The following is a 72089-nucleotide window of genomic DNA, read 5'->3' on the forward strand; positions in this document are numbered from 1 at the left end:
GGCACATAGATTACTTTCTAACTATTATTTAAAAAAATAGCCCACCTTCACCAAGGTCAGTGATCATAAGATTTTTCTGAAGTCAAGATAAGAATTTAGTCTTAAATGCTGCATGGACTAATTATCCAGTTAAACTGAAAGAAAGTACTATATGATTTGACAATGACTACTTAACATTACTGATGTCAATGAGAAAAGCATGCATGCCACTTGTTAAAAGAATTCAGCTTCCAGAAGGAAAGAAGATTTTTTTAACACCTTGGAAGATCCAATGGACTTTATACAGAAAAATAAAATCCTAGGGGAAAAAAAACAAAAAAAAAACAGAAGAAATTATCTGGAATCTATCAACTTCTTTGAAGAGAAATGCAATAAGAGATGGTTAATAAAAGACAAAACAATAAAAAACTAAAGGACAAATGAAGATCAATGAATTTCATTGTTATGATTTCTTATTAATTTAAATAAGTGCTTGAAAACTTAATGACCAGGTGCTGAATTTCACTTTTTACAAGGTAAATCCTTTATTTCTTTTTTTCTATACTTCAGGTAGTTATGAGTTCCCCTTTTAAAATGCTTTCATTTAATTATTTTAGCTATACATGAAATTAAAGCCACTTATTTTTATTTACAGTTTTAAAAGTTAAGCTATTATTTTGTTAAAAGTTAATCATTATTATGATGAAACTTATGTTTGGCGGCACACTTTCTGATATCTTGGCATAGTTGAGTAATATACTATTAAATATAATACAAGATGCAACAAATGATACTAAAGAGGCAAGTTGAGTTGCAGTCTAGGTTCTTTGACTTGTCCAATACTATGCTACTGATAGTATACTTGGCATACAATAACACACAGGAAAGACATGCTATGTTATAAACAAAGTATAAAAGTATAGCTTTTTACATATATAAAAGTTACTTTTGGAATGATATCAAATAATTAGAGTAACATTCACACTTTTACAAGTTAAACCTGCATCACATATAACTGCCATTCTTTTAATATAAGTTTATATGCTATGTCTCCTTTAAAAAAATGACAGTCTGCTTTATATTAAACATCTCATACAAATAGTGCTTGCTGAATCATTAAATGTTATTTTTTTGAGTTAAATGTATTTTTAGTAGTTGGGATACTCTGAGATGGCTTTTGGTGTTTTTGGTGGTTTTGAGAGGTTTGAGGGATTGGTGTGTGATGTGGAGTTGGCTTGGATTCACTTACATGTGTTTTTGTCTGAATTGTAACTGATGGACTATTCATTTTTAAGCCCTTATCATGAAAACTAGCTTGAAACAACTTAGAATCATGAGCACTTTTGTGATGCTGTGGGAGTTCTGAGCATTTTAAGAACCATCCAGGATACTTCTTCCTGTCTAAAAGTAAATAATCATAATATTTTGAATAATATGTTAAGATGTCAATGAATACAAGTTAGATAATAAGCAAAAGACAGTGAATTGCATTCTGAACCACTGTCAGTTATTAAATAATTCTGAATGACTGCAGTATACAAAAAGGATGCTTTATATTCTAGACAATAGAATGGCACTTCTGACAAAAAAATATAGGATTGTGTTTCTTTGTCATTGTTTCTTTTTAATGACTACAAAACTTAATATCGCAGAACAATTTATTATGGAAAGTGTGAATCTTAAAAAGGAAGATTTGTCAGGTGTTTTTCGGATACTATTAGACATAACATTTAAGGAAAAAAGGACTGATTATAACAGTAGTACTAGATTAAAGCATATCAAATATATAAGGGTAAATATAACTATTCTATTATATGATACTCTACACTAGGATTATAGCTAAACATACTATCTAGGACTATAGTAATAGTACAAGACATAGTATCTAAACAGAAATAGAAAGAGTTCAGAATAAGTAAATATGTATACAGTTAAAGAATATAAACACATCTGTGAGGGTGGGATGTTGGCAACATTGTTGTGTTTACTTTATAGGCATAAGGTGTGGGGTTTGATGCTCACAATCACTTGGAATGGCTACAAAGACAGTTAACCTGGTACTAATTTATGAACTTATGATCCTATGAACAACTTTGCACATAGTAAATAAAATAGAAAAAGTATAAAATCATCTGACCTATAAATTCCTGACTTCCTGCCTATAGCAGACCAGGGAGATAATGTGAGGTACAAGGAAAGATGACTGTAAAGATGTTTAGTTTGGTCAACTTATAATAAAGATTCTGAACACCGATTCAACTTTTCTTATTCATAATAACTCACTGACAAGCTTTTTTAAGGTGATGTATACTAAAAATATGACATACTTTAATATAAGTCAGAAGCATGAGCTAATGCATTGTTATTCTAGTGAAGAGTTTGAGATGTAGTTTGTTCAACTTTTTCAACAAGCTAGAAATATGTTATTCCATAGAATATTTTAGGGTTATATTATTAGATATTTTTTTTATTTGTTTCAAAACTTTAGTCCGTAGCCAAAGATTTAATATTGCTATACATAAAGTATATAATATGTTATGTACATAAATGTGATTTCACTATACCTGTGTTTTTTCTTATATAAATGTCTGATTTTAAATGCATATCTATTAATATTAACAGATTGAATAATCCAGTAAAGATGATGAGTCTATTAAAATACTTGCAATTACATAAAGCTCAAATAGTATTTCTACAGGAAACACATTTACTTAATAAAGATGTAAATAAAACTTTATTAAAGAATTATTTGGTTTTAGAAGGTTCTAGCTTTCAAGCTAAAAGACGAGAAACCCTAATTTTATGGAATAACTCACCAGTAATGCCTAAAGTAAAAGATACCTGTGTTGATAAAAATTATATGTTAAGCATTGTTATAATTGAGTGAGACAGAAAACTATATACATTGGTGAACTCTTATTGGATTTGGGGGGATTGGACCTAAAGATGCAAAAAAATAAATAAATAAATACTTAGGTAGTATAGCCCATTATAGGAAAGGTAAAGTCATAATGGCTGGTGATTTTAATTGTATTTTATCAGACAACAATTCCACTGCATATAGAAAGCTGAGAATTATATCTTCAGCCAAAACTTAATTAATTTTGTAAATTGAATGAATTTAAATGATATATATGAGCTAAGGAAAACAAACTATCTTCAATTTAGCCATTATTCATATAGATATGGAACACAAATATTGATAAAATTTTTGTCTTAAATAATCTATCACATATCAGAAAAGTTTCAATAGTTTCATGTCCATTATTGGACAATAATGCTATAATCTGTAATATTATTTTAAAAACGAACAATTTAATGCATCATATGAGTTTACCAGTATGCATTATCAAAATAAAAAGATTCAAGGATTGGTATGTTAAACAAATCAACAATTTCCTAGAAATAATCATGAGTGGTGAAGTATCTGATATTTTCCTGTGGGATTCACTAAAGGCTTACTTAAATGAAAGAGTTACTAGCTGGTATATTAGTAAAACAAGAGAATGGGACAAGGAATTTAATACGCTACACGTCAAAATAGACACACGTAAAACCAAATGACATTATCAGTCAGTCTGAACTTAAAAACTTAAATACAAAATATGTTGAAATTCTAAATCAAGTTTCAATAAACCTGGGAAAACTTAAACTTAAGGCATATTCAATAAACCCTTTAAGCTTGCATAAACTAGCTCTTAGAGCAAAGAAAATGAATAAACTAAATCATATCAAAGACATTATAGCACATATTAATAATAAAAAAAACAAAGAAGAATAGATGTTCAAGGTATTCTTCAGGGCTTTAAAATATAAATAATAACACAAATAACCTAGATAATGATAATATATTTGAAACTTTTCTAAGGGACAATATAAATAATAAAAATAACAATTGAACAAATAAAAATGGTAGACTATTCACTTTAACAGAAACAAAAGATCAAGTAAAAAAGTTAAAAAAAATAATAAGGCACTGGGCTTAGATGGTCTTTTACCAAAACTATATAAAATATTACTAGATGATGTAGTTAAATTATTAGATAAGGTCTATAGAGACATATAAACAACTGCAGAAGTCCCTCCTTTGTGGACATATACACTTATATCACCTATTTTAAAACAAGATAAAGAGTCTACAAAGTGTTTATCCTACAGGCTGATTTCACTTTTAAATGTGGCCTATAAGATGTTCATGTCCATTTTAGCTATCTGATTAATCTATTTATACCTGAACTAATTAAATGGTCAAACTGGGTTTATTTTAAATAGACAAGTACAATATGATATAATAATACATACATTAATAGATTATGCAAATAAAGTAAAACAATAACTCAGTTAATTAGCTATACCTGTCTAAAACACTTAAAGTGTATAATTTCTCACCTGAGTTAATTTGAGCTAATTGTATTATTTTCTAAATTATGCAATAACTCTTTTGCTTATGTTAAAATAGGTTCTTTTCTTTCAAATTCCTTTAAATTCTAAAAAAGGTACAATACAAGGTTTTCCATTATCACCTTTACGTTTTGCATTAGCTATAGAACCCTTTGCTGACAGTAGTAGAGGCAATAAGAACATTAATGGTATCAAAATAAAAGAACATTGTAGACTCAAGATTCAATTATTTGCTGATGACATTCTAATAACAATAGGAACTATAGAAAATTCATTACAACATATAATTAGTTCTACGAGTCAGTTTGAAGAAATGTTGAACCTAAGATTTAATCATAATAAACCAAGTACATTATTAATACAAAATATATAAAAAATGCAAAATATTCTAAACTCAATTGAAATGGGAATCAAATGAATTACTTTGATATAGCCATTATGTCTAACAGTAAAGAACTGATACAAACAATATTTCAACACGTTGTTGATAAAATTTTAAGTTTAGTGACAGATTGGAACAAATTCTTCTCTACCATGGAAGAATGATTAATACTTATTAAGAGAGTAATTCTGGGGGCAGAGCCTAGATGGCCAACTGAGAGCAGTGAATTTTGAGAGCTCCATAAACTAGTATAATAATATAGGAAAATGTTATTATTTTCAAGTTTAAAACATTAGAAATCTATAGATAAACTACTAAACTACACAAATATCAATTTTGGTGGAGAAATACAAAAATTTTCCTGTCAAGTAACTTGGAGATATATTGAGTCACTGAATATGAACAACTCAAGGAATGCTCATCCAGATGCTGCTTTGAAAAAATAACTGCAATTGAAGACATCTACCTTACAGGAACAATCTTTGAAGATGGATGGCTTTAAAAATTACTTAGAAAACCTCAAATTAAATTCTCAAAAACAGACTGATGCTCTTAAGGAACTATTACAGCAAAACCATATAAAAATAACAAATATAGAGACTTCTCTAAATGATATTGAAGGGAGACTCAAAGAGGAAGAATTCCAAAAAGAATTTCTGCTTAAACAGAATACATGAATGCTTAACAAAATAGATGACCTAGAAAACAGGGAATGGAGAAAGAACATAAGGATATTTGGTCTGCATGACAACGCTGAAGGAGAAGACAGTATTTCATTCTTAACAACCTGGATTCCTCAATTTTTAGACTTGAAAGAGGGACTTTTATTTGGAATTGAAAGAGCACATAGAGCACTGAGGAAACATGCTTCTAACTCAACAAATACTCCACCTAGATCCATAGTTATATAATTTCTTTCATTTCTGGACAAGGAAGTAATATTAAAATCTGCTTGGAGAAAATCACCCTTAAAATACAATCAAAGCCTGATAAGGTTTGACAATGATTATTCTTCCAGAATACTAGAACAAAGGAAAAACATCTGGCCAATAATAAAACTGTTGAAACAAAACAACATTAAAGCACAGCTGGCCTTTCCAGCCAAGATAAAAATACATTTTTTGCCAGTGAGATGAGAACCTTTAATGACTTTGAAGAAGGTACTATATTCATCAAGAACAACAACATATTGTCTATCCTAGAAGAAATGGAATGGATGGCTGCTACTCTTAAAAGAATAAAAGAAACAAATCCTTGGACTGATGCTTGAAAGAAGAATAAAAAAACTGATTCCAAGATAGATGTCCCAAAAAAAATAAGTCTTACAACTACATATCTCAAATTATGAACTGATATGGTACACCACTTGTCATCTGTTTTTATTTAAAAAAGAGGGTTTTTTTGAACAACTGAGAAACAGTAATGATTTATTCGGAATGTTCAAAGAGTCCCACAAGTCTTCACAAACAAAGGTAGGTCAAGACAGGTTACTATTTACATTATATATAAGCCAAACAAAGCAACATACAATCTAAACACATATAATCTAAACATATAACTTTCTATTCCCCTACTTGAACTCAATGAATACTTATCTTGTTCACTTTTTATTGCTTTTACTTATAAAAATTTAAGTAATTAATTAACTAATTCAACAACGTACCATTCATCACAGTTTAGACTCAAATGTAACAAATTAACTCCATATATAATAGCAGTAACAGTAGAGTGTTTTGAAAAAAAAATGTTGTCATGGAGACTAATGCCTTTTTCAATTAAAGTATGATTTAGAAATGTCATGTATATCCTGATTGAATAATAGTATCAAGCTCTTAGTACAAATCTCATTATTATTCTGTCTAAATATAGTTAATATCAATTATGGCAGGTATCACAGCTACAAGTGCTGTTTGATCAATCCTGATATGGTGTGCATGGATGCAGCTGTGTCTGGCAGCTAGTACAAATGTCATTATTAAACATAGTTAATATCAATTATGGCAGGTATCATAGCTTTGAGTGCTGTTTGATTAAGCCTGACATGTGTGAGGATGCAGCTGTATCTGGCAGCTGTTGTATGTTGCTGTTTTTATCTCCAGAAAGCTGTGGGTTGTGGCTCTACTACAGGAAATTACATCATCTCGGCAATGTTTTGGTTTAAAAAAATAAATATATATATATATATATATATATATATATATATATATATATATATATATATATATATGTGTATATATATATATATATCCTGTCTGTTTTAAACCACATGTACACAAATTGATGGTCTCCCAACACTTTGTTTAGCTCATTATGTTGATTCTTGACTAAAAAAAAAATAATAAGCACAATTTTATATTTAAAATGTATTTTGGTCCAAACACAATAAGGACTTACATAAGAGTTAAAGTCTAAGTTATTGTGAAAGACTAAGAGCACTTATTCTTGTTCAGAACCCTTTGCAGTGGTCTGGGAGGTGAACTTGCTCAGACATGTTGGGCATATGGGGAGAGCTGATTCTAGGGGTGTTTGGGGTTGCCAGGAATGCTAGAGAGTCATCAGATGTCCTTTGTGGAAATATCTGTGGGAATGGAAGGTGGGTTGAGTGGTTCACTGGCAGAATGGCCACTGCATGGAACAGGCTGGTAAAATGGAACAGGCCAAATATTGGTTTGGATACTTTAAGAACAGCCTGGAAACACACCACATGAACTAGTGAAGGGTATTCTGGCAAAACTGGATGGGTATTGTTGTCCGTGCTTGAAGTATTGATATGTATGTATGTAAGGATGGAAATATACTTATAACAAATAAGAAACTAGAAGGGTCTCATAATTTAAAGTCTATGGACTGTATAAACATGTTTTGAAGGAGATAGTAATAAGAATAACCATTACAGCTTGTGGTCTCTCAAATAACTAAGCAACAGCCAAAAAAACAAAACAAAAAAAAAAAAAACACACACACAATAGTTTTGTAATGTATTATTTTAGTAAATCTCAACATAAAATATATAATCATCATATAAGATGAAGCAGTCTGCTGAATTTAGATATTAAAGACAGGATTTAATAACATGGGCTTGTGTATAATAACAATACCGTCTTAACTTGTCATAAATGACATATACTACATTGAAAGTCAAGTGGGAGCACGATGATTTTCTTATATAAGTAAATATGCATAACAAGTCATGTAATTCCTTTAACTTGAATTGTAGTTTTTGTAACCTATCTTGACCATATATAATACTTAGGTGGTTACCAAGGTAACTAATGTTTATACATAACATCAAACTGACAAAGTTGTTCAAGAAAAACAATAGAAGCCTGAACTTGAAATGTCACTGAAGGTAACTATCATATTCTGAACAAATAGTATAAAATTGACAATAGACAGTTTAATAACATGGGCTTGTGTATAGTAACACTACTGTTTTAACTTGTCATAAATGACATATACTGTATTGAACATCAAGAGGAAGCATGATGATTGTCTCATATAATTAAATGTGCATAATAAGTCATATAATTGCTTTAACTTGAAATGTGGTTTTCTATCTCGTCTTGACCATACATAATACTTAATGTGTTGCCAAAGTAACTGTTTTCTACATGACATCAAGCTGACAAAGTTGTTCAAGGGAAACAATAGAAGCCTGAACTAGGAATGTCACAGAATGTAACAATCACATTCTGAACAAACAGAATTACATTGACAATAATCATTCAGTTTAACCTTTGCTGGTTATACAAAATAGAATGTTGCCATTTAAATCTAAAAACTTTCAGTATGTGCCATAAAATGGCAATTTATGAATATGGAAAGGGAACTTGTTATCATTAATCACAATAAGTGAATGTGTTGCTTTTAATCTATAATTTCACTCAGTTTATAATAAGAAATGACAGATATGAAAATCCTTATGTATAGGAAATGGGGGCAAAAGGGATGCACTGATAATTAAAATGTAGTAACTTTCATCAATGTTCACAAAAACAAACTTATTGTTTTAAGTAAGTTAGAAGCAAACAAAGTGATTACTTAAATGCTGGCAACAATGAAATATAACTTCTGATATATCCAGTAAAATACATTGTATTATAAACATTAAGTATAAATATTATTACCATCTAATTATATTAAGTAATAAGTTTTGAAAGACTTCACCAGTAAGGGTGAATATGTTAAATAACTGTGTGCTATAATCTTTTACTGAGGTTTTATATATGATACATCCTACTTTACTATGATTTAATTGCTTATCTATATTTCATGTAAATATTAATTGCTTATATAATAAGTAGACATTTATATTAGAATTCTGTCTAATCTACAATACTACTATATATGTTCAAAATAATATAAATATTGCTTATTCCTATTACACATATTCTCCATATGATAATTCAATTTATGGATCTCAGATGTTCTGGATTGTCAAGGTATGAGTGATAATCTGATGGACTTAGGTTTATCCATCAGATTAGGAAAGATTTTCATTCCATGGCTAGTGCAGATCTTAGTTTCATTAACATTTATTAATTTAAATTTGTTATTTCACAAAAACATTTTAGTATGCCTGACCAAAGCATTACTTTATTGGTAAACACTCAAAGTATAAAAATGATAATTTCTTTTAAAAGCTCAAACATATACTTTATAGTTATAACAGGAAATGTTTAATAGTCACAATAAAACAAAAAATACATAGTCTAAATAACCTAAGATAGATTTAACTTTATTATCTTTAAATACCAATGGCTTAAACAAACATAGCAAGAGATCAAATCTACTGAAATATTTAAAATTGAACAAAGCACAAATTGTCTTCCTTCAAGAAACTCATTTCAAAACAAATGACAATTACAAATGGAATCCTAAGGAATATATGATATTGGCGCAATCCACTTTTAAGACAAAGACAAAAGGGGTAACAAATTTATGGAAAACAAATGTGATTACCCCAGAAATCATTTATATAATTCAAAGATGGCTGCTGTTCTGTGAACACTGCTGAACTGCAGCTCTACATTTAACCTGAGGAAATCAAAACCCTGAGTGGATACTATAAAGTTTTTAACATCAAAACTTCGATAAACTTATTCTAACTACACTTATTTATCCTGGATTGAGAAGAAAAACTGGAAAAAAGGAATATATTTCACTGGATTACAACAGATTAGCTAGCTCTGCAGAGAGGAATACACAAAGGAACCGTGTGCTTTTTATATTGCAACTTTTTGTGTTCCAATAAGATGTCAAAAGAAGACAAAAGCATGGATATAACTACGACTAAAACAAAATTATCGGAATTGCAATCACCAGAAAAAGATGTGACTACTAAACAACAAAAAATTACTAAAGCACAGGAACAACAGAAACTAGGGACTAAAACTAAAGCTGATCAAGCTTTAAATATGGAGGATATCAAAACTGCACTTCTGCCTATACAAGAAGCTTTAAAAGAACTGACTTGTCAAATACAATCATTTGGAATTTCATGTACTCAGTTGCTGGAAAGAATGGATAAGATGGAGGCGCAAATTTCTGATACTGAGGACAAATTAGTTTTACTGGAAAAAAACTAATCTGCATGATGTGGATATACAGGCTATACAAAGTAAGCTTACAGACCTAGAAGCAAGATCCAGGAGAAACAATATCATTGTCAGAGGGATTCCTGAATCCATTCAGTATAATGAACTAATTCCATCCATACTACAAATATTTGCAGTGCTTTTAAATGATTCTGATAGTGTGAAACAAATCATCACGGAAAGAGCACACAGAGCTTTGAGAGAGGTACAAGCTTCTAATTTTCCTAGAACTGTGTATGTTAAACTGCTTAATTATCAAGATGTAAATAGAATACTTATTACTGCAAAACAAGGTGGAGGCTATATTATGTGGAAAAACAATAAAATATCTCTGACACAGGATTTACCTATACAGATCAGACAGGCTAGACAGTCTCTGTCTCTTTACTGCAAATTTCTTATTGACAAACAAATTAAGTTTCAAATGAAATATCCTAATATGCTTATATTTACAGTGCATGGGGTTAAACATTCTGTTTCCACCAAAAATGAAGCAAGAAATCTGTTTCTTAAAATTTTCAAGGCTTTACCTGCATCAGAGACTTGATTTGAACTTTTGCTGGGACTGGCATGTTGATGAGGCTAGATTAATTGTTTACTGTGCTTCGAGGACTGGGTAATCCTTTGTTTGCATTTGTGAAGCTTTAGGCCGTTTCCTGAGTAATAAAACTGTTTGCTTTTCCTTATCTTGATCTCCTGCACTTGTTTCCTGACATTTTATGGCTTCTAAGATCTGTTTTTGACCAGGAGGAAGACAGGAAGTCTTTAAAATGCTGTCAAGGGTGCAGATTTCATTGTGGCACTTCCGGGAGTCCATCTGCAAAAGCGGTCCCCCATCGTGAGCATTTCACAGGACTTCCTGGTTTGGAAAACTGAAGAGAACTGTTTTAAACACTCTCTTGTTTATTTAACATTAAACAACACTGTTCTATAGTAATTTAAGCACATAGGAACTTGTTAGGAACTTCATTTATTAACTTTTAGTCAACATTTTGTAGTTATATTATTTAGAGAGGGTGCAGGGATTTAGCAATGTTTATTTAACCTGTCAGCATAGTTTTTAATGTTTTGTGTTATTTTTATTATTTTATTTAGTTAGAAGCTTGCTTTATTATGAAACTAGTATAAGGTGAATGTATAACAAAGGATATTAACAATTTGCTGTCTATTTGCTTTAATATAGGGTTATATATTAGTATGTATTTTTTATTTTTTTTCTCTTTTTTAATGCATGTGGTTTATGTATAGATAGCTAATCCAACTACTACAAGTGCATTATTTTTTTTACATTATTCTTTTTACATGTACTGTACTGTTACATTTTTAATTTGATTTCTTTAAATAGTAATTAACCAAAGAGATGTAGTCTATGGCAGTGTTTGTTAGGGAATGTTTAGTTTAGGCTTTGTCGTAGTGAAGTTAGGTTTTATAGGTCTTAATTGTGATACATGTGTGAAATTTTACATTGTGGTGTTTTTATATCTGCTTTTTCTTTTAAACCCTTTGTCATTCTATATTATACAGGACCTATACATCTCCTGGTCCGGGGTTAGAGTGGGTATGCACTGGTTGAGGACGGGATATAAGGATTGCTTCCAGATTATGTATGGTTTTGAATTTACTGTTTTTTGTTTTTTCTATGCTCTCTCTCTCCAAAACTTTCATTTTACAGTGAATCTTTGAAATGTGGGAAGTAGATTCATGGAACGTTAAAGGGCTCCAGAGCTTGAAGAAGAGGAAACTGGTGTTACATGTATTGTTGCAGGCTAAGGCGTGGTTTATCCTACTCCAAGAAATGCATTTAATGAATGATCAATGGGGTGATGTTAAAAAAAAGAAATGGATTAGAGAAGTAGTAGTATCTGAAGGTAAGTCAAATAGTGCCGGGGTAGCCATAATTATTAAAGATCAATACAAAGAAAATATATTAGATTCTAATACAGATAAAAACGGATGGTGGTGCTATGCTATTCTTTCATCTACCTTATTTGATAAACCTATTTTACTTTTAAATATATATGCTCCCTGTAATGATCAACAATTATTCATAGCATCACTATATTCAATTTTAACACAATTTGATAGATATTATGTAATTGTTGGAGGTGATTGGAATACCTACCAGAATCCAAAGTTGGATAGATCTTGTCCACAAACAGCATTTAACAAGCATGCTGTATTAGCACTGAATGATCTTAAAGAAGACTTTTAATTATATGATCCATTTCACTATCTGAATAACAATAATAGTACAATCAATTTTACCTTTTATTCCCCATGTCACAAAATGTGGTCCAGAATTGATTTCTTCCTCATATCAAGAGTATTGATCAATCTAGAACCTACAGTTATTGTACATGCCCATTATATATCAGACCATTCTAAAATTTCATTGAGTTTAACTAAAGGGGTAAAGGATACTTTGAAACAAAGAGGTTATAATTGGTCTCTTAATCCAAATTTATTGAATAAGGAGGATATAATACTGGAAATTACAAAGTACCTGAAAGACTTATTGATTGGTTTAGGGAAACAACAATTTGCCCCAGATATTGAATGGGCAACAGTTAAAGCTCAAATAAGAGGGACACTTTTGCAAAAAGCATCTTATTATAAAAATATATTAAACAAAGATATTCAAACTTTAGAAATAAAAATTAAATTACTTGATCAAGAACTGATTAGGGATTTTCGTGAGCAAACAGAGAAGGAACTGATTAAATGTCAAAAGGATCTCTTTTTACTTCAGAATAGTAGATTAACATTTCAAGAATACAAGACGTTAGTGAGGTATGCCAATCAAGTTCAAACACCATCAAGAGCATTAGCTAGGATCATTAATCAAACGAAACCAACCGTGCAGATTTCGGAAATACAATTTAATAATAAAATATATTCTAAAACTGAGGATGTTTTTAATATCTTTGAGAAAATATACACTAATATTTATGCTGGACAAAAGGATATGACCCCTAACAGGAATTATGAACAATTTCTACATTCAATTAAGTTTCCAAGAATAGGAAAGGATATTCAAAATGACTTGGTTAAACCGATATCTGAAGAAGAAATAGTATATGTAATTCAGCATATGAAATCATATAAATCACGAGGTCCTGATGGCTTGACAGTGGAATTTTATAAAATGTTTGCAGATATTTTCGGTAAGATATTTTCAGTTGTGTTTAACTACATAATTAGGAATAAAATTAATGATCCACATCTTAACGCCTCAAAAACTATTTTTATACATAAAGCCAATTCAGATCCTCAAAATCCGGATAATTATAGACCGATATCATTAATAAATGCAGACATGAAAATTCTAACCTCTATTACAGCATCTAGACTGAAGAGAATCATGACTCATATCATTTCCAAAGAACAGACTGGTTTTATGGCAGGTAGACAAACCAGCGATAATACACTCACATTACATATTATGTTAGAGCATGCTAAGCAAAATAATTTAAATATTTATGCCCTTATAATTGATGCCCAGAAAGTCTTTGATAGGGTTGATACAAATTTCTTGTTTGATCTTTTACCATATTTTAATATATCACATGAGTTTGTCCAAATGTTACAAATATTATATAGTAATCCCTATACTACATTATATATTAATAAAAACTTTTCTAAAAGAATACAGGTTAAGAATGGAACACGCCAGGGTTTCCCTTTGTCCCCTTTATTATTTAATATCTATCTTGAACCATTGTTTTTATATATTAAACAAAATGTTTATCATAATGTCCCAATAATTTATAGAACTAAAATATTAATGGCAGCTTTTGCTGACGATCTTAGCATTTATTGTGCATCTCCATTATCAGATACTGAAAAATGATTGAAGGCTGTTAATGAGTTCTCAAAAGTCTCTAATTATAAAATTAACTTGAAAAAAAAACAATATCTTCCCTTTAAAGACACCTAAACCCTTTTCATTATTGCCCTTAGTGGGACAGGTATCATTTAAAGAAAATATTAAATATCTAGGTATTGAGTTCTCTACAGATAATAAATACATTTACAATAATAATATTAAAGCAATCTGAGAACAAATAATTTCGGATTTTGGGAGATGGAAAAATTTATGACTGCCAATGTTAGCAAAAGTTTCAATTATCAAAATGAACATATTACCACGATTATTGTATATTTTTAGGTCAGCCAATTTATTACTTTCGAAGACGTTTTTTAAAAAGATTCATAAAGAATTGGCTAAATTCATTTGGGAACCAAAGAAAACCAGGATATGTTATGATAAATTAATGACCCCAAAAAATAGAGGAGGACTGGAATTACCTAATTTTGAAATGTATTATTTAATTGTAAATTCTAATAGAATTTTAAGAATTGCCAATTATGATATAAATAATACTAAGTGGACACCACTTTGGGTAGTTCTGAATTATAATTATATTCTAAAGTTAAATATCAATTCTAAAGCAATACCTTTTTTAGGTAAGGATACATTGAAATTCTATGGGATTATTGAACACATCAAAACGAACATATTTTCTTTACATAACTTATTTCATTCATTAGATTTGGTTCAACATATGATGGTTTTTCAACACTTTCATAAGAATCCTAATTTAAAATTGAATAATCAACTAATTGATCTCAACAAGTTTCCATTGATAGTTAATCTAACTTTGATTGATATATATAAACATCTTGACAGTTTGGCCAACCAAATAAGACAAGAACTTAACTTACCTAAAAAGTATCTGGTTATTCTGAGACAAATTAGAGAACTCACTATAAACTATTTTAAAAGTTTTAAACTGGAAGAAGAGGCTATTAATAGATGTTCTTTGTTGTGGCAAGCTCTCCAACAGGATCTTAAATATATCACGACAGCAAATCAATTAATTAAAGAATTTCAATTTCATGATAAAATTTTGTTATCAAACTACTGGGAAGAGAAAATTTTACTGACAGATAGAAGTAATATGTTAAAAGCAATTGACTTGACCATCAAATCTACTTCTCTTCAAAAATTAATATATACCCAGTTGATGATTTGGAACAATGCATATTATACACTTTACCCTGCATAAATTGAATCCCAAAAATTCACCAACTTGTCCATATTGTAAGAATCAACCAGCAGATCTTCTTCATATGTTCTGGAGTTGTAAATGTATTTTCAAACTTTGGAATTCCCTTAAGAGTCAACTTCAGAAGGTGGGTTACCAAAGTACAACGTTATCATGGAAATTTATGATTCTGCATATTCCCCTAAAGAGATCGCTAAATCACAAATTATTATATATATTAATATTTTTCTATTAATTAAGCTTTATATAGCTTCAAATTGGTTAGACCCATCTAAAACTTCATGGCAGAACTTTAGAGTTCTAGCAACAAAACATATATTGGCTCATAAATTACTATTAAACCCACAAAATAAAAATGTTAATAATCCAAAAATTTGGGAACAGATTTTTAATATTATACTAGCATAGTATTTTCAACTTGGAAATATTAATAATTATTTATGTGTGTGGAGAGAATTTAGTAATCAACTGTCTATTACTTGCATTTACTCATGTTTTTTTCTATTTAAATACATTACATGGAAGCATTCTTGTAAATATTGTATATAGAGTGTGGTTATTAGTGATATTAGTTAATGTTTGATTTGTGAATATATGTTATTTTTGATCTTACTTGTGTTTGAAAATAATATAACAATAAAGATTTATTATGGAAAAAAAAAGAAATCATTTATAAGTATGGAGATAAAGAAAGCCTCATGGCACTAGTAATAGTTAAATATAATAACAGAACATGGACCCTAGACAATCTATACTGGATCCCAGGCATTGGAACAGGAACTGTTAAAAATACTTGAATTTCATTTCCAATAATTATAAAGGCAAATTAATATTAGGAGGAGATTTTAACTGTATATTTGATATCTCTGAAACCACAAATAAAAGACCACTGCATACATCTGTTGTATCAAAAGCTTTAAACAAATGGGTAGAACAATTTCATCTTGTAGATACTTTCAAATTTAAAGAAGATAAATCTTTGTTGTTTTCCTATGAAGGTCACATGTTTGGTACCCAAACTACAACAGATAAAATATTTGCTGCCCATGACTTATACTCTAATATCATTCATTTTTCAATCTCTTCCTGCCCCTTTTCAGACCGCAATTTATTGATACTAAAACTTTAAAATGGGTACAAACCATTAATCTTTAACTCCAGAATTTCAGCATATTTAACTAAAAATAAAGGGTTCAAACCCTGGTTATTATCTGAATTACAATTCTTCTTAGATATTAATTACACTACAGAGATAAATAAAATAATGATATGGGACTCATTAAAAGCTTACATATATGGTAAAATCCTAACTTGGTATAAAAAATTGAGAGAATGGGATTCTGAATGATTAGATCTATAATCCAAACTTTTGTCAGTAAACACTGAAAAAAATCAAAATCATTTGTAGATGAAAAAGAAAGTAGAAGTATTAAACAATAAATACAACAAAATTCTAACACATGAAACTAGTTTAGCTTTAGAAAAATTAAAAATTAATACCTTGGCCACTTCTCCCAAATATTTACATAATTTATCCACAAGAATCAAAATACAATCAAAAGCTAATAACATTAAAAGTATCTTCCATGAAAAGAAATGGAAAAATGTCTTGGATATAGGTGATATTCTTGATGCCCATAGAAATCACTATGTGGATCATTTCCAAAAAGAAAATATACATATTGATCAATTAAGTCTAGATGAAAAATGTTCTAATATAAAAAAAATACCAGAAAAATTAAAACTAGATCTGCAACCACCCTATCCTACAAAGAAATTACAGATACAATAGAAGAGGGTAGAAATAATAAAGTTCCAGGTATAGATGGCATAATTATGGAAATGTATAAACATTTTCCTTCAAAGATACTATCCCAAATAAGCCAAGGATTGCATTAACATACCACATGTATAATTGGAATAATGGGGTTATAGCCTTACCAAATTTAGAAATGTATTCAGTTTCATCAGTATTCAATACAATCTCTCATTTCATTGATGTGGAATACACTGCTAAGAGGAAAGAGTTTATAGAGGTATTGTCACAAAATACCAAAGATATAAACAGTTCCTATAAGATAAATATAATTAATAATCCATTTATTTGAATATTAAAAGATTATATTTCTGAAGTTTCTTCTCTGAGTCTTAACTCTAAGTATATATTTTTTCTCTTAAAATCATTTAAAAATTATATATTTAAATATAATATCTATAAGGATTTTTTTTTACTCTTCCCTATAGCCTACACACACATATCTATTTTCTCTTCAGATTATACAAAAATGTCTATATTTCAGCAAATGCATTTAATATTTTGGCATCAAATGATAATAAATAATGAGATAAAATCCAATAGTTTACTCTTGGAAGAGTATAAACTTGATACTTGTTTATGGTTAGAGCTTCAAGAAGCTAGACAATATGTATTAAATAAATTGGATTCTATGTCTCCTATAATTAGGAAAAAAATTCCCAAGCTAATACAATATGATTTTATCAGTTTTGCATAAATCTCCTGCTAATAACAAGTTATCAAACATTAATAGGGAAATTAAATGTGATTTAGATACACATTCAGATAATTATTGGAAATGTTTTTCTTTAATTAATAATAATCCCCCTTCTGAGAAAGACAAATTGAATATTTTACAATCAGCAAGTATGACTACTTCTTCTTTAAAATGGAAATTATTCACATGGAGATTTTTAAATGGATCATTTATCACTCCTCATAATATAAGTATATTTTCTAAAAAGAATATAACATGTTGGAGATGAAATATTGAATTGAATGCCGACTGCTCTCATACATTTCATAATTGCATATATTTAAGAATATTTTGGGATGATATCAATAATTTGTTGCACACAATTTTTACTGATAATTTATTTCTAAATCACTTGTTTTATTTAATACTCCTGTTCCGGATTGTGTAAAAGAGAATAAGTACCCTTTGGTTTAGTCTATATTATCTATAGCTAGAAAAACAATCACTAAGAATTGGAAATCTAGTACAGCACCTACATTTTTGGAATTTAAGAATATACCTCTTGAAATGTGTAATTTGGAAATGTTAACTATTAAATCTAGATCATCTAGGAATACTACATTACATAATTCATGGAATATCATCTATGAACTTCTGGAAAAATAGTTTATTAATTTACATAAACAGATGATTTTTTTGTTAATCCTACAGCTTTGTTTGCGTCTTTTGGCTTTTCCCGGTTAGGGGTCGCCACAGTGGAACTCCGGTCCACTAATGATTGGCAGTTGATTTTTATGTACCGGCTTGCCAGGCCTGACACACAACCTTCAAAGAAAGGTACACCCATTCACACATGTCTCCACGCAGAAGATGCTCTAGCTGAGAATCGAACCGGACAGCGTCTTATTGTGAGGTGACAACGCTACCGCAGCACCACCACCGCGAGCTCTTATTAATCCTACAGCTACATTAAGAATTTTTTTTTTGCATGATGAACGTCTTTGTACATAGTTTAGTTACATTGGTTTATATATTAGAAGGTTTTTTTTATTTATTTTCTTGTTTTTTTAACTTTAAAGAAAAATGTTATAATTTCATGGAAATATTTGTTCATTTTAATAATTATTTAATAAAATTCTTTGAAAAAAATAGATACTATCCCTCTTCCATAAAACTCTATTAGAAATTCAGTCACAAGCTTTAGTACCACCCTCTTGGAGATATTCCTTAATTACACCAATCCTAAAGGAAAACAAATCCCCAAATCTCTGTACCTCATATAGACCTATATAATTATTAAATAATGACTATAAGGTATTCATGACAATATTAACTAACAGAATGAAAATACAACTATCCAAAACAATTAATAATGATCAAACTGGATTTATATATCATAGACACACACATGACAATATCAAAAGGATAATTTCTCTTATAGATTATTTTAATAAAGAAAATAAAGAAACACTCATAATTGACTTAGATATAGAGAAAGCCATAGATTCCCTAAATCGGAACTATTTAATCAAAAATCCTAATGCTATTTGAATTTCCTGCATCCATTGTTCATCTCCTAAAGAATATATATACAAATAATTTAACGTATGTCAATTTAAGTAATTTTACCTCTGAATATATACATATAACAAAAGGCACTAAACAAGGATGTCCCATGTCACTGATTCTATTTGCTCTGGCTATTGAGATATTGGCACATTCAATTCATAATGATATAAAAAGGAATAGATGTTTATGAACAATACAATTCTAAAGTAATGCTATTTGCTAATGACATATTACTAACATTAATACAAAAGAGACATTAGAAGAATTAGATATATTAATTGACAAATTTCACATGACTCCAGGACTCCATTTCAATAAATCAAAATCAAAGTTTTTATTTTTAATTAAAAAAAAAAAGAACTGCAGACTAAGGGGGATCACATCACAGGGAAACAAGAATCTACCTTAAAATATCTAGGAACTGAGTTATGCAAGGATAATAATGAATTAGTCTAAAAAAACTACAATAATATCATCAATGCAATTAAAATCTCTGTAGAAAAATGGAACAAAATAATATTAAAATTTGAAGATAGACTACAGTTAATAAAAATTGTTTTACTGCCCAAGATCCTATATATAGCCTTGGCAATACAACTGTTACCAGAAAGGAATATACATAATAAATAAATTCATGCCTAATAACATTTTTATGGTTTCCCAAAAGAAACAGAATAGCTTTAATACATCATATCAGACCATGGAAACAGGGAGGATTAAACTTTCCTGATGTAGAAACATATATAAAAGCATCAATATCTAAAACAATCTCAGATTGGATAAGTCCAAATTACTCGGCAAATTGGAAAGAACTGCTAACTGTTATATCAATAAATTAATTTGATTTACAAAAAAAATTCAAATAGATAAAAACATTTCACAATGGCACATATTATGTACTAGTATGCAGTATAACTAAACCCACTAAAACTCATATGATTATGTATTACATTGACTCATTTAAGAAAATTATTAATGCAAATATAGATTTAAAAATCTGGTTTGATCTTTCCACATAAAAATATATAGAGAAATTATTAATTCCTGGGAACAGAAAGGATTTGTTTGTTGGCTCCAATGTATCAAAGAACTAAAAGTTTTAGATATGCAAGTAATAAAAACAACATACAAAATTCCACAAAAGGACTGTCTAAATTTACAGAGTATTCCGTCATATTCAATAGATTTACGTAGAATAATTAACAATTCTTCATTTAAAGAAATACCTAAATTTATGAAATACATATATGAAATCATATATAATGACTTTGACATGGGAAACAGTATTTCAACATTTTACAAAATATTGATAAATTATAAAACAACAACCAAAACCTCATATTGGAAATATATAAGAAAAGGACACTCAATACAGTTAATTGAAGATATTAAAACAAATATCTTATTATCAATAAAATATACATCCTTTATACAATACTGGAAAGTTTTTAATTGGAAATGCTTGCACAGAGATTTTTAACCCCAGATAGAATCAATAAATTTAGTTCTTCCATAAAAGGAATATGTTGGAGATGTGAACAATTACACAATGTAGATTGGGAACACAATTTTTTGATTGTGTTAAATTAAGCCATTTTGGAATGGTATTAATAACTTTCTGCAAGCTTTATTTAATGAATCATTGTATTTAACTAAAGCTCTTGCATTATTAAATGTGAACAAAGGTCCTCATTTGAATAGGTCAAACATATATCTAGTATGGACTATACTTAAAATTTCAAGGAAGTGTATAACAAGAAGATGGAATACAAACACAATACCAACTTTTGAAATCTTCTACAGCCTATTGAAGACCACAGAATTATTTGAAATTAAAATCAAAAAACTAAGAATTTATCCAAAGCCATTTATCAACAAACCTTGGGCAAAAGTATTATCATTCATTGACACTATACAATAATTAATCGGCCACTCTGATAATGGATTGGACATACTTATAAAGTAAATGTATACATTAAGATCTGTTATAGTGTCAGGCTAATGTAAATAGTGTACATAGTTATTTAAGATGTTATGCATAAATACTATGGAATTCATTCAAATGTATTTGAAAAATAAAAAATGAGAAAAAAAGAGAGCAATTCTCCCTAAAATGTTGTTTATCTTACAATCTTTAGTGCTATTTCCAAAAAAGTTGAAGAAGAAGCTAAGGAATATTCTACTTACATTTTTTGGCATTCTAATAAACCAAGAGTTTCCTTTGATTGGCACAGAAAAGGTTGGGATAATGGTGGAATAGGATTCCCTGATATTCAATTTTATGCTACTTCAACAATTGCAAAAGTTATAGCATTGTGGATAAGTTCATCTTATGATTCAAAAATGGAATCAAGTACATCAAGAAATGTTATTAGTAAATAGTAACAATATCACAGCCAGTCATAAACAAATACTCCCTAATAACTGTATCTGGTTATTAAAACATTTTTCTGTAAATGGAATTGCACCCACTTCACACATTCCCTATTTAAATAACATCATTTCCTCTTCCCAAAAGTTTACATATTCTAACCATTGTATTAAAGACTTAATATTTTCTCTGTTTCCAATTGCATAGAAAAGTGACTACTTAGAAACGAATAAAATCAACAAAGAAACTTAATTTATTGGCATCAGTTTTTAAATAGTAGCATTGAAAATTTAAGCTCCAAATATAATCAAGACATTGTGAATAAACAGATAAATAAGATATTTAACCTAGATAAGAAATTATTTCCCAAATTATTGGAATTCTTCATAAAGATCAATAACAATGCAATCAAAATAAATTATTTGTCACAAATTTATAAACTTTTTTATATTTCACGTATTGAGACAATTCCTATTACAACTATTTCTCAAAAATAAATAATGAATGTTTCTGTGAAGAAAAAAATAATAATATACAAATCTACAGATAAAACCACATCTTCATTATATTGGAAATTTTTCACTTTGAAATTCTTACACAGAGCTTTTGTCACTCCTTCCAAAATTACAACTATGTATAAATCAGATAGAATTAAATGCTGGAGATGTGACTCTGAAATAAAAGCTGATTGGACACATATGGCATATGAATATGAAGTCAATTCTCCTTTTTGGTAAGGAAATAATAACTTAATTTAAGCCATATGGTTAGATAGAGGTAATATTTATACATCTTTAGTTTTATTTAATGATCTGATTCCCGAGGTAATTCCAAAAACCCAAGCACCTCTTTTTTGGTCTATTCTTGCTACAGCCAGAAAAGTAATTACTAAAAATTAAAAAAAAGTAAAGTACCCACTCTATTGTTGAATTTATTACTATGGTAGAAATAGTTTGCAGTAGTGAATTGCATACTATAAAGATGACCCTGGGATTCATGAAGCTTGCGCCGTAGGCGGTATAATGCCAAATATGGCCACCGAGCAATTCAGGTACGATCCAATTCCACGTGTACTACCAGTGTATGCCATATCTGTGCAGCCCTCGGCACAGGTATGCTAATCAACCCATGCACAGTACTGCACCATGCAAATGAAGGTACATACCAATTCATGAAGTGGTGCAGGCGTAGCGTAAGCCCACAGAAATGTAAACCACAAAAAAAAGTTTACATTTTGAAAAACAGAACATCGGAGCTATGAAAGCGGACCAGACTCATGTATTACTAAGTTAACATATGCCAATGGCTAAATATACAGCCAATGGCGTAAGAAACAATGCACAACACCTAAAAAACAACATTTAATGTCATGTCCACAATAACGCAAAGTACAACCGCAGGGCATGTGTGCACAAACGGGAACACAAGGAAAATATACACAAATGTCATAAAATCACAAAGTAATACAAATCATGATTTCACCATACTACTCAATGGTATGCATGGTACACCACAGCCAAGCTGCAAGGGTTGCTAAGGGTCTGTGACAGTGTTCGGCATGGTAACTATGAATTAGTAGTCAATGCAATGCAAATGAGGCAAGTAATAGTGAATCGCAAACGTCCTGCCAGACTAAGGATGTAGCATACGGTGCAGCGCTACAACACCGAGGAGCGGTTTGGGGGTATACATGACATCAGCAGTTGGGTGTGCCACCGTAGCTGTAAGCACATTGGAGCAATGCAAATCCGGCCTGCCCGTTGCTAAGCAAAGCTGCAGGATAGGGGTGGGGGATGTAGGTATAGCATCGTTTAGCTGAGAGCACATATGGTGCCTGAAAGCGCATGTGTACGCGGATAAAAACATGCCCGAAACCCAGTAAGTGGACGCATACACTGCGCACCATAGCTCAAACAGGAAGGTTAGGGGAAGAAAATAAGGAAATGCCGCAGTAGGATAACTGGAGTACAATTGAGCAATTAACACCTATTAACTCACAGTGGGCAATCGACGGCAGCTAACAAGTCTGCTTGCAGCAACCTGCAGAACAGGATAGGGGAGGTGTCGGATTGCAATGAAAAGAGAACTGTCATAGCAGAGCAAAGCAAACCTGCAGTAGATCAGCCATAGAACACCTGTCATAAGATAAGCCAGGTTTAGGAAAGTACAAATGAAAGTAGGCTGCTGGATGCATGCCAGAAAATGGGAGGGGAAACGTTAAGAAATGTTAAGGGAAGGGCAAGAGGTAATCCACAGCAGCCAAATGTAATTCAGCACCAAAGGCACCACAATTGCAGTACCTGTGGTAAAACACATAACGCACCCTGTAGCTCCGATGGTACATACACACCCTATGACATCATCAGTGTTCACAGCACAATAGTATAAAGTGTGAAGGCACCTCACACACACCTGTGTATTCCCAAACACTACACCATCGGTGTAAATAGACGGGAAACTTTTATAATGTACATGTTGGTAGCTGCCATAGCTGTGATTCATCACCATGTGTTAGAGACTGAAGGTGTTGTGGAGGATGATACTGATAACCACCGCAGGCTCCGGAGGAGGAGAAGAGTGTTCAGACCAAGAGTAGCCTACCAGGGGCTACATGATATGGAGATAGTAGAGTGTTACAGGGTGGACAGGGATATCTTACAGCAAATAGTTGAGCTGTGCCAGCCACGCCTGAGATCCAGAAACAACAGAGGGGAACCCATCCCAGTGGACATTAAGGTATGTGTAAGCTTGTGAATACTAGCCACAGGTACCTTTCAAAGGCCAACTGGAGATATAACGGGGATCTCACAGGTATCAGCATCCAGGGTACTCCACCAGTTCCTGGATGCTATGTTACCACATGCCAATGAGCATATATACTTCCCCCGAACTCAGGAGGAGTTGGCCAGCAATATGCGTCTCTTCCACCAGGTGGCACACTACCCGGAGGTACTGGGTGCAATAGACTGCACGCACATACATATCAAGTCACCACCCGGTGAGCATGGTAGGCACTACATAAACCGCAAGGGATACCACTCCATCAACTGCCAGGTCGTTTGCAATGCCTGGGGCATTATTATGGATGTGTGTGCCGGCAGCCCTGGAAGCTACTATGGCTCCCACATCTGGCATGCCTCACAGCTGTATCAGGTATTTGTCGAGGGGATATTCCACATGGCCACTTTGTGGGGGATGCTGGCTATGCACTGGAGCTGTGGATGATGACTCCCATCAGAAATGCACACACACCCATGCAAGAAGGCCATAATGAGGCACACGCACAAACCAGAATCATCATAGAGCGTGTGTTTGGGATGCTGAAATCATGGTTATGTTGCTTGGACATATCTGGTGGAGCCTTGCAGTACTCTCCAGGCACGTGTGCCCACATCTTCATGGTATATGCCATGCTACATAATATGATCCTGCAGAAACAGCTGCACCAGCGACATAATGGTGAAGGCCCTCACAGCCCACCGCAATTGCCAAGGCCATCACAGGCACAGAGGGATTCAAACCACGAACACACTGTGCCAGCCCCAGTAATCAGACAGAGGCATGCCCAATATGCCCACGCCTTGGCAAAGAGGGAATGTATAGCACACACACTGACAGTGTAGGCCCCTATGGACTGATACACTTCTCCACCTGCACACACAGTAAACTGGATGGCACACACACACGCAACCACCTGTAAAGTGTAATGTATAGGTGGCCTACTGTGTGAATCCTACATAGGCAGCCCTCAACCATTGCACACACAACAGCTATTGGAACAAGGAATGTCACCACCTGAACAGTACATGCACCTAACAGCATATGTTGATACTGTATGTGTAGGCTCATAGGTACATCGGTAGGTACACGCCCGATTGTCAGAGGCCATTCATCAACCGAGGCAAACAGTGTCTGCTGTCACCACCACATCGATTAACCAACTGTCCCTCAGTGGAGCAGAGGCAATTGCGGGATCACATGTGTGTAATCACTGTTCCCCACACACTCTGCATGGCTTACCTGGTGTGTTAATGAGGGGCTCCATATAATGTAATCAGGGATGTAGCGGCAAAGCATGGGGAGTACCCATGACAGGTATCTGTCACACCAGCATGCTCCACCTATGGTTGTGTGAAGGTGTAGCACATTATAGTGTGTGGCTCACTGTGACATACATTACCAATGCTGGAGCACATCCATTAAACATCACTTGGATATACCATTAATAGGTCTCATCCATATGTAAACTAACTGAGCTACACATTTGATTGCAGAATGGAGTAACAGCCATAGTACAGTCCACATACAAAACACCATAACACGTGTACAAATCCCAGATGCCCAAGTGGTAAATGCACTGACTGTTGTGCATGTTCCCGGTCCCACATCCTACAAGGGACGTTATGTAATCCTGAAGGCAAGAATAATGGATGTTGGATGCTGGTCATCAGGTCAGGTTTAGCACATGTCAGCGGGATTGTGTGTTGGCAAGTGATGGTAAGCGTTGTTTAAACATGAATATATAGATATGTGTGAAACAGGGCTAAGCTTTTCTGAATATCATGCAGATCACAGTCAACGATGTCCAGAACAGGTGAAACTAGCATTATTTGCCCCTGTACTAATAGTGCCTGCTCTGAAGGGTAGAACGACCACTGCCAGGAGTAGAACACGCAATCATGTACACAATCACCTAACACTAAGCTACTCGAGATGTACCAATGGCAGGTGTGTATAATGACAGGTTAAAACACAAACCTGCGGAGTCCAGAAAAAAGTATACACCGACATGTACACAACGAAAGGTGTGTTCTCCCTCTCACTCTCTCTCTCTCTCTCTATATATATATATATATATATATATATATGTATATATATATATATATATATATATATAGAGAGAGAGAGAGAGAGAGGATGATAGAGAGATATAAGTTGATATATACGTATTCACCTATATCTGCAAATATATAGATAGGTCAACGACATGTACACGACCATGGAGGTACAAGTAAATAGGATACTGCCAACTATCGAATGTGTCACATACCGACACATGTAATCACGAGGCTGAAAGACCAAAAGACCACAGTACCGGAACACTAGAACCGAGAGTAATATTATCCCAATGTTAAGAGACATGTGGTTATCGCTGCCGGTGCTGCGGTCCAGGTAGGTACTGTGTTCAACTGTGTATGTGATTGCTGTAGTCTGTGTATGTGTGTGTTGAGGGAGCTGTGTGCATTTCTGTAGGACTGTAATGTGTGTGTGTGTGTGTGTGTTTGTGTGTGTGTGTGTGTGTGTGTGTGTGTGTGTGTGTGTGTGTGTGTGTGTGTGTGTGTGGGTGTGTGTGTGTGTTTGCATCATGTGTCTGTTAGTGCTAACTCGGAGGTAGATCAGTATGGTAGGTGTGGTCATAGCTGGCCATAGGTATACGGTTACTACATGTCCCACTTTAAGAGGGGCAGCCTCTCCCTAGGCAGTTGTGTCCTGACAAAAAAATTAAAAAGGGCAAATGTCCGAGATTGTAGGACATAATTATGTCCCATATATTATGTAATAGTTGCATTAAATATTTATGCCTGTATCTAAAATATGTAAATGTTACATGAAACATGATAAGTAGCTAAAGTGCTTCAAGAATAAGTATGTATTCAGGATAAAAGTATGTTCTATCCTGTGTACTGACCGTTGGTATGTGTCGGCTTGGAAACACCGATGTGTGTCCTGCAAATGTCCCACTATGGCCATTTGAAAAGGTGGCAACCCATGCCAAAGAGGTTCAGTCACCAACACAACTGCAATGAGTGCAAATATCTGTGGCAGAAATACATGAGACAGCTGTCATTTAGTAACATTCCCTTACATATCGATGTAGTTCCGGAGGTATTGAAGTATCAACCTCACCTGCATGCTATATAGAAATCAATTAACAATGGCTCAATGTATAATCCCGTAACAACCATAGTTTCTCAGTCTATTAAATGATAGGTCTTCAATTAGGGAAGGAGTCCACACACATATATTGAATATGTAGAAATGCAGTCCCCACAAACCTGTATATGCTATGTACACCCACCTACATCTTACCCACACCCGAAACAATTGCAATACAGACTGTAATAACATCACAACCATCCACTCACTCAATTACATCTGCAGAACCGTTAACATACCTTGTGAGAGACACATTTGCAATGGCGCCATGTGAAATCGTAGCTGTTGTATAATGGAACAGACGGCGATGTTACAGGTTTTGTTTGCAGTAGTTCCGTATCAGACGGTTGAGATGACAGGTACACTCACATGTAGAACCACATACTCGAGCTGTCATACACAATCCACGGGGGACATAAATTCAAAATATCCGTGTCTCTCCAAATAGCAGTTGCAATTCCTCACAACAAAACACATACAGGCCGTCTCCCCGAAGGTAGGGCAAACGGGCAACGCCCAAGTGGAGAATTCAATTATACCCCACTGTTGCCACGTAATTTGTGAATGGAGTAGCGGCACAGCTGATGTGCATGTAATAATTTACTCAGGAACACCAATTGGCGGCAGGATACTACACATGAAAAACAGGTACACGTATATATGGGATGCCTTGCCATACATTCAAACTGCAAGCTCATACCATAGAACTGTTTAAACAGTAAAGGTGTAGGAGATGAGGTTTATGAAGACTCAGAAACAAGGTATGTAGAACACTCAGTATGTCAGTGTATGTGTAGAGCCTGTTTTGTAGTAATTAAAGTGTACACAATGCATAAAGTGGGAAAAGGTATAATGTAGGGGTGTCTTGTTGAGCATAGTAATGCTTGTAGAAATTGTGTGTCCTGCTGTGGGCAACAAGGTAAACATCTCCATACACCACAAGGATGCTACATGAGGGAGAAACTTTAAACACAACAATTCCACCACCACCGTCAGTGGTAGGCTTTTGTCCAACATGTAATAAATGCCTTAGCAGGGGGATAGTATAGAGGTCGATACTGTCACAGTGAGCATGTGTAAGGCGCGCATATAGCCGAGAATAATACATGCCTAGTGTGGTCCTGCTGTGCCAGTATGCTTTGCATTATGGGATAATGTTTAAAAATATGTGCAATTTATAGTATTGTGGTAAGGTAGATATGTCAGATATTTTTACACAGCAATGTTTCATAAAAAAATTTTACTTTTTCTTACCCAAAAACCCCCAAAAAAAAACAAAATTTTGCAAAATACAAAAAAAAACCTGTAATAAAAAATCCCCCAAAACCCAATTCCCAAACTAAAAACCCTTTCAATTAAAAAATTTCTTTGGCAGAATTTAAACATACCTTGTGGAAAAAAAAAAAGGAAAAAAAAAAAAAAAAAATAAAAAAAAAAAAAAAAAAAAACAAAAAAAAAAAAAAAAAAAAAAAAAAAAAAATTTTTTTTTTTTTTTTTTTTTTTTTTTTTTTTTTTTTTTTTTTTTTTTTTTTGAAAAAGGGGGGGGGAAAGGAAAACATAATAACACCGGGGTTGACAGGGGTTTCAAACCACCAGGGTTTAGGCGGTCCAAAAATGTGAAAATATATGTCATACCAATCCAGGGGAAACATAAACAAAAAAAATCCGTGTTCCTTTCCCAGAATTTTTTCAAAAAAAAAAAACCCCCTTTTAATAAAGGTAGAATTAAATTTATTTTCCAAAAGAATAATTTTTTTAATCATGAAAAAAAAAAAACCCAATTGGCAGGAAAATAAAATTTAACAGGAACATATGGTGTTGCCAACATTAAACAAGCATGAATTTTTTAAACGAAAGGAAGAGATAATTTATCCAGAAAAAGGAATGTAAACATAGTTTTGTAGTATTCCCTTTTGGAAATTGGGGCCAAGCAAAATGGGGATTTTGGGTGTGCCCTTGTTGAAAAAGAAGGAGTTTGTTTTCCTCCCCTGTAAAAAGGTAAACCACTCATAACCCGGGTTTACATGGGGTTTTTAAACCCAAAACAATTACAAGAATGGCTTTTAAATGAAGCGATGTTTTTATGCATATAACAAAAAAACATAGGGGTGGGGAATGTAACATGTTTTCCAAAAACCATAGTTTTCCATTTATTTTTAATTTTAAAATATTTTTAAATTTTTAAAATATTCAATATTTACAAAAATTTTTATATATAAACCCAAAAATAATTTTTAAAAAATAAAATTTTCATTTTTATCAAGGCCTTTCAGCAGGATAGCAAAAAGGGGGGAAAAAATTACCACCAAAAAGGGAATGAATAGCTTCACATTTCCCAATTGTAATTTGATTTCCAAAAGAAAAATGTAATTGGGACCCAAAACCCCTAACCTTCAAACCCAAAATTTTAAATGTGTTTTTAAGGGTTTATTTTGGATACATGTGTTTTTGTAATAAAACCAAAAAAAATTTTAAAAAGAAAATAATGAATTTTATGTTTTACTTCAAACATTACACAAAAAACTTAAAAATTTTTAAAGGGGTTATTAATGTATGTTTAAACATAAAACCATTTTTAAAACTATCCCTTATTTTTTAAAATATTGAACTTTTTAAATACTTTGGTTCCCATACCCAAAAAAATTATAAAATTATACCCCCTCTTAATTTTACATAGGTTCATTTTAAACAGGTTTTGAATGTCTTGGCCGGGGAATGACCCCTTTGCAGCCCCATTACCCAATGTTTTCCAATTTCCAAAGCATTTTGTCCAGGGGCCCCTTTTTTATGTTCAAAAATTAAACCTTAAATATTGTTTTTACAGGGTTTTAGGGTTACGAGGCCCCCCCTTGAGTATAAAAATTTTTTAAAATGTAAAATTGGGTTTTCCTTTTTTTAGGGGCTGAAAAACGCATTTGGAATTAATAACCTCATTTTGTTTTTTGGGTTTTTGAAAACTTGTTGTTGAAGGGTAAACCCCAAAAGGGGTTTGTTTTTTACCCGGGAATGTGCCTTTGTAAAAGGAGTTTTTAATAAAAGGGGTGTTTGTTCCCAAAAAACCCATTACCAATAAGGGGGGCCAGTAAAAGGTTCCCCATGACTTTGGAATAGGGTTTAAAAAGGGAGGTGGTGCTTTCGGTGTCCCCTAAGTTTCCCATTTTAAAGGGTTTGGGGGACTACCAAACCATTTTGTTCAGGGGTTTTGATTTGGGGGGTAACCCAAAAAAGGGTTGTCAGGGGCCCTTTGTTTTCAGCGAGGCCATGAGAATCCGGGTATGCAAAGTGACACCCTTTGGGGGGTTGTCCGTATCACCTTGGATCAATAATCCCCCTTGTTTGAAGTTTGGAAAACCATTCGGAAAGGGTCCCCCGGGGTGTTGTCCCCTTAAGGGAAGCAATATGAAAAATGGGGCCCCTTTGCCGAAACCCCCTTGTTTTGGGGCCAAGGAAAACCTGAATTAAAATAGGTTTAAAAAAGGAGGGGCCCCCTATTGTGGGGGTCCTGCCCCTTAAAGCCACTTTGGGGAAAACCACCCGGAAAAGTAGGGGTGTTTGGTGAAAAAAGGGGATGTTATGTTTTTTCAATTACCAGAAGGGAAAACCGTCCTGAAACCCAAGGGAGGGGCTGAAAGGCTGGTGGACCCCTTTTTTTTCATAAACCCCCTAAAAACCCTTTTTAAAAGGAAAAGTCCCCGTGTGGGGCCGGGTCCTGGGAACAAATCCAACCCCAAGGGGCCCCAAAAAAGGCTGGAGGGACCAATTTTCCTGTTAATGGCCCTTCCATTTTGTGGGGGCCCCTACCCCTTTGCAAACATCCAGAGGATAAGGGGAATGTTTGTTTTTAAATTGTGGAGAGGGTGAAAAAGGTTGAAACTTTTGGCTGGGGGCCCCCCTTACCCCAAAATTCAATCCCCGGGTAACTGAATCGGGGCCCAAGTGGGGAGCCAGGGTTTTTCTGGGTTTTAAAAACCCAAAACCCGGGGATGGTTGGGGAAAGTCTTGTAAGGCCTTAGAGAGTCCCCAAGGTTGGGAAAACCCATTTTAGCGGGGATTGGGGAAATTTTTCCCTTTTGGTTTTTGGGGGCCCCTGTGGGAGTGGATGAAAGTTGCTTGCCCCATTGGGGCCAAATGTTGAAAAAGGCAAGTCGGGTAAGGGGGTTTGCCAAAATTTTGTTAAACAAGTGGGATGTTGGGAGGTACGGGACTTCCCCCAAAAGGTTTTGGGAGTCCTTGGAATGAAAGTTTACGCGGGGTTTTGGGAGGTTTGAAAAGGGTTTTCCCGGGGGATTAGGGGGTTAAATTTAGCTTCCCCCAACCCAGGGTTTGTACTCACTTTGCCGCCAACCCCCTTCTTTTGAAACAATTTTGGGTACCCCCAATTGGAAACTGAATTACCCCATAAGGGTTTTTGGTTAGTCCGGGAATAAAAAGGGTTAAGGGTTTACGGGGGTTGGTTTAGGATTGTAAGGGATGGTTCCAACTGAGGTTGGCCCCCAATGGGTTTTCCCCATTTAAAAGCCCCCTTCTTTTGGTTTTGTCCATGGAATTCCCCAAAAGGGGCCTTAATTGGGTCCCAAAATCATGGTTTTTTGGGGAACCCCCTACCAAACCAGGGTAACCCAAGGTAGGGTTGTTGCCCAGTTTTGTGTTTTTCCCTCCCGGGTTAGTTTACCCCTTTTCTGAGTTGTGAAAGGGTTTTAAAACCGGGATTGTTTTCCCGGGGGGGTGTGGGTATGGGGTAAAAATAAAGGTTTTTCAAACCCCGGGGCCCAGGGGGGCCCAGTCACTTTTGGGGTTTTCCTTTCTGGAATTTTTTGGGTGGGGGGGGAAGGGATGGGGGTTTAATAACCTGGGGGCCAATTTTGGGTAATAAAACCCCAAAAGTTTAAGGTGGGGAACCGGGCCACCAGTGAGGTTAAACCCATGCCCAACAAAAGAAAGAAAACCGGGGGGATGTTTTTGGAATCCAAGTGTTACAATTTTGAAAAAACATTCGGCTTTTTGGTGGATCATCGATGTTTGGCAAAAACCCCCTTTCAGGGTTGGCAACCCCCCTTTCCGGGGTTAAAAGCCCGAAAGGGGGCTGTCCCTGTACATGTAGTCCAGGAAGTTACATCTCAGGGCAGTCACACTAACATGGAGAATGACAGTCAAATTGTACCTGGTGAGATGTGGCATGGGTGCATAGGTTATGTTGCGGATCCTGTAACCCGACAGCCAGATGTAAGCAACTATTTCCTTGTGTAGCCTGCTGAGTGGGACATCAGTGTGACCGCCTACAGAGTCACCTATGACTGGTGTGTTGTGTAGGTTATGACACCCTATTGGCTGTAGTTGATGTGCACACATGAGTCTGTGGGCTATAAGTAATTGGTGTTGTGTTTGGTGATGGGGGCTACCTCTGTTGCCCACACAGAGTATGGAGAGGTTCTGCAAATGTTGTAGTCATACTATGTGTGGCCTGTGGTAATGGAGATCTAGTGAGACTATGTGATGAGTGGGGTGTGTTGCAAATGTTAAATGTCCCCACATGAATGTCAGGTTCAATCTGGGTTGGAGAAAGCATTACCCCCGGCATGGCTACATATGTGCATCTCCCACAGGCTGTAGTGTCGTATGTTGGGAGGTGAGCATTGACTGTGTACATGAGACAATTGCTCTATTGCCTCATATTTGCCATATTCATCATATAGATAGGCAATAATACTGGTAAGTGACACTTGGACATGCCTGCATATTCAACCATGTCTCACAAGATATGTGAGTTACGTGTGTACAACAGCTGTTGTGCTGTAAGCAAGCTGGAAATGTAAGGACAGACAGTGTACCTGTAAGAAATGAATTGGAAAGTGTGCTATAGTAATAAGTACCTCATGAAGTGCTTACATGTTCTGAACAAGTGCTAAGCATGAATATGCAATACAGATAGGGTGTTGGATAATATAAACCCACTGCAACCCACAAGCGGTGACGCCAGTCATAATTGGAGGCACTGCACTATTGCCCTGCTGAATATGGTCTGCAGGTCTATGAACCTTTATCAACGTAGACGTTAGCAGTAGAGATGTAGATGACAGTACGGATGATTTCACACTGCATAGCATACCTGTGACAGGTCATAGTTCATCACCCATATTGTGTTCAACCTACACTGAGTATACTAGATGTACCTTCATATGTCACAGGAGTGGTCTACCAGTGGCCTATTGACAGAAGCAACACTACAAAAGGTGTCTGAGTGGCATGTGCATATCACACCAGTGGCAGCTACAGTAAAACAGGGTTAATGTTTTGTACTCCCCCCACATTGTAGCCCATACCACACAGACAAATGGGAGGCATCTGCGTATGTAAGGATGTAAATGGCCATGACCTAGGAGTAATAGCTGTCTCAGTGTTGTGGACAACATACAGAATGGGCTTTGTGAGTGAGGTGCGTGAAATATGTGCACAATCTGACAGCCAATAATAGCATTGTCACCGCTAGGTGAATAACCCTGTACCCCTTAACTACCACCTAGGCAGCGGTCAACATTATAGACACTGTGTGTAAGGGATGGTGCTGTGCAGTTCACCTCCCTGAATTGGTGACGTCTCCAATCCTATTAGGTAGTCATACGAGGCACCCATGTCATGACAGCGTGCCATCCATGAGCATGGAGATGATTGGACAGGCATACTCTGCGCTCGGGTGACCAATATCGGATCATATATCACCTTTCAGGGGTATTGGCCATGCGTGGATGGGCGATATCAGCCTTCACAATCCTCCCCTCCACTATGCAGCATGCTGGCTACCTTGCATAAAGACATGTGCTACACTGTGATGTTGAACATGCTACACGTACATATCCTGATCTGAAAGACATAAGTCATGGACAGCCACCATCCTACTACAATGATCACCACATGCTGGACAGATCCCTGTGCCACACATGTTACATACTCCTGCCATACCATGCAACCCTGTCCATCAAATCTGCACATTTCATCTCTGTCAAACATGGTGCGATGATCGCATGGTAGATGTATCATTAACTGTCTGGATCAGTAATGTGGCACTGATGCACCTGGCGGTGGCAAAATGGCTGTTGGATACAGCTAGAAAACCTTGCCCGTACATGCCATGGTTGATAACCATCCCTGCTAATAACGTCTGGCTAGCCATTGTCCCATGTGTATCACATGTGCAACACAGGCGATACATGGCAGGATGTTGAACTTCTGTACAGTGCCGGTTAGATGTATATGGCAAAACACATGCATGTAATGGTTTCCATGCACATGTGTGCATTGTCACTGCTCATGTCCATTAAGGCAGTGTATGTGTTGATATGTGACATATACACAGCATCAAGGTCAACAGCATTACTGTGGACACATACGGGCATGTGCTGATAGGTAAGAACACCAGTACAGGAAAACAGACATGCCCACATCAAGACAGCATTCACATCAAGTATGAGCAATGTAATGAGGTGACACACATATATGGTGATGATATCCAATGCACAACGGGTGTTACATGTGTGTGACACAAACATGTCAGTTGTGTCAGTGTCATGCCAATTTGCAAAGATAACTGCTCATATGTACTAGATTTAATACAAATGTATGTGCAGCTGTATCTCTGTACATCTCTGTGATACTGTGACCTGTCTCCATCATTATGTCTTCCAGATAATGCCTCATTCACGCCTGCCAGTGTATAGCCACCAGGAGGATGATGCCCTCATCCCGTACCTCCATGATAACTATGAGGTGTTGTTCAGCCATGTGCCACAGCATGCCCAGCAGAGTGACGACCTGTGTCAGGAACTATGCAGGAGGGTTAATGATGTGGGTGGCCATAACCACACCTACCAGCAGGTGTGAAGACACTGCATGGACTTGATATGACATGCAAAACAGAGTGCCAATGCAATCGCCAGGGAACAAGGTGGAACAGGTGGTAGGCCACCAACTCAGCCCCCACTCACACGCACCGCGGAGCTACTGGCCAGCCTGGGGACACCCTCAGAACAGCATCCACAAACAGTAGCTGCCATCGTGGAGGTGGGTGTCTCCCAACCACTGAGCCTGGAGTTGCCTGGTAAGTCACTAATGCACGTATGACTATCAGATCCCATTTAGTTGGATGTGTCACTGTACAATATGTAATGTGACATCATATGTAAGGTATGTTTACACACATGCCGCATACTATAGTTTGGTACCCTGTGTATGTGCACATGTGCATACTATATGCTATTGTACAGGTGAATGTGTTAACATGCACAGTGCACCCTGTAGCTGTCATACAGTCATGGATAATGTTCAAACCACTGTGTCACCCCTATACAGGTACCTCTGGCGTGCTGCACAGACATCAGTCCATTGCAGGTGAGACAGTTATCAGTATCAGGCATGTTAATGCATATATCTATTCACCATGTGGCCAGTTAACACATGTACACATAATGTATGGTCCAGTCACGATATACAGGTCGCATCTGTCATCAAGCACACTGGCTACCTATGTGCAATATATTCGGACTACATGAAACACCGACATGAAACCACAGTATCTGTCATTGCTACATGTGTGGACAGCTGTACATACAACAGTGGAGGTGTTGTTCAATGTAGGCATATGTACTATACATTGGAACAACACATGTGTGGTATGCAAACAGTACCACACAGTGAGCCGGGATGTGGGCAGCCCACAGGATTCACCATTATGTAATATGCTCCTGCAATGGGTGCACACATTGTGATGTGCCATTTGACAAGTCCAAGACACGTAGTGTTCCGGCTGCAATATTGTCTCACTATCTCATAATACATACCCACATACCAAACATACAACCCTTTGTCTGCATAACCTTGTGGACAGTGACGTATCTGACATCTATGGGTGTATGTCATATGGGACAACACAGACATGTGAGATGGCCATCACAAACATTTGGCCAACACATGTTCACACATGGCCATGGAGGATGGCCAGAGACATGTAGCCACACAGTAGATGTGATGTGTATACACCCTGTTGCACATTGTCCACACATGGTCCAACTATAGCCTTTGTTGAATGGTTATATAGTTGATGTGGAACACTGGACATCCTAAATGCCTGTGCACAGCTTGTGGAGGTGTCACTTAATTTGACCATATACGATGTGTTGAACATCATGACTGTGTCCTAGCATGACAGTAGTCACCTGTACAGCTTCCACAGACATAGACACCACATCAGGCCACAGATACCGTACATTTCCCTTGCTGCTGTTGGACATCACTGTCAGACGTGCACCTCGTGTGTGTGGTACATAACTGTCATGTGGGACATGGTGTATTGACAAGTCTGCCATGTGTGGACACAGTTGCCAGGCAGCTAAGACATGTTAGTAGTTGTGCAGGGGTGTCATCCGTAGGTCTTCCAGTGACCTGTCACATGACACAGCATGGTTTAGTGTGTATACACCTCAGCGATGTGGGTCACAATCCACAGTATTTATGTCATGTGTTTGCACGCAGTCATGGCTATGCACTGTGTGTGTATTGCACACTGTATAGCAATATAGGTGCCTAATGATGCCATGCAATGGCACAGTGTCTGTACTTCACACTGTATAGCAATGCAGATGCCTCATACTACCCATCAATGCTCATGCACATCTGCTAAAAGTGCTTTCTATCTGTAGGGCATACAGACAACACTGCAATGTGATACGCATTACACCGCTGTACATGTGTCAGGACTGCATTGTGTCAGACATGTATGCATGTCAATGCACGCATCGGCAGATGCCAATGTCAAGGTCACATCAGCCATGTGTACTGTTAACCTGTGCTGGTCCACATGGTGTATCACTGGGATGCATGCTTACTACCATGATTGTGTGAACTGCATGGCTTCTGATATGACACCTGCTTGCTGTTGTGTGCAACCTAGGGAGGTATGCTAACTACCACTATTAATTTCTGAGCTGCATGCCGTCTGCTGTATCACATGCATGCTGCATGCCGTCTGTCAAATCACATGCATGGTGAGTGTGTGTGTCTGTGTGTGTCTGTGTGTGTGTGTCTGTGTGTCTGTGTGTGTGTCTGTCTGTGTGTAATGTAGAGTCTTTCTTTGCATTCACAGGTGATGTTGGTGTGTCACTCTCCTGCGGTCCATCTGATATTAGTGTCCCCACAGATACTAGCAGTGATGAACATATGCATGAGGTACAGGCAGGGTTGTCAGAGGCTGAATCTGTGCCAATGGTTGCCATCCCAGCTATGTCCCCCTCTTCCCCGCACACAGTACTCATGCCAACACATACCCCATCACCAGTGGCCATAGAGGAAGGACAGTCAGCGTGTGTTAGCTCGGAACAGGAATGTGTGGTGGCAACAGAAGGTGTGTCTCCACACCATGGTGTCAGTGTAATGACTGCAGATGTGCCACACAGGCATGTGGCCAGAGCTGTTTGTAGGAGGACCTCTTGCAGACATGCACCTGCAGGACAGAGCGCAGCAGCTGGTGTCACCAGACGCATGTTCCAGACTGTAATGGCGGCACAGGCACGTGCTGAACGGCAGAACACAGAAGGGCAGAGGCTTCAGAGGGCTGCTATCTGTTCTTTAAACAACATCCAGGCATTGGCAAATACTCAACAGCAGATCGCTGATTGTTCTGGACAGGAGATTGGGTGACATGGTTGGAATCCTTGACCGTGGCATGGCAATCTGTGAGCATGAGCTGTCTGTGCTGGAACATCTGGTAGGAGTGAGGCGTAGTCCACATGGACGTAGGCCAGCTACACCACCTGATGCAGGTCAATGTGAATGAGCCACCTCACATGCCCAATCCCACAGTGCTGGTAGCAGTAGCAGTGCAGCTGGTGCTGCACTGTCCACACCAGGACACAGCAGGCCACGTGGACATGGCCCTGGACATTCCCAGTGGGGACATGGTTCCAGTGGACATGTGTCATCAGACAGTAGCCAATCTGTACTTCTGCCTGGTAGTGCCCATGCAACCCTTGGCGGGCACAGGTCACGTGGCCATGGCCGGACACAGTGAGCTGTACATCCTGTTCTGTAAAATCTGGAGCTGTCAATAATACCCTGCATAGGCTGGACACATGGCAGAACTGTGCACACACACACACACACACACACACACACACACACACACACACACACACAGCAGAAACATCTGTAGGGCACCGCAACACCCACATGCATAATTACCACACATGTCCAATCAGATCACCGGCCCTAACCGACACAAATGATGTCATCCACTGGTGCAGCCTATGCCCCTGGCAAACATTATCAACCTGTGTATATGACAATGCCTGTGCCGCATCCCTGTCATCCACACCATCGATGCAGGGACATGCTCATATGGCCTGATGCACAGGGTGAACAGAATAGTGAGTACTGTATATTACATTTGTTGTGTACTGTTGACACGCACCAGACATACCATGTAGTACAGGTTTAGAATGCATTGTTATATGTTCACACTATGTGTCTTGGTAACAACAGTAACAGCATGTTGGTAATGATGCCCTGCTTCCCTCTTTAAGGTCTAATTGCATGTGCCATTATGCTACAGTGTTTGCAGCTAGAGTGCATTGTTGTATGTTCACAGTCTGTGTCTTGGTAACAACAATAACAGCATGTTGATAATGATGCCCTGATTCCCTCCTTAAGGTCTACTTGCATGTGCCAATAAATAGCAGTGTTTGCAGTTTCCCATGTGTAAATGTGGAGTACTCACAGGCATGTATGGCAATACCAGCATGCTATATGTAGCCTCAACTTCACTGTTAGAAAGGCTACCATTCCACAGATGTCCACACATCTACTGATCCAGAAGCATGTGAGCTGTTCAATAGGCTACAGTGGCTAGAGACCTGACATCCATACCGGGTCACATCACAGGTATGGTGACATGGTGCGGGGGTTTACACAGCGGTTTGGCTGATGTCAACATTAGAGGCCAGTTGATAGCATGAGGCCTCACTGTGTAGCAGTAATACACTGTCACATTACAGGATGAGAACACGCACAGACATACACAGAAACACACAGTAACATGACCCACTCACGGGCTAAACAACACTATAACACACACTTGATAGTGTTGAGGTGAGGACCCCTGCCTATGTGGTAATCACCTTCACAGTACTGTGCACCCGCATGACGCGACACAGAGAATGAACATGTACAGGTAGCCAGTAAGGCTGAGACTGATGGCAACAGGGTGGTAGACTGCATCACCATGAGGGGTTAGGGATCCTGTCTGTTCTGTATGGCAGCATACACCCTCACTCCATGCACCAGACAGCCATACATACATACACACACATACACACACACACACACACACACACACACACACACACACACACACACACACACTGTGGAGTCCACAAATGTCATTCACATACAGATAGCTGGCATGTGTGTGATACGCACACCTCCCCTGTCTCCGTCTTGCTTTCTACACTGCAGTATGTACAGATCTCTACAACAGTGTGCAGGGTGTGCAACAATCAGGATGTACTCCCCACCTACGTGGCATATATGGTCACACAAGCAAACACACATGGCAGTACTGTGAATCATACACCTGCTATATGATGATACGTCTGACAGACATGCAGCTGTCTTGGTCGCATTATGTGTACCAATGCTACCTTTGGCAATTGTGCTGCTATATGCACACGGGTGGACGTAAGTGTTGCAGGTGTCAAGTGATATGCAGTCAGTAACACCCTGACTGCTGTGTAGGTTGTATGTCTTCACCTTCAGGTAACAGTAACATAGCGTACTGTTTGCACATATAATGGTATGACGGCTTGTGACACACTTGTGAGCTGTCCTTAGCAAACATCCATCTGCAAAGGTGGACCGCCACTTTATGTACACACATCCATCCATACCTGATGTACATCCTACCGTACTGTCAGTATTTCACAGTATACAGGTGTCAATGATGGGGCTGCATTGCAACTGCATGTTGTAGTTAGACACAGATGAACGACGTACATCAGCTACTGCACATGCATGGTAGCTGCATGCACACCACTACATGTACATGGGTGTTGGTCCTACATTCCTGTCATGTAGCCATGTTTGTATGCATTGCAATTGGTGGACATGTGTGATGGCATACATGACACATGGACTGTTGTATGATATGTTGGTTGTCATGGGTAACTGTTACAGAGGGAATGTTACCTCAGTCAACATTGCTACCTTATGTACTGTTAGCATTCAACAGCCATGGACCTACTTTCCATGTGCATGTGTGTGATTGCTGTAGCCACTTGTCTGCACAGAGGACAGCAAAAGCTTAGCTATGTACATATGCATTGTGTGCGTGTGTGTGTGTGTGTGTGTGTGTGTGTGTGTGTGTGTGTGTGTGTGTGTGTGTGTGTGTGTGGGCCATGTACATATCCACTGCGATTACATGTAGGTCATATCCAAACATGAGTGTTTTCTGGTGTACAGTGACAGTCATCTGTTAAAGCTGTGTAAGACCCAGGGCCCCTGTTATGTGTAGAGCCGACCTGGTTATGAACTGTGGTATCATTGCATTGCATACCACATGATGGAACCCTGTCAGTACATGTGTAGTCTGCACAGTTGCTGTAGACCCATGTACAGTCCACTGGTCATGAGTAACATGGTGGTGTGGTAATGTATGGATGTGTGTTGCTGGTCCAAGGACATGGTGATGTCCGAGGGCTACATAGTAGACTGCGACATGTACTACTGTGATCTGCACCTGAGACATCTGTGATGGCTCTTGAGTGTGTACTGATCAGTACATGTGAGTGGCCTTCATGTACGTGGGGACAGTAACACCTGGAGCAGTCCGTCACGGTCTTATGGCCCACATGTCTGTATCTGAGGTATACGGTGGTAGTGCTATGGTGCACAACTGTGCCATATGCCATCTGTTCCTCACTGCAGAGATGTCTGTATTCCCCATTATTGGATCTGGATTGTCAGCTGTGATCACGAACGCTACACAGCTAGCACTGACGACCAGTGTCAGATGTGTGTAGTGCAGCATTCGTGCTAACAATGTTCACTATCGACACACTGTGCCCTTCCATGTTTAGAATCCATGTGCATACAAGACAGCCCTTCACTACTACTAAGTGTGTGAGCATGCCCAGTATGCCGTTGTGTAGATGGACACACAGTACATTCCAAACGGACGTGTGCTACTAAGTGTGTGAGCATGCCCAGTGACACCTTGTGTCGGTTATGTGCCTCTGTGTATGGGCATGATCATTAAAATCCTGTATAGCGATAGTGGTCATCCAAGCAACAGATGTCCATACCCCATGTCAGGATGGATTCCTATATTGAACACACTGGGACTGTCTTGAAGGGTGTACTGTCTGTGGCGCACCTCATATTCATGTAGTGTTGTAATAGTGCTCCGTAGATAGGCAGTTGTCCCGCTCACACCACTGCCATGTGTTTGTCTACGTCTACCTTGGGACAGTAATATGCTTTTAGACTGCTCCCTCTCCATACATTCCCTATCGGCGTCTTTGTCTTTGCTGATGATGTCATCCACCTAGAAGTATGCCTCTGGGAGTGCTGTGTTCCAGTAATCTCGGTAATGCATTCTGTAACTGCGTAATGCTGTAGTGTGATAAGGTAGTTAGGTGTATGTTCAACCCCCAGCCCTGCCAAGTGTGTGTGTGTGTGTGTGTGTGTGTGTGTGTGTGTGTGTGTGTGTGTGTGTGTGTGTTTCCAGCTGACTGGGGACAGAGTAATGCTTTTAGACGGCTCCCTCTCCATACATTCCCTATCGGCATCTTTGCCTTTGCTGATGATGTCATCCACCTAGAAGTATACCTCTGGGAGTGCTGTGTTCCAATAATCTCAGTTGCGCATTCTGTAACTGCGTAATGCTGTAGTGTGATAAGGTAGTTAGGTATATATTCGACCCCCGGCCCTGCCAAGTGTGTGTGTGTGTGTGTGTGTGTGTGTGTGTGTGTGTGTGTGTGTTTCCAGCTGCCTGGGGACAGAGTAAAGCTTTTAGATGGCTCCCTCTCCATACATTCCCTATCAGCATCTTTGCCTTTGCTGATGATGTCATCCACCTAGAAGTATGCCTCTGGGAGTGTTGTGTTCCAGTAATCTTGGTAGTGCATTCTGTAACTGCGTAATGCTGTAGTGTGATAAGGTAGTTAGGTGTACGTTCGACTTCCGGCCCTGCCAAGTGTGTGTGTGTGTGTTTCCAGCTGCCTGGGGACAGAGTAATGCTTTTAGACGGCTCCCTCTCCATACATTCCCTATCGGCGTCTTTGCCTTTGCTGATGATGTCATCCACCTAGAAGTATGCCTCTGGGAGTGCGGTGATGCTGAAACTTGGTAGCGCGTTCTGTTACTGCATAATGCTGTAGTGTGGTAGACTAGACAGGAAGGTGCTCGATTTCACGGCATGGCAGGTGTGTGTGTTTGGCAATTATACCCTATGTGATATCTGTGGGTGGCTAGCTGCAGGATGTGTTCAGTGTGTTTTGTTGCTGACAAATATAGTGTCCACAGCCCGCATATTCTGCCAAGGCACTGGGTTGTCAACACACACATTCGCCAACAGGTCTGGTGAGTAAATGTCAGCAGCCCTACACTTACCCTTAATACAGTATGACCCATGTGACGCAACATAACACACATGCCTTGATAGTAACAACACTACATGATGCAGGTGGCACATGTAGTTTCCTTTTCATGCCTGTCTAATGCTTTGCTGTCATGTGGACTGCTGTTGTGATATAAATGCAATATCTACATATGTGTGTACATGTATATGTGTGTATGTATATCTATGTATATATGTATACAAATAATATATATGATATATGTGGATATGGAGAGATAGACATAGATATAAACATATATGTCTGGGGACATCAGCACTATTGAATGTATGTGCCGGATGATCTGTACGTGATAACCTGGGATGTATGTGTATCTGCCATGGCATAGTGGTAATGCGCATCGTCTGTTGTGTGCAGGGTCCCGGGTTGTGGTCATGTGGACACCGGTTATTTTGTTGCTGGGAAGACCATGGGACATCGAATATGGTGATAGTAAAGCACCTGTTACCAGTTGTGTACGGATCTGAGCGACACTAAGCAGTGGTTATTAATTTGGAGGTTCGGTATGGGTCATATAACTAATCATTAGAAGACTATACTATGCAGATGAGGTTGACAATAGTGTATCCCATTTATCCCCAGAGTGTGATGCAGACACCTGGAGTGTATGTGTGTAGTTAGCCGGGTGCAGGGCTCGAATATAGTTGACAGCATAGAAGGGGGGGTCAGGCATATTGTACCTACATTGCAGAACTGTGCCTCGGGAGTGCCCCTGCTGTAGCACATCTAAGCTAGGGGTGTGTCTATACTTGCCTGGTGACATTGGGAGGGACAACAGCAGTGGTGGGGTTGTCAGGGTGTACAGGCTGCACAAACAGGTGATGATCAGCACAATCAGCAGATGACATGGCCAGCCCACACATGAACAGTACGGTAATGTGAGCAAGCATCATACACACAGGTTTCTTCCACACTCTACACCACCGGTGTATACCTGCGGGGACATTTCACAACACAATCCAACCAAATGAGTAGGGCTGCAACAGGCAACATAGACCATCATGTGCAGGAGGCTGAAGGCAGTGAGGATGTCTATGCTGCCGAACATCCCTTACTGGGGTGACATAAGACTTTATAGACCCAGGGTGACTTAGGGGCTACATGAGCTGGGGATGGTGGAGCACTGTGGGGTGGACAGAGACCTCCTACAGTGGCTTGTTGACCTGTGCCTGCCACACCTGCCACATCAAACAGGCCGAGGGAAACCCATCACAGTGGATACCTCGGTATGTGTTGGCCTGGGTATACTATCCACAGGTACCTCACACAGCACAACTGGGGATGTCATGAGGATCTCACAGGCATCTGCATCCACAGTACTGCGCCAGTTCACAGACGCCATGTCAACACATGCTAGTGAGCACGTACATGTCCTCAACACATGTGATTAGTAGACCAGCAATATGTATCTCTTCAACCACATGGATGACTACCCTGGGGTACTGGGTGCTATAGCCTGCACACACATACACATCACAGAACCACCCAGTGTGCTTGGTAGGGCCTACAGTCACTGCATGGGGCATACCCTCCAACAGCTAGGCCATATGCGATGGCCAGGGCATTACATTGAATCTGTGTGGTCTGCCCTGGAAGCTATGATGATTCTGATATATGGCTTCTAACACAGCTGTACCACACCTTTGCCAATATGGACATCCCCTACAGTGCCCTAGTGGGGGATGCTGGGTAACCGTCATGGCTGATGACACCCAGCAGCAATGCACACACACCTGAACAATCACACCATAATGAGGCAGATGCACAGGCAGGACATGTAATTGAGCATGTGTCTGGGATGCTCAGTTCATGGTTCTGGTATCCAGACACATCCAGTGGAGCCCTGCAGTATTCACTAGCTACATGCACACAATTTGTTATTGTATTTGCTATGCTACACATTCTGATCCTGCAGTAACAGTTGCTGCAGGAACAGCATGGGGCAGGGCCACATGGGCCAACACCACTGCCAAGGCCTGTACAGACACAGTGTGACTTGGTGAAGGAACTACCTGAGCAGGGCCCAGTCGGTGAAAGGCCGTGCACAGTATGACCTGCCCTTGGCAAAGAGGCAACACAAGGCATATGCACTGACACAGTAGCTACCCACGGATGTCCCCTCTCTGATCCGCACACAGTACAATGGATGCCAAACATGACACTACCTGTGCTCGGCCATGTATAGGAGGTGCACTGTATGCATCCGACATAGGCAGCCCTCCAGCACCGTCCTCAGGTCTAGAACACCCCCAGGGTATGACTATCGACCTAAAAATTGGCAGTTGTATTAGAATGTGTATTTGCCCATTGCTATGGTATGTATGTGAGCATACAAGAGACTTTGGTGGCTAACTGCTAGGGCAGCAGACAGTACACGTCTATAGTGGCACCAAGACATCTGTAGCACATACGGGGGTCACAATGGTAGCCAGTAGTACACAGGGTGTCCTAACCCACTGCAGACTATGGGATGAACATCATGTGTGTCCATACAGCCTGCACACGTTCCATGCAGCTGGACAGATGTGGACCACTACAGACAAATAATATACAATGGCCTATGGATGTGCCCAATGAATGACTCCAACCCCCAAAGACACACACAGACTACAGCAGGCCAGGCGGTTTGATGTAGGTTGTGAAAGCTAGGACGTCCAACACCACTGTGCTGGTATTTCACGCTGGGATCTGATGTACACTGGTATCCCTCCAACTGGCATTTTAGGTAGGTCCACACACTGACATGGAGTACCTGGCATACCAGTACAGTAGCGGCAGATGTGTACAACTGTCAGCTGTGCCCCCGTCCAACCTACACATGTGAGAGTCATGTGTGCCACCCATGGTGCTGTGTAGGACTGTGGATGCGGCTGGATGTCCCCCCACGCTATGCAGACATGTAGCAACTGTCAATGCCACATGACCATTAGCTACCCTGCAGACACAGCATGACACCTGTCTGTGTAGAACAGAGGGGTCGACAACACAGTATTGACTATCTGGACATATGACACATGCGATACAGTTGTCCATCCTTGGCATGTTCACACACATGACGGTATGACGGTAATGTCGGTCGACAACATGAGTAACAGTCATACTGGGCATGCTCACACACTGACACACAGGACGGCCAGGCATGCATACACCAGTGGTCCGGACAGATCTACCAGTACATTGCTATACTGTTGGATGACTGCGCTGCATGGTGTGTGTGTGTGTGTGTGTGTGTGTGTGTGTGTGTGTGTGTGTGTGTGTGGTCTATTGTCTGCACATATGCCATGGTCTATTGTTAATTCACATGAGCTATGTGCTGTGTGCAGGGTACTGTTACCAACACGTGAATAGGGTGGTTCTTTGTTTGCAGACAGACCGACGCCTTTGGATATGGACTGGGTAAGGCACATTCCAGCAGGTGGGAGCAGTTGTGCATGGGTTTGCACAGTGTTAAGCACTGCTGATCTCTGGTTGCAGCACCTTTTACCCGTTTAAACTCCACATTTCTTTGACAGTGCACTACTGGCATACTGGTAGACAAACACGCTTACAGCCGCTCGCTCACCAACATTTCTGCTTATATTTGTCACTCACGCTGGGTGTGTGCGATCCCTTGTGATGTGTATTACATCGGACTACATGACTACAGTATCGGGTATGTCTAACCATTTGGCGATGGCAGGCATTCAGCTGTATGAACTCGGCAGCCTCTCCAGTGACGTAATCATATTATATGCGTGTTCCTCATACGATCTGCTCCCATCTGCCTGATACATGGGAACCAATACTCTGCAATGTTGACATGTGAATATGATTTTGTTAACGCAGCTGTCTGGTGAGTCATGCTACCGTATACCTAATGTATGTTTTCCACCTTTCAGATTGCACGATGAGAGACTGTAGGAATGACACCTTTCCCACTTTGCATGGGACAGTCCCTCATTAGACATATGTCATGTGACGATACTCTAGCCATTGCAACTGTCCTGATTAGGGGACATTCTCATATTCTACGTGTCTGTAGTGATTGCTTGTTACAGGTCTTGTATACCTGACACGTGAATATGTTATATGTAGTAGCATAAGCAACTTTACATCTGCTAGACTATGCTTTGATTTGTGCAGATATGTATATTGCTGTACTATGCATGGCTGTAGGTATGTTTTGCCCTGGTACATCTGACATTTCTACAGAGCAGGTCCCACTTTGGCCATTCAGACTGGTGGCGGCCCTATAGATCCTATATGTAGATGTATATTGCTGTACTATGCATGGCTGTAGGTATGTTCTGCCCTTGTACGTCTGACATTTCTACAGAGCAGGTCCCACTTTGGCCATTCAGGCTGGTGGTGGCCCTATAGATCCTATATGTAGAGCTATCACATGTGTCAAGGTAACACATACCCACAGCCAGTTGTGAAATGACTACTTCCACGGTTTGCATACGTTAAGGTTATTCTTGTAGCATTATAATTGCTAATACTTTTTCCTATTACATGTAGCTGTTTCTGATACAACAAATTAATTTCTGACACCACTACACACAATATATGGCCTCCTTTCCCGAACTCACAGGCCATGTGCCATAACATTAATTTTGCAGGACACAACTGCCCAGACGGGTGTGTCACTCACAGGAGTATGGTTGTGGAACCATCTATTATGCTATCATACTATTGCCTTAGTCATTATGACACTGACACTTCACTCCTTGTGATCAGTATACTGCACGTTATACAGCGGACAGATGTTGCACGTTTTTCACGTGTTTCCCTTCTCATTTGACTATTTCATTCATTTATAGATACAATGAATATTATTCTGGACATCAGTTATAAATTCACTACAGGTATGCAATAGTCCTGTCAACAGATGTGACAGTTGGTTGGTGTACTTATGTGTACGGACCTCTGTGATACTCTGGGACTCATTTCTACAGTGACAGGGACAAGGCTATGACAACTCAGGGACAAAAATAGGACACTTCTACCATATTAGTACACGTCTTCCCCTTCCCATTTGACTATTTCATTCATTTATAGATACAATGAATATTATTCTGGACATCAGTTATAAATTCACTACAGGTATGCAATAGTCCTGTCAACAGATGTGACAGTTGGTTGGTGTACTTATGTGTACGGACCTCTGTGATACTCTGGGACTCGTTTCTACAGTGACAGGGACAAGGCTATGGCGACTCAGGGACAATCATGGACACTTCTGCCATATTAGTACTATTAACTTGGAACGTGTTGACAGATTCATAATACTACTAATTTTCTGCAGTTAAATGCATCTATTACTCTTCATTGTTGTAAGTAGTCATTCTCATTCAATACCTTTCCTCCAAAGGTCACTGGCTTTGTGAGTGGTTAAGAGGCTGGCCAGTTATAGTGTGAATGCTCTGACCATTGGTAGGGTTGACATTGTCATATGTACAGGTTGGGATATATTCTGGGGATGGGGACACCAGATTGTTTATGCCAATACATAGCCACGGTCAGTGCAGGTTTAGAACATTCATTAGTTTCCTAGCTGTGAGCCTATACCTTTAGCACTTTAGTTGTTTGCCTGTTTCTTGTATGAATTATGTTTATTCTATCCTGACGTGACCGCTTTAGGCAACTGTTACATGCAGTACGGTACATAGTTATTTCCTACAATCACATGACATTTGGCATTGTATCATTGTTGGTCAGGTCACACCTACCCACACAGTAATTGTCCCTCACACAGTGGATCAGGGGGTATCCTGTTTACGTCAGTGCCTTCATCACCCTTATTCCATGTGCCACTATGAAATGTGTGCAATATATTCTCTCGCTTATTCGTGTCGGGACACGTGCCTCACGGGCAGGTGTTTGATCCTGGGTAGTAGGTCCTGCATGACCATCTAGGGCTGTACAGTCTCATGCACCACTACTGCACATTCCAACTTGTGTACAGATGTCTACAGGACTGGACATCATGTCTTGATACCCATTCTAATGTTTACACAGGTTACTTATCCCATGAGGGATATCCATAAATTTAACAAGACTGATAATAACAAGACCAATACCGACCATTCTTCTGGTGTTATGAAAATGTGCTGGGGGTTTTACATGCAAGGGATACATAGTTTGCAATCCTGAAACTGCCTAGGGTGACACTACCTACTACATATGCATAGTGGTCACTATGTGTAGATGTGGCTGCGCCAAACTAGTAAGCCAAGTATGGCTGGATTTAGTGGACATTCATGTATGGGTGTGGGTTATGTGCTGTGGAGGGGATGCTGGGTAGTCCATGATGCATCCAGGTGTGTTGCATTTGATATGGCCAGTTCCATCAGGACCAATCTGTGAGTATGTGCCGGTGACATTTCTGTACATTTGTATCGCACATTTTAATATTCATATGTTTGTGGGATTGTGTTCTACAGTATGGCCTGTCTGTTTGCATTGCAGATGTGTATACATGTTGTTTGTGTTTCTTTCTGCTTCACCCGCTGCTCCCTCATACATCTCCAGTTCACCTATTCTGCATACGACACAGTCTTACCTTTGAGGATTATACCATTACCCATCCTCCCCACACACATATTCCTGACACTCCATCCATCACTGCTTTGGTTGATGGCCCATGACACGGTCAAGGTAACACATTGCATACCCTACATATGTCAGGTACCTGTATGGTTGTGTGGACTACCTTGCCATGTTTGACCTTCTACATGCTATACCTCACGCACATAGGTACATGCCCATACTTAACTTTCATGACATGGTTGGTATACCCGGGTAATACCCGTTCAACTGTGACACATCCTGACAAGTACGGCTTGGACCGCAGATGTGCGGATTTTGGCCGATTGTTCTAATCATTGGTATGATATCACCTTTTCCTATGACCAGGATGGGCTATATTCCGGACACATATCCGATTGTACTGGACAACATGTACCCACAGTCAACGCTATGGATAATACTGTTCCTTTCAGCCTACATGTTGCCTTATTGTTGTAGCAGTTTATATGCTCCTTCTGTTTCGTTTACATGCTTATTCTATTTCCTGTCACATATGGTATGTTAAATACGGACATACCTATTGTATGTGACTATTACATGTGTTGTGGGATATAATTCGGTCATACGGTCGCTAGATATTTACATTTATCGTGTTTTTTGTTATGGACACATCTGCCCAGCTGTGTACTCCCTCACAATATGGGTCAGCTGGTGACCCTGACCATTGGGCTGGACGTATCTATTGGCGGCGCGCTAACATATGATGCGTTTCACTTCCACTTGGTATAACTATCTACACTGCGTTGGATTACAGGCACACGGTTTTCAATGTAATTTGTTCGAGGGATAGGGACCCATTATTCCCTACCATGCATTTCTGTTTGCTTCTTCATTTTGTGTTCGCAGGAACTGTCTTGCATGCTTTGCATACATTTCAGTATCCACGGACACTGACAGATGTGATTACTATTGCTTGCAAATTGTTATATGCAAGCATTTTAGGTTGCACGTCAACAGCTGACATTTCCACGCCTCTGTGCGGCACTTCGACATGCCCTATGCACTCGCGCTCCTTTCCTATGCACGTGGCTGTGGCAGCAGCGCACCTTCATTAATATGCATTTGGCGCTACTGCGCCATCTTCATGCCACACGGTCGGCGCAAGCCTATCGCAGGTCTTGCACCAAGCTTCATGAATCCCGGGGGAGAACTTGTAATATTACACATTTCATATAAATCTTGGCTTAAAGTTAAAGACTTGCTTGTAAAATATTAATTATTGTTTATATGTATAACTCTTGAGGTATTAATCAGCTGTGAATGTATGCAAATAGTCATTTGTTATAATTGACTTATTTATCTATTGTTTTAAACAAAATTAAAAAAAAAAGAAAACATTAACATGACACACGTGTTCTGAAATGGCTTATTTGTTCAAAGCTTGGCATAATGTGCCATAGATCACTGCTAACGCCCATTCTGAGTTCAAAAATTCCAAAAATAATTCTGCATGCATTAATACCTTGGCATTAGTAGTACAAATGAGCTTGCTAATAATGCACTTCATTAAAATATTTTGACAAAAATAATGTTTGTAGAGTCTTGTATTACATGCGTGTGTTTTAATGCCTTATTGTAGTCAACATATAATCAGTTCATTGTGATGAAGTCTAATCACTACATACAGTAAATTATGTTTGCACTCCAACACGTTAGACTTGCAAATACTTTATAATGGTGAGGGACCTTTGGACACCTACTTACTGACAGGGATTAAGTAGTGTACTTTTTAATGTTTGGCAATTATATTTTGTATTTACTTTGCAATTTATACAGACATTAAGAAATATTGACAATGACTCAAAAACAAATGAAGATTTGCATACAACAATCTCGAGCTTAACTGTCTGGAATGCTTGGATGGTACTCCATTGTTTGATAACTGTAATTATTATCCATCATAAAAATGGTCAATGCACTGTAATGCGAACCATGTCAAGACACATTCCTATTCACCCAATCATGTGATATAAACTTCATGTATTTTCTTTGCAACACTTGTAATAAGACTCAAGAGATACAGTTACTTCAGCAGGGGGTCCTTCATCAGTTTCATTCCCATTTAGTACAAACTTCTGCTCTGCAACATACCAATGAAGTCATCCATTGGAATGCACTCTGTCTCACACATGTAGTAAGACCTCCTGTGCACTGTTTATTGGTACAGTGTACTTTAGCTTGCATAGCTTAGATAGGTAGATGATTGAGTCCAGCAATAACTGTCTAGTATCATTGGGTGTATGATTCTAGTGCTAGGTATAACTGGTTTAACCAACAGATGTAGTCTGTAAATTTACACTAGAAGAGGGCACTACTATCTGTTTCTGTCCCTTTAAACACAGATAAGTTGCCATCCAAATGTTCTATAGCTCACACTTGTAGTAAGACATTTCCTGTCATGTGAGCAGCTGATAGAAGGTTCTTTAGAATGTATACTTAGGCAGGTAGGTGTTCAAATCAACCAATGCTTTTCATGTATCAAAGTGTGTGTACTCTTGGGCTAGGTAGAACTGGATTAACCAACAGATGTTCTGGGTAAATTTATTCTAGGAGACAGGACTCCCATCAGGATCACTCCCTTTTAACCCAAACCTCTGCTTTGCAACACACTGATGAGGTCATACTTTCAAATGTGGCCTACCTCACACTTCTAGAAAGTCTTTTTTTCTGTGCTGTGAGAATCTAATGCATGGTTCTCTACACTGTGTATCTAGATAGAATCAATGCATGTGTGACTGTAGTGCTGGGTAGGACTGATTTAACCTGCAGATGTACCATTTAAATTTACACCAGGAGAGGAGTCTCCCATCAGTGTCAGTTACTTGCAGCCCAAACAAATGCTTTGCAGCACACCTATGAATTCATCCTTTTGAAATGTTTTGTATCTCACATTTGTAGAAAGAATCCTGCTATGGTGTGAGCAGGTAATACATGATGTGTGTGTGTGTGTGTGTGTGTGTGTGTGTGTGTGTGTGTGTGTGTGTGTGTGTGTGTGTGTGTGTGTGTGTGTGTGTGTGTGTGTGTGTGTGTGTGTTACTGCATTGATAGGGATGGCTGGATTATCCAGCAGATGAAATTAAGTATATACATCCTATCTCAGGCAAAACCTTCACACAGGGAAAGGCCTCACACTAATGTCCACTCACTTTTGAGGCACACATATGCCTTTTAACATGATGATGACGATGATGCCATGCCTTCAAATATGTTCTGTCTCACACTTAGAATACAACTTCTTCTGTGGTATATGAGTTAATACATTGCTCTCTAGATTGTAGACTTAGGTAGCTGTACAAATCCAGCATAATCAACATATCAATATTCCCTCAAAATCTTGACATCCCTCTTAGCACAAACATAGGCATTTCAACAGAACTAAGGAAGTTATCCCATTCAAATTTGTGTTCTGTGACAAGAGAATGCTTACAGTCAGGATTTTCTTCTCAAAAATAAATTATATTTACAATATGACTTACTGAAAATATTTACAATTCTGGAGGGAAAGGGAAACTGTTGGAGTCCCTTTAATGGAAAGCATAACTATTAAAATGCATTGCTCAGGTTATCACTTCAAGTGTGTGTTGCATGACAACTGTGTTGTGAATTCTTGTCTGCTGTCTTCAGTTAGTGCACAGGGCAAGAGGAACTTGACATGCATTGCATAAGTTCAACTCCAATGGAGTATGTCTTTTATTATTTTGTTCACAATAATAGTGATTAAATGGAAGAGTGGCTTAGTCAATAGATCTTGATGTTTGTCAATTTGCAATATATGTGTGCCCACTACTGTATCAGCTTTCCCTGTAAACTGTTATATTACCAAACAGCTGCTCTTAGTATTTATGAACTTCCCTCATTTTGTTACATTGTAGCAATATTCACCATAGTTCTTTATAATACATGATGATGTTGTGGAAAAGATGGCTGAATTACACTTAATAGTGGTTAAAGACAACAATTACAGGTATGTAGCCTTTTTTCATGTCGAAAGAATTTATGATTTCACACTCATCTCTTTTTGTCAACATGTCAGTTTTAAAGTCATAAAAAGCCTCCTTGTGTGGCCCTAATTTTTTAGGAGTTCTCCTAATTATGATGAGGAGATTGTACATAATATTATTTATAGATATCCAGCTTCTTGTTAGGCTCACCTTGCCTTTTATTTACATATTCCAAGTTGCACCTGCCTGTATTGTGCCATTTTCACATACTCACTGAAGTCAAGCTTATTTACCATCCAGTGTTTATATTATGTGATGAAGTCCTGCTGTCCCTCAATGTGGTGGCTAGCTTGTGTTCTGGCTATAAGCAGCTGCTGGTCACTGTATAGGATTACTTAGCATCAGACTATCATGTAGCCTTTGGTACAACATGAACATGCTTGTTAATAAATCTCCAGACAAGTATTCTGAGCTCAAATCCCTATTATACATTATGCAGATAACCGTTTTCTGTAAGAAATCCCTGGCAATATCACATTTTTATGTGTGCCTCAGCAATGATTTCTTTGGCTTGGAAGGCTTCTTCATAATCATATAGCCATGGAGTTATACAAGATCAAGTGTTGTGGTTGGCTCCCCCCCTTGAGAAATATGCTTACAGGTTAGTATTTCATTGTTTTGGATTTGTCAACAGCTTGCACTTGTTTACTTGGTTCCTTACTGATTTGCTACTGAGAAATTTAACACAAAACTGAGTATATACTGTAAAAAAAGTGCTATAATGTATTAGCACTATACACATAGTGCATTTAACTTTCATGATATGTTTTACTAACAACAGAATATTATGTTACTTTCTTCAAAGATATCTTAAATGATGTGTGTGATATATTCACTATTTCTGTATCTATCAATGTCTTCGTTTCATTTTATTTATTTATTAACATTTAATTATTAGGAAAGTCCAACTGGGTAGAAGCCCATTTTCAGAGATGGCCTGGGGATAAAAGCTCTAAATTAATATAAAACATTTTAAGAACAGTAATTTTACATTCTTCAAAAATAAAACATAATCATCTGCAGTTACATAATTATAAAATATTAGACATAATTTAAAAACATTGGTTAAGAAACAATATAAGGTATACAAAAATCATTTAATATTTACAGAAATTGGTGACACTTTCTAGGGAAATTAAAGGTATAAGGAATGAAAAGGTACTTGTTCACATGTAAGGGTGCAACTGTGTGTCTCTGTAATGGCATCACATCTATATGAATGTGATTTATTGCATTGTGTTTTCATTATTGAAAAGTGTCTTCAGACAAGTGCACCCTCCTAGATAATAAATAAATAAATAAATAAATAAATGAATAAGTAGATAGCTAGCTAGATAGATAGATAGACAGATCGATTGGCAGTTAGTGCAGAAGACTAAGCAAGCTATTTCCTGCAGTACAGAGTCTGACTCCCTTGGCCTTCATTTGCCTGCTGTGGGATTTTGGGCAAATCACTTAACTAGGTAGTGTTTTGGACAACTAGGTTTTTAGGCTAGGCTTCTTAATGGTCTCCTGGACTGCATGCCTAGTAATATTTCAAGATAAATAGAAAATCTGGAAAGTGACACAAATTAATGAACACAATACTGAATGCATGGGCTGAGCAAGTAACTTTATGCTGTTTTTTACATCTTTTTCTGACAATTCTTAAAGTTTACTGAAGAATATGTTTTGCATAGTTTATGTTACCCATAATGTCAAGCACATTTATTTTTTGCATTTGCAGTCCCTGAAGCAGACTGTAACAAAATGAGTTTTAAGAATACAAAGTTTTGGTGTAAGGTTACTTTTTGTCACTATTGCAGTGCTGCCTTTTGCCCAAAGCACAAAGATAGTTTATGCATGCAAACAACTCACTCAGATTAAACACATTACTCTAAATTATCAATAACACTGTCAAGTGAATCAAATGTGCTTGCTTCTTTCCTTAAAGGCATGACACAAGTAAAAACAGCATGCAAATAATTAAAAAGCAATGAAATATGAGACAAATGATCAAGTCATCATTACTACATCACAAAGTAAGGACACATTGAAGGAATAAATACTTAAATATGCATGGAATGATTGAATTATACTAGACCAAAGGCAATTCAATACAACTCAGAACAGATATCTCCTCATGACATTTGTAAAGCAAGTACATTCATTTACTCTACAATCTAGACAGAATTTTGACTTGGAGGACAATACTTAAACCAAAGGAATACAGCCTACTGTCTTTAGGCCTACTGTATCTAGTCAGATAGCAGAAATCTCTGTTAGTCTTTACTAAAAGACAGAAAAAGAATGTGTGGATAAAAGGGTAAAGTAACTCTTTCAAATAAATGACAATCAGCTGAAAATAATACTGACAATCAACTGAAAATAATACTCTTTTTCTATTGAAGGGCTTGGTTTGAATACAAAACCAAGAAATGCACTGGACAGCTGAGAATTTAAAACGGTTTTAGCATATCATTTATTCCTGATGATATATTATGCGTCACCTGAAACGTATATGTCACATCAACAAAAAAGTGCCTTTGTGAAACTCTGTTTTAAGATTTCATTACCATTTTGCTGTATAACCATAAAATTATCCTCACATGAATTTTGTTAACATATTGGATATAATGTTTTCTTCCATTTGACAAAGTTGCACTATTTTCCAGCAGTTGGGTGCTGTGCAGGCACCAATATTTCATCAGCTTCTGTAATTAAAGAAATATCCATCTATCCTCAAAACAATTGACAAAAAGCTATTGGGATTATTTTAGACTTGTTAATAATAACTCCCCAAGTGAAGATGTTAAAAAACTAATACTCCAATCTTCAAAACAAACTACTTCATCACTAAGGTGGAGTATTTTCACTTGGAAGTTCTTATATACAACCTGTATCACACCACATAAAGGTGAATTGATGTTTAATAAACATGTAGAATACTAGAGATGTAAACTAAATGTTAAAGCTGACTGCCATCATATGTTTTATGATTGTATAAAACTTAAAAAAATTGGGGATAATATGAATTCTCTCTTACAGTCTGTTTTTAATGATAAATTTATGCTGACCAAATATCTTATTTTAGTTATTACACCTATTCTTACTTGTGTCATGAAAATAGAATATACTCTTTTATGGGCTATCTTAACATTAGCAAGTGAAGTCATCACCAAGAACTGGAAGAATCAGACTACTCCTACTGTGAAGGAATTTGTACACTTGGCAACTGAAGTTTGCCATCTTGAACTTATAATGATCGAGACAAGAACATCTAGAATCACCTCTTCATATGCTGTATGGCTGAAATTCAAAGAACTGCTGGATAAACAGACTTTATTAATTAACTAACAACTACTCTTTATCCCATTTCTTTTTCTGTTTAAAATGCTTTGCTTTGTAGTAGATACCATTGTAAACAGGTATTTTAGTTTTTATTATTGTTCTTTTAGATATGTATATTTGTTTTATAATATTTATATGGGCCCTGATCTTATGATCGAAAGTACGTTTCATCGAAACATACCTGATCAAACTCACTTTCACAAAAGTGCATTTTGTCGAAAATGCACTTTCACTGAAAGCTGGCTAAGCAAACAGTTGTTTCCTTGTAGATTTAGTTGTACATCAACTGTGCTGTTGATTGTTCAACTAAGCAAACTGTTGGTTAGATCGCAGTACAGTGGGGATAAGGGAATATTCCCTTTTCCTCACTGTAGTGTCATCTCGGAGTGAGAGGGGTGTGGGGTCACAGCCCCTCAAATGGGCGATACAGGGGGGCTTGTCCCCCTGCATAAATGTGAGTACTGTTTTATTTTTTTTAGTTTTTTTGGCGTGTTATTTTTTTTTTTTTTTTGCAAAAGTGCATTTTCAATAAAATGCACTTTTGCAAAAGTGAGTTCGATCTTGTACATTTTGATGAAACGTACTTTCGATGGCTCAACATAGATCCATTTCTATTAGCATATATTAATGTTTAGTTGATAAAATTTTCAATAACAACAAGTGTGGATTTAAGTTAATAATGTTTTCTTACTGTATTTGAGAGGCATGAGGAAGATGTACATCTTCAAGCTAAATGCAGTCATTAAGGATGAGGGTAGACAAACAAAAAAATATAAAGGTAGCAAATCCATGTTAAAACAATGTTTGATTTTATTTTATTCATGTTATCAGCCTCAATGAACTGTCAATATATTGCCTTAGATCATTTTTGAAGTCATTTTTTGGTTCCTAGCTCCTCTAACTATGAATTCTCGTTAACCTGTTTTCCTGTTTGCTACCCAAAACTTTCAATCACAAGACAATGTGTGCAGAAAATGAAAGGCAAGATCACAGCCACCATCTAGTGGAAGACAGTAGACTTCCTGCATCTTTGCTACAACCACTGGGTAGAAAGTATGGTGTGATGACCACTTGGACCAGTGGATGGGGAAATTGAGAATTTACCCCTGGTCTTGTTCCTAAGAGCATGCTTCTAACTGTATGACCGGTCACACTTCAGTTATATTTACTCTTATAAAAACTTATGGTATGAAACCCTGTCAAATGCAAATGGAAGGTGTGGCTAGGCTTAAAAAGGAAACTTAGGGGTGTTAGCTTAGTAATCCTGTATGAAACTATGAAGCATGCTAGGCCTGGATAGATATGTTCTTGCACCTACAATCCCCATTTAGAGTGCTGTGCACTCCTTCATGAACTTAACCCTCTCTGTGTTCCTTGTGCAAGAGGTACACATCAAGGCCTTTCCCCAGATGATTCCTCTGTGGCAATAATCCACAAATAGTATCCCCAGGGATGGGTGAGCATGTACCAGCTCCTCACATTCATTCTTATATGACCTTTTCTACCAAGTCTGGGACTGGTAGTTGATCTTTTGTCATCTAGAGCATACATAGGGCAAAACCTCTGTCTCTCAGAGTCAGTTTTTCCCTGGCATTAATTTTAATAGGATTAAGGAATATGACTTTTTAATTATGCAGTTTTCATTCCTTTCCTTATTACTAAATATACTGCAAAATAATATATTGTCATAGATGAAACAATACTACACTGGGTTGCTAATGCATCTGATTCCATGCCTTTATACTCTGTGTAATGATTCTTCAATGAAGGTCAACATTGCTGTTCATAGCTTTCTATCAAAACAACTGCTTGCAGGTCCACACTTACCAGAGCCACAATGTGATAATAATTACCTTTATTTAACTGTGTGAATGCCTGTATTTGTTTGTGTGTGTGTGTGTGTGTGTGTGTGTGTGTGTGTGTGTGTGTCTGTATATATATATATATATATATATATATATATATATATATATATATATATATATATAGGAACACTTTATAAACTTGAAATACTGAAATCTCGAAATTCAGTATCTCGAGTTCATAAAGTGGAAGGATCAGAAGATCGCAACCCCAGAAGCGCGAAATTCAAAATTTCGAATGTGGGAGATTTTGAATTAGCAGTTCTGGTGTTGCGCTATGTTTGTGGATTTAGGTAAGTGTTTATGATTAAGGTTGTTGGGTAGGGGCTGTAGTGCATGTGTTAGTGTGTGTTGTTACTGTGATGTGTGTGTGTGCGAGAGGAATGTAGTTTGTGTGGTGGTGTTTTGTGTCTGTGTGTATGTAGTACGACCTTGGAGTTAGAATATTTAGGTAGGGGGGTGTGGGGGGCACAGCCCCCCACATGGGGGGTGCAGGGGGTCTTGCCCCCCTGCATATCATAAGGGTAGGTGTGTGTGCTTATTTAGTTGTGTGCATGTGTGTAGTAATGGTGTTTGAAAGTGTTGGGAGTTTGAATTTCGTGGTTTTGCGGTTTCGGAATTTAGGGATTCGTGATTGTGTAGCTTCGGGTATTTGGATTTTCTTCTTTATAGGCTCGAGATACTGTAATTCCAGATTTCAGAAGTTTGAGCTTATAAAGTGAATCCATATATATATATATATATATATATATATATATATATATATATATATATATATGTATACACACACACACACACACACACACACACATATATATATATATATAAATATATATATATATATATATATATATATATATATATATATATATATCTCTATACTTATATCTGTCTATATATATATATATATATATATATATATATATATATATAGAGAGAGAGAGAGAGATTTTTTTCACTTCTGTGAAGATGGTACATTTTGTTTCGATCTGGTTATGTGTACAGTTCTACGAAATTAGGTCCTTTGATGACAGGGTATGATTAAATAAAACAAATTATGGGATTTCTGCACTAGACTCCATCATTTCAATGTCTAAACACATTTAATTCTTGAATGCATAATACTATGGCCTTAAGCAAAAGGGATGAGCTAAATATAAAGGTTAAATTCGAACTCAAGGATAAACTTCTGATTAGCAATAAAACTGTGTAATTCTGAAAGAAACAGCACAATCTGCCAATTTACAAAAAAAGTGCAATTTCCATCTGTTTTCCAAGGTTTTATTTGCACTATACAATCACTACAAAAATAAATGATGTTTTCAGAAAATCAGGAGATGGATTGTGTATGGAAACATCACAGTGATAAATGAGGCTGAGAACAAAATATGTCCCTAGCAAATACTTTGTAGTACCTCTATCAGTCCATCAAGTTATATACTGCTATTTATGTAATGAAATCTGTTGCTACACAGTCCATGGAGAGAAATGTACATCTGTAAGAGTAAAAGGACTGCAGCAGAATCATATCAGAGGCTTAGAAAATATTGATGTTATACATATATAGACACACACACACACACACACACACACACACACACACATATATATATATATATATATATATATATATATATATGTCTTTATGTGTGTGTTTTTATATATATATATATATATATATATATATATATATATATATATATATATATAGTGTGTCTAAGGAATGAAGTCTAGCAAAAAGAAAGAGAAATGTGTCTTACTAAGTTATTTTTATTTCAGTCATAACACTTACCATTTAGAAACTAACTAGGATTTGTTTTAAGGTAACTTACTTGCGTTTTACTTACAGATAATTCTCATACCAACTTAACATTGAAAATGTTACTTATTTCCAGGGGCTATCATCATAAAAGTGTGAATTCTTAGTTTAATCTAAAGCCATAGAAAAGTACTACTAAAAAAGCAGATCCTCATATTCTTAACCATCACATTTATTTTGCTAAGTGTTTTTGCTAATAACTGTGCCTAATAGAAAACAGCCTTGTATTATATAAGATATTTTCCCCATTATGTTCCTACAGCAGACTATGCAGTCTTGTAGACTGAAGTTCAATTTGAAATTGATAATGTGCAAAGGTTTTTATCCTGGTGTCCTTCAAGACTATGATAAACATTAAACCACATTCTTATGCTGGCAGCAATATCAGTGAAACAGTAATAATTAATATGAAGTTAAAAATACTGTTGCACATTTTCTACTTTAATAAGTTTGATGTAGATATTATTTGAGTATTTTGATTATTCAAGGAAGACTTTTTCTGTGTAGTAGATACTCAATTTATGTCACTTCATTTAACCTCAACCTTTAGAAACTGCTTTGAAATATCTGTAGTGACACATATATCAGCAACAAACACAAGCCTGTAAAAGCAAAACATTTTACTAGATCAAAATGCACAGAAGTGTCTAAGGAATTTGGTATGGTAGGATGGAGATATACAAAATATAGCACATAGCTGTGATTTTAGGTGAAAGAGTATGAGCTACTGGAACTTTCAAGGCAAAAACCTGCATTAATTATCTCTAAAGAGGATGTGTGCCATTTTTTAAAAAGACAACACACTAAAAAAAGTAGGTCCAGATGGGGTCTCACCCTCTTGTTTAAAAATCTGTGCTGATTAACTGGCTCCTGTTTTAACTTGGATTTTTTATAAATCATTAGAGCTGTGTGAACTTCCCTTATGCTTCAAACAAGCCACAGTCATTCCAGTCCCTAAAGAATCCAGTATAAAAGGACTGAATGACTACAGGCTTGTTGCGTTGACAAAGACTTTTGATTGGCTGGTGTTAGCACACTTGAAGGATATTACAACCAGCTCCCTTGTTGGACCCCCTTCAGTTTGCTTATTGAGAGAACCAATCAGTGGATGGCACAGTTAAGGCTTTATTAAACTGTCTTAACCCACCAGATGCTCAGTAGCAAGACCCGCCCACCTCCCACCAGCAGTGTGATGTTACAGAGCAGTCATGAGTAAGCATTTCCCTGTGTTTGTCATCCGTATGAATATTTATTGTGATGAGCAAGCACATACTGCGGACATATGTGTAGTCCTTGACAATTCAAAGAAAAAGTCACTAAAAAGTTAAATTACTGCACTCCCTTAGTGAATTGATACAGAAGTATAGCTGTGCTTTCTTGGTGTACAAGTTCATGGATAACCATATAGTTACTGGCCCTCCCAGTGTATTCCTTCCAAAGCAGTGGGTATCTACTAGTCCACACACTGTATTCCATCTCATAACCTCTCAGCATTAGAAATCACAGCCTGCCTTCAAAGTTCTTATTAAGGGAAGTTGTACACTGATGGCATTGCTGCATATCTGCAAAACAAACAGTATAAATGCCTGCTCTAAGGACTTAAACCTACTCTGCAACAAGCAGGACATGTTTAAGGGACAGTTATGCATCTCAGAGTTCACCCCCTCTCTAGGACTGTCTTCACGTCAATGTGAGGCAGATCTCATCCCTAACGCTATTCAAATGTAACTTGGACCAATGAATGGAAAATTACAAATTTACCACTGGTTTGGCACCAATGTCTCTAATGAATGGGGCAGCCTGTGAACACTTGACATGTATAATCCTATATCACAGCTCTAAAAATCTTTGGGTTTTAACACTTAAGATTAAAATTGCTCTTAGGTCCATAACCTAGTAACAATCTACAAACTTATGAATGTATAGAATATTCCAACATTACCAAGAAAAACTATAAGTCAAACAGCATCTTTACATTTGAGGGCAGAAATCGTAGTGTTATGACTAAATCACTACAGTTCAGCATATGTTCTTTCCAGAAACACAGCGAATCTACTTGTCTTCCCTAGCCTTTCCAGGAACAGAGATCAGCTATTGGTCTTCTCAATATATTTCCTAAAGAAGCGATTTAGAGCAGTCAGGTTTCCCACTGTATTATTTCTGGAAGTACTACACAGCTGTCAATTTGCACAGTTTATTCCTTGAAGGATCAGTGCAACAATAAGGTGTCTCAATGTTCCTTGCGAGGAGCCCCAAGTTTTCCTAGTGTATCCCTCAGCAATAAGACTCCGCAGCCACCAATCCCATTACAAGAATATTAGGGGGACAGTCACAGTTTCTCTTAAAACTTTTGTTTTAATGGTAATATCGCATCTGCTTTGGTTGTTTGCATTCTACAACAAAAAATAAACAGCAAATAATGATAATTATACATGAAAATGGACATAAATAATATTGATTATAGCTCATAAAGTGTAAAGATAATTAATCAACATCTTGTCCATGTATATGTGCAAAACAGGTTTTTTGTAGACTACAGCAGAAATTATTACAGGTGCAGACATGCAGCACAACTCATATGTGATAATCACTAAGCCATGACTGCATGATGTCACTGGCAAATCTGCATGCCATTTCAATCATGCAACATTTGCATAATACATCAATGGCTCTCTGCTTGTCAATCATGCTGACCACGCCCATTCCTGTACGAATCGGCTGGTGGTTTAAGACAGTTCAACAAAGCTGCAGTTAATGAGTCTGAACTATCTCTTGCAGCGTCTTGACAACCCAGAGACATATGCAAGGATTCTGTGGACTTCAGCTCTGCATTTAATACAATAATTCTGGAACTTCTTCACTTGAAATTCTCCCAACTTTCTGTTCCTGCCTCCACCTGTCAGTGAGTCACCACTTTTATGAGTAATAGGAAACAGCAGGAGAAACTGATGAAATTTGCATGTAGCTATTACACAGTCAGTACTGGTGCTTCCCAGGGATGTGTGCTATCCCCATTGCTAGTCTCCCTCTTCATTAATGACTGCAGCTCTAAGGACCCCTCTGTCAAACTTATTAAATACATGGGCAATACAACCATTATTGGACTCCTTGGAAATGGTGATGAGTCTGTAAACCAGTGGCGGCTGGTGACTTCAAATCACAGGGGGGCTGCAGGAGACAGCTGAATGGGTGGGGTCAAGGGGGAGGGGTGGGGTCAACTAGAAAGGGGAGGAGCTATGCACAAAACCACAAAAACTAACTTTAATTAAATACGCTGCCCTGGGTGGCAAACCATAATTATGAAAGTCCAATCAAGACAAAAATAAGTGTAGAAGAATAAAAATATTTCAATGCATTGGCTGCATGACATCTTACTTAATTCTTCTTCTGGCTTTTTCCCGGTTAGGGGTCGCCACAGCAGATCACCTCGTCTGCACATTGAGTGGCAGTGGAGTTTTACAGTGTCGAGTTGCCAGCCCGGTGCCCAACCTTCCACAGAAGGCACACACACACGCACACCTAGGGCCAGTTTAGAGTGTCCAATCCACCTGCAGCATGTCTTTGGGATGTGGGAGGAAACCGGAGCACACCAGACTCCGCACAGAAGGCACCCCAGCCAAGGATCGAACCGGAGAACCTCTTGCTGTGAGGCGGCAATGCTAACCACTGCACCACTGTGGCCACCCTATGACAGCTTACTTAATATCTAGATGGAAACAAAAGGTTGTGAGGCATGAAAAAATAAATTACTTTTTAAATACATTACTGGAATGCCAGTCAAAATCAAGTATAAGAAAAAACAGAAGCACTCAACTCAAACCACTTCGCCTTGCACTGTAGTTCTATTTATAATATATTCAGCTTTATTAAAGTACCAAGTAACATGCTGAAAGTAGAAATCTCTGTGATGCCCCCGCTTGAAAAAAATGTTTCTTATCCAAAAAAGACCTGCTGCCTGACAACTTGTTTCATGGGGAAAACATGATCAAAGTAAAAAATGAAAAGCAAACAAGAAACAAGCTCAAGATACATTGCGTAAAGGATTACTGTACAGGTTATGGACCACACATGATTGGCATTCTGTTTAGTTTATGGGTAAAGTCTGTAGAGATGACTGGAAGTCTCCAACAAGTGTAATGAGCTTTTTAAAATAATGGAATCCTGTCCTTTAATACCCAAGGTTTATACATTATCTAGTCAAGTATTCTCTGCATGGCAACAACAGAAAGGCTTTCAATGTTGGCAATTCTTTAACAGTATGCTTATTAAAGCTTACTTGCATCTTACGATCTCAGGCAAGCTTACCTTATGGTCATTAAAGCATTGCTACTTAAACACAGAGCAACAGGCACTTTGAGTAATAAGCATAAATCTGAGTAATAAGCATAAATCAACAGTACAAAAATATGACAGAAACCAGACCATTCTGCAAAATCAAGGACAGATGAAAAGCCACTGTAGTACTTATGCAGTGTGTCCTCCCCATCCAAGGTAGACACAACTACTCCTTGCCTTGCTTGGACACATCCAGAGTCACTACATGGGGGAGTGGGGTGCAACAAGTATGTCACAATTTGAAATGTCTCTGGCTGACTGTGATGGCCCTGACACATTGGTCATAACTCTCAACCTCAAGAGCAAGAAATCTGGACAAAGCCATACACAGAAGTGGGACAAAGGCCCAAAAATAAGGCCAATTTTTAAATACTGCTCTAATAAACTTAGAAAGATAATATAATAGGTTTGCATTAGTATGAATTTTCTGAAGGGTATAAAATCTGAAACTCAAATGTCTGTCATTTTCTAACTTCAGTCTTTAGTGATTTGTCACTAATTTGCCAAAACACACAATTTTATGAAAATGAACCAAAAATGTGATGCAAAAATATAAAATAGACACACAATACAGCTGGGAACCTGCCAAAGAAGGGACACTTTAATATTAGTACTGCTACCTTGAGCAGCTGACAAAATAAAATAATCTACATGCATTTCAACTAAGTAATCTATAACTTTGATTATTACAGTTATTTCTTAATTGTAAACCCTCCATGTTTTCTTCCAAAATTGCTATTTTGCGGAGAGATTATTAGGGGGAAGAGCAACATTTTGAGCCAAAAATCAGGGACAGTTGAGAGGTTGGCTATGCCTAATTCTATAAAGCAATTTATTTGCATGTACCTCTCAACCTGTTAATGCAGTAAATCTGAACAAGGCCAAATATATTGGGGGCACATATAAACAGTACTAAAAATTGCTCTTGTATAAATTGAGACAGTTGATAGAACAGCTCTTAATTTAACATGCATTTTTCTGAAGGTTATGAAGTCTGAAACTCAGTGTATCATTATTTAGTGACTTAATTCCTAAATGATTTGCCAGAAAACTACATATTTTATGAAGAACAAACCAAAAATAAGAAGCAAAAATCTATTCATTCTTTGAAAATCTGGACAATTGGGAGGTATAGTTCAGCTGGGCCCTTCTGAGTTTGCTGCCCTTCCCCCTGACAAAATCATGGTTGAATGGAGCCTCTGCAGCCATTCCAATGAACCATTCCTTGGCTATTTCACTCCATTTACCATAAACACTAATGTGCATACTGCTTTACTTCTATGATGAGTTGGACTTCATTTGAAAGTTTTATTTTGTATTTTACAGCACAAACACTAAGTCATCTGCTAAACAAAGCAAAGCAGTCTCACAATGAAAACTTAGCATTAAAACTTCTCTGCCCTTGAAACTCACATTCATTGAAACAGCATTGAAACCCACATTCAAAGAAAATACATTTTGCCAGTGGCAGATAAAGATTCATTTTGGGCTGTTTTCAAATCATAGGCCCCTTGCATATGAAACATACATGTGCTCTTTGATACACCTTCCTCATTGTACTAAAATTATATTCCTTGTACAATACAGTACAGTTGTTAGAGGGTGTTTTAAATTTGTTTTGAACATTTTTCCAGTAAGCAATGAAACAAAACGTATGCACCCATAATGGCAAAACTGCCCAGTTGAGAACATTTATCATAAAAGTCTACTCAGACTTCCACAGTCCACCGTTATTAGTAAATATACACAATTCTACAGTCCACCATTATTAGTAAATATGCACAATTCTACAGTCCACCATTATCAGTAAATATGCACAATTCTACAGTCCACCTTTATCAGTAAATATGCACAATTCTACAGTCCATTATCAGTAAATATGCACAATCTCTGAAGTAAAAGTCATCTAAATAATTCCACATTAAAGAAATCTGTAACTAATGAAAAGGTTGCTGCTAGCAATCACCTTTATATTTCATGGTTTCATCGAAAAATAAAGTGTCTGTTGCCCCTCAGGAATAAATTGCCTATATTACATTAAAAAATGATAAGCTAGTAATAATATTGCAAGAGGAAATGGATGGCAAACTGATAACAGACTCATAGTTAGTATCTTCACCAAGGAGAACATTCTCAGTACGGCAGCATCCACCCCTTGTGGGAGTAGAACCCACAGCCTTCTGCATCAAAAGCAAGTACACAACCTGTTGTGCTATAGTATTAACAAGGCAAAACACTAAACTTCTGTTCCCCTGCAGCTCTCAGCTCCTTGTAAAATTTACTCAATACTCAACTGCATCTCAACTTCACAGCACAAGAAAACTGGAAAAAGCCAAAATGTATTTGGGGGTCAAAGCCCAAAAAACAGGGACACATTAAACATTGCTTGTATAATCTTGGAAAGTTGCTAGAATAAAATGTTGTGTTACCACCATACATTTTACTGCCAAGGTCCCTGAGCAAAACAGTCAGAGTAACATACCACTACACCACATCAGCTGCTTTGTAAAAGAGAGGAAGACTGAAACTTAAATGGCTATCATTTAGTGAATTCAGTTCTCACCATAGCTGTCAACCTCTTAGTACAAAACAGCTGGACAAACCCAGTAATGAGGGAATACAGCCCTCAAACATATTCAGTGAATTCAGTTCTTGCCATAGTGGTCAACCTTAACACAAAAACCTGGACGAACCCAATAATGGGGGAATACAGTCCCAAAAATAGGGACAAATTTAAAATATTCATCTTATAAACTTAGAAAATTGCTAGAAAAAAAAGGTTCTGTTACTATGTATTCTGAAGAACATGAAGTTTGAAATTCAAATGCCTGTCAGTTTTACTCCTCACAGAACAAAAACAATTTTCAGCAGAGACCCAGGAATTAATACTGCAGACACGTCTTTGTAAAATGACAGGGCACCAGAGCAAATCCACACAAAAACAAGGAGGAGATGCAGACTCCACACAGAAGGCAACCCAGCCAAGAATCAAACCAGAAAACCTATAGCTGTGAGGCAACAATACTACCACTGCACCATCAAATATGCAAGGAATTAAACGTTCAGAAACCTGAAGTCTGAAATTCAAATGCCTGTCAATTTTATTTAACGTTTGTTAATCAGGACAGTTTGGCTTGGAACAAAAAAAAACAATTCTCAGCAGAGGCCCAGGAAGAAATAATGCAGACATGTCTTTGTAACATGGGAGGACACAAAAGCAAACCAACACAAACACAGGGAGAAGATACAGACCCCCCCCACAAAGAAGGCACCCCAGCCAAGAACCAAACCCAAGAACCTATAGCTGTGAGGCATCAGTGCTACCACTGCACCATCAAATTTCAAGCATTGCAATATTTAAAAAACACAGATATTATGAGGAATAGATCAGATCAAATATGAGGCAAAAATCTGCAATTTTTTTACAAATGGTGGTGGGTAGAGAATTCAGGTCTTTAACACCTGCATACAAGGTACAGGGTTCAAGCCTGAGGTATTCCCTACCACACCACCATGAGTCTAATCACCAGTACATCCCACCTGAGGCATTTTCACACACACACACACACACGATCCTGTAGTAAATGCAAAACCACACACCTGGTCCTGTAGTAAATGCAAAACCACACACACTCCACTTACCTGGTCCTGTAGTAAATCCCTGTCCGCAAAACCACAATACATCCAGTGACTGCAGCCACCATACATCCAGTAAGTAAATCCTGTGCAAATCCGACCCTGCCCGTCGCGAACTCTACTCCAATCCAGATCCTTACCTTGCAGCAAACTCCAATCCGATCCTTCCCCTGACTGCCGACGTTGCAGTCCGACCCCAGCGAGTTCCCAGGCAGTCTATGCAGTTTAAAACTGCATAGACTTGTGGGAGCGCTCCTGTCCATGATTCTCAATCAGGACTGCTGTGCGCATGCTCCATGCACTAGACTGTCTCAGCAGCAGTGTGCATGCGCGAAGTCCGCAAAATTTTAAATTTTTTTTTCGTTTTATTTTTTATTTTATTTGTACTTTCAGGTTGAGGGGGCTGCAGACCGGCAGTCTGATAGCACGGGCCGCCCCTGCTGTAAACAGATTGGAGGTTGAGCAGCTGGCCCTTTGGTGTAGTCAGAATAATCTGGACCTGAACACTTAAAACTGTGGAGATGACAGTGGACTTTAGGAGTGGTACTACAATATCATCTCTCCTCTTGATATTTAATACCACTGTGTCAGTTGTGGAAACATTCAAGTTTTTGGGATCTATAATCTCCCAGGATTTGAAATGGGAGACCAATTTAGGGTTCATCATAAAAAAGGCACAACAGCGAATGTACTTTCTGTGACAGCTGAGGAAGTTCAACCTCCCACAGGAGCTGTTGATTCAGTTCTATGAAACAGTCATTGAGTCTGTCCTCTGATCATACATAACATTGTGGTTTGGATCTGTGTCTAAACATGACAAAAATAGGTCACGTTGAATGGTCAGGTCTGCCAAAAATATCAGTGGTGCTAGTTTGCCCTCCTTACAGGACCTGTACTATTCCAGAGTCATGAAACAGGCAGGGAAAAGTCATTACTGACCCTTCATAACCAGACCACCATCTTTTTGAACTATTACCATCAGCCAGGTTTTATAGACTAATATACACAAAACAAGCAGATATAAGAACATTTATATTTCCCCACAGGCCATCCAGTTTATAAATGGTTAATTCAGCTTATTAGTCTGGGTATTCTTTTTCCTAAGCCTCTGAGGGTTCTGCAATATTGTTTACTTATTGCTAATACTTGTTTCTTTTAGAATTTATTTCAGTAATTCATGCACTGAGTTGAACTTTGCACTTTGTACATATATGTATATGTACATTCGCATTTTTTTTTCTTCTTTTTAGTAATTGCATGCATGTCGTTTATATAATTTATACTCGGAATGTCATCAAAACCAGAGTCAAATTTCTTGCATGTGCGCACACATTGCCAATTACTGTCATTCTGGTTCTGATTCTGATTCTGATACTTTGTGCTAATTCACTGCAGCAAAGATGTTTCAGAAGTCTGTGAAGACAAATATCATCAAGTTGCCTTTATCAATACTACACAAAATGTTGTTAGAGATAAATATGCAAAAGGTACTATGGTCCTTGCTGGATATATGTTAATATTATGAAATATGAAGTTGTACCGATCTGGAAAATGGTTAAGTACTTAGTCAGTGCTATCTACCCATCTTTGCAAAGAATGGGAGGAGACAAGTTAGATAGTAGTATTCCACAACCTTGGCTAGTCTTTTAAAGAATTGACTGCAGTAGCTTTCATTAATTCAGGAAAGATGCTGAACAGTAGGGTGATGTTAATAATGAGATCAAAAGGCTCATGGATAAACACATCACAGACATTCAGTAACTGTGAAAGAAGTCCACCTGATCCACAAAAGCAATAGATTTGAAAAGAAAGCCTCTTACATGATCACTGCATTGACCTTTAAATGTTACAAGAAAGGCCTGCAGGTATCCCTTATATGAGTGAAGTGTGGGTTATTGATATTTGCCATGTGAACGTTATTAAATAATTTTACACATGTGTAGGGCAATATTGGTTATTTGGGATTAAAGTTATATTTTTAGGTGACGTGTATAGATACTTCATTGAAAAACATGAACACTGCTCTGATTTTCATGAGAAAGATGTCAAGTTATGCCTGGCAATTAGCAGAGAGAATTAATAATATGAAGTGTTAACAAGCTGCTTTCTGAAGTCAGTGGTTTGATTCCTTCAATCCATGTTGGCCTCCTGTATGACGCTGAGAAAAACACTTAAACACACAGGGTTCTGCCAGAATTTGGAAACTGGACTAAGCTAGACAGTGGTCTCCTGAACTGCATACCTAGTAATTAACTATGAAGTTGTGGAAGTACCAAAGAAAATGAGAAAAAAGAGGCAAATAAAAAAGATACTTGTCTACTAAACCTTTTTAAAATATATAGTTTATTTGTTATTACTAAGAAAAAATTAAAAACAAACAGAGTATACAATTTTTATAACCGTCATTCAGGTACAGAAAATAGTGTAAGACAAAATAAAATATGGTATTAGCCATACAGCTATATGTAAAAACAATATGGACTACCTATGACTCAACTGATTATTGATAAGTGACAACAGGAGCATACACTTTAACTATGACCTTCTAGACAAATTAAAGACAGGAAGAAGAATTATGAATCACACCCAAGACTTTCACATAATATTTTCTATTATAAAGGAAGAGTATCAAGATTCCCTCTACAAATGAATGAATACAAAATTGTATTCAGATGAAATCTTATAAAACTATTCAAATGATTCCCATCTAATGTTGACTTTTTGCCAGTGTTTTGCACAAAGTAGCTTAGCATCACTGACAAATATCCAGTAAACTGTCTTTTTCATCTTCTTCTTTTCATTGGAACTCTTAGGATATAAACCAAAAATCCAAAATTCTTATCCTATAGCCAAAGAAATTCCAAATATAGCACTCACCATCGCAATTAAATAAGACCAATACCCTTACACTTTAGTGTATACCTAAAACATATGAAGATTGTCATCCCCTTTCAGGTTAAACCTCCAACAATTGCAGTTGACTAGCATACCAGTCCCAAACTGTTAACACGGCATTGAGTACCACCTGAGTAGAATTCCTAACTTGCTGGTTATTATACCTG

This window comes from Protopterus annectens, chromosome 5.part0 (genome assembly GCF_019279795.1).
Source record: "Protopterus annectens isolate FY-2018-M chromosome 5.part0, PAN1.0, whole genome shotgun sequence".
Lineage (NCBI taxonomy): Eukaryota > Metazoa > Chordata > Ceratodontiformes > Protopteridae > Protopterus > Protopterus annectens.